The sequence below is a fragment of the Cupressus sempervirens genome, chromosome 3, assembly GCF_028749045.1.
Source record: "Cupressus sempervirens isolate cs-2001-9-10 chromosome 3, ASM2874904v1, whole genome shotgun sequence".
In the NCBI taxonomy this organism is placed as follows: domain Eukaryota; kingdom Viridiplantae; phylum Streptophyta; class Pinopsida; order Cupressales; family Cupressaceae; genus Cupressus; species Cupressus sempervirens.
The window spans coordinates 996,144,279-996,216,367 of record NC_143120.1 but is presented as its reverse complement, the minus strand read 5'-3'; positions in this window follow the sequence as shown (position 1 = coordinate 996,216,367).

Below are 72,089 nucleotides of genomic sequence, written 5' to 3'. Positions count from 1 at the left end.
TCCTTAGCAAGTTGACATTTGATCAGAGAGCTCAGTTTACATCTAATGTGATAGTTTCTTTAATGAAGGGATGTACCATCCAAAATGGTAAATCATCACCCTACCATTTCCAAGCTAATGGTCAAGTAGAGGTTACTAACAAAGAGTTGGGAACCATTTTCACCAAAATTGTATCACTCCATAGAAAGGATTGAGCAACACACCTTCCTAAAGCTTTTTGGGCTTATAGAACCACCTAGAAATCTATAATGGGTTTCACTCCTTTTGAGCTAGTCTATGGTAGGTCAGTTGTAATGACTCTAGAGTTTGAACATAAGACATTAAGGACTTCTCTGAAGCTTGGTATGGAACTTATTATTCCACCACAAGACCAAATTCTTATTTAAAATGGACTTGATGAATGGTACAAATCTACATTGAATAACGCTAAGCTCATCCAACATCAATGGAAACAATGGCATGATAAGTTTATCAAAGACAAAATGTTTGTTATGGGGGATTGGGAAGTTCTTTATGATTCTAGCTATCAACACAATCCAATAAAATTTCAAACTTGATGGTTAGGACCATATGGAATTGTTTTTGTGTTTCCAAATGGAGTAGTTCAACTATCTACTATTGATCCAATTTGATTTAAGTTACTATTCAATGGTCAAAGGTTGAAGTTGTACCACAAACCATAGATTAAAGTAGAGTTCCTACAATAGTTTTCTTCTACCGATGGAAATACCTCTCTTGCAACATCTGAAAATGATCCTTCCACTCATTTAGGTTCTTCTCTTTAAAAGTTCTTGTCACTTCCATAATAAGCACTTTCTTTATGAAAGTCATTTCTCCATGATAAATCCACACCATCTTCATCTCTAGTCTCTTCACCCATCCACTTCATCATTTTTCATTCACGGGTGACAACAACAGATGCCCTTAGTAAATTTTTAGGTTCATACACTACCCGAGGTATTTATTTCTTAACTTATTTTTCCACATTTTTTACTTTGCCTCATCACATGTACAATTGTGGGACCAATTACCAAATTAAGTTATGGGGGAAGATGTATCATTTTTTAATACATATATTTATCAAATCATTATACTTCATTTGTACTTTCACACACTTCTTGTCATCATTTTCTTTGAAGTGATGTGATAGTTCTCTATGTGATGTGATAGTTTTTAAAGAACTATGGTTCATTTCACATATTTCATGCACAGCTAGCTAGTATGAGTTTGTGATTATGTAATTATGAGTAGTTAATATGCACTATATGCTTAATTTTCACTTCGAGCTCATTTTCAGCCCATTTTTTAAAATACCCAAATCTTTTGCACTTTAAAATTTTCTTGTTGCAAACCATTTCAAAAACTCCTTGTACGATCTTTGTTTCAGTCTGTTTAAACTTCCTGCAACATCATTGTGGAGTAATCTAACAATCTAAAGATGGGAGGTGATCCTCTTCGACATGAACCTTCACAATGTTTTGTTAGATGACCAAGCTTGTCTACCATACTTCCAAGCAAGAAGGTGGCTTGATTATATTCAAAAGCTCACCAATTGGGACAGAGAGGTTGCATTACAGTTTTTAAACACATTGAAGGAATGGTTGGCCATGGTAAAGGGATTAAATGTACCCTTTTCACAAACAGTAGTGGTGGATGTGATGGGTTTTCCATAGGAAGGTGAAGAGTTTTGGGTAAAAGCACAAACCTGTGTCACCTTTTATAAAGGAAAAGGATATCAGAACTTAAATTGTTCAACTTTAAAGACAGAAAAAGGACAGTTGTGTTTAGAATTTGAAAATGATGTAAACTAATGAAATGTGTAAAATTGGATAAATTTTATGCCTATAATTTTTTAATTTTTAATTGACTGAAAATTTTATCAATTTTTTTATTTTTAAAGTCTATTTTTAATTATTTTTTAAAGCTAAAAATATAGAGTTTTGTTCCCACCAAAAAAAATGTGCAAATGATCATATTTTGGTTTGATTTTGAGCTATGTTATAGTTGAAATGTATACCTAGTGGAAAAAAAAAATGATTTTGGACTTATACATTTCAAGTTATAAGTTTTCAAAATCAAACTTATCAAAAATTGACATTTTATTTCCTGCCAAACCTTTTCTATCAAATCTACATATTTTTTAAAGAAAATTACATCTCCTTGAAGATAACTCTCTCCTCTAGAGGTACACATAAAGTTTTTATTTTTTAATTAGAAATTTTCTTAAATCTTAAAAGACCCACTATAGCATATTATAAATAATCAAAATACTAAAAAATTTATATGGTCATAATCTTGACTCCAAGATCTACAAAAGGGTATGTTTAGTTTTTGAAAAAACTTTATTTTGTATGGAAAAATTAGTATTGAAAGTGAAAATTTTGGAGAAATTATAGTTTTTTCTTGTGTCGATACCACTTAGGATGACATATAGATAGTTACGGCTGAAACCATTTTGGTCATAACCGTTTCAGTCGTAACAGTTTCAGTCATAACCCCTATTGGCCCAAAAAAACCACTAGTAGTTACATTGTCGGTTTCATATAAAACAATTTTTTTTTTAAATTTCAATTTATAATAAGTGCTCAATAAATTATGAAATTTAAAGGAGCATTTAAGAAATAAATATTTTTTGAAGCCACATTTATCAATTGTTTCATGGAGTTTAACAATAATTACAAAGGATCATCAATAAGGTATTTTTTCACCTAGTTATTTTTATGTACTCTATATTGAAGTATTGAATTATATTTCTAGTGGAATCTAAATTAAAATAATTTCGTATAGGTCAAAGTATTGAATGGGTAATAAAAGGCTAGATCAAGGAAATATGATAGAATAAGAGATGACAAAATGAAAGGTCATACAAAACATAATCAGAACCAATCTATTGAAATTAATGAAGAAGATGAGATTCACGAAGAAGACGAGATTCATGAACAGGATGAGATTCAAGAAGATGAACAAATTGGTAGTTCTAATGATAGAAACATATTATTAAGTGTAGGAAATTTGATGGATTTGGATGAGGACCTACTTTTTAGTCAAATTCCATCTACACAAATGGTAAAAAAAAAACTATTAAAAAGCACTTCCAAAACATGTGGGATGAATATTTCAAAAACAAAAGTATATTCAAAAAGGCATAATTATTTGTCAATTTATTTAGGAGTTAAGATATGAGGCCTATTTTGAAGTTGTTGGGTGTTGATAACAAGAAAAACCATGTGCATAATGTTAATAAAACAATAGTTGAAAATTTGCAAATTGCTCATAACAAAATTGACAACACAACACGAGGAGGCAATTTGAGCACTACACATAGAATGTTGATGAATACTATATCTAGTAGACAGTTGACACATAAAAAACAAGTACATGTAATTTCTGATTTATTGCATATATCTAGAAGACCTATTCAAAGATACATTAGTAGGAGAAATATGCTAGATGAAAACATTGAGAATAATTGGATGACTATTTATAGAGTTCCTCAAAAAGATAGAATTTATAAAGATGTAAAAAGATATGTTATTAAATTTTGGAACATATCATCTCATGTTTCTTCCAAAGAACATGATACTATACAAATTAAAGATTAAGAGACAGGGACAAAAATTGAACATCCAAAACATTTTTTACATATAACACAAAGTGAATTATTTCTAATAGTCAAGCAAGAATTTTCAAATGTGAAAATATGTCAGAGAATGTTTGGGAGCCTACATCATTTCTTTGTATGCATAAATAAGATACGTGAAACTTGTTGTTGTCAAAACCAAGTTGAATTTGGTCTACACTTGCAATCATATAAAATGTTATGGCAGTACTTGATCCAAATTTGGTCATCCCTAGCAATACGTCACAATTTGTGAAGTCTATATTATGTGATAAATTAGAAGATTCAGATGAGTTCAAAGTACAATGCATCATAAATCAATGTCTAGATTGTGGAGATTTATGTAAATTTCCACTACAAATTGAGAATATTGATGAATTGAAACTAGTTTCATGGATGAGATATGAATATGAGACATACCAAAATAAGACAAGAGTTGAATCCGAAAAAATTGTATTAAAGGAGATTGAATTGCGATATAATGAGTTTATGACCAAGTTTCATCTATTGATATATCCACATATCCAACATTGTCATGGTGCACAATGGAAAGCTTTAAAAAATTGTGATTCAAAAAATTATTTTCCACCTGGTTGTATTCTTATAGTTGTAGATTTCTTTGAGAACTATAGATTTTCACCTCAAACAAAGCTACAAGGGCAATATTTTCATTCTAAACAAGTTGCAATATTTGTGCAAGTGACTTCTAGACATGCACAATTTGAGGTGGATGAGATAGAAAGTTCAAATGAAAATGAACATATTATCATCAAAGAGGTTTATTTCTATATTAGTGATGTTAGAGTTCATGGTAGGAGCTATGTCACTCATTATTTTGCAATATAATCTAAAGATCTTAGAAATTGTGGAATTAATATTTTAGAGCAATAGATCTAGTCCGATGGTTCTATAGGTTAGTGTACATGTGTACATTTTTATTTAACTTTAAATTTAAAACTTATATTTATTTGTACACATATTTCAATTTGATGTATATAATTATTTTTAATCTCATCTCATGAACTCATAGGACAATTTAAATCTATAAAAGTATTTAATTGGTTAGCCTTGCAACATGCTAGAAGCAATGTTAGCTTTTTGTGGAACTTCTTTGTAAGTGGACATGGAAAAGGGGAGCACGATGGAGTAGGAGCATGTATAAAATATGCACTTCAACAACATGAACTTGCAAGAACACATTTACATAGATATAGTGTATTCTTGATCTACTTATAACATATACATATATATATATATATATATATATATATATATATATATATATATATATATATATATATATATATATATATAGAGAGAGAGAGAGAGAGAGAGAGAGAGAGAGAGAGAGAGAGAGAGGAGAGAGAGAGAGAGAGAGAGATAGAGAGAGAGAGAGAGAGAGAGAGAGAGAGAGAGAGAGAGATTTAATATATTTTAAATTATATATGTACATGCATGTTACACATTCAGGTAATAGGATAGAGAGTGTGAATGAAATTAATGAATGGTGCAAAGATCATTCTGCTACTTGAGATATTGAATACAATAAGTGTTATTCTTGGGAAGTGAAAGGTATTTATTTATTTATTTATTTGATATAATACATGTGTATATTCTTATAATTTAAGTTTTTAATTATATATTTATTCTAAAACATGATCATTAATTAAATTATTTGTATTTGTAATAGATATAGATCGATATAATCCTTGCAATTGCCAAACAATTTCTGGTATTCGAAGTTTACATCAAGTGGTGACTATAGGACACCACAAACCTCTAGTGATTAAAGTACGAGAGAAATCATGTTTTTGTGATAACTACATGAAGGACAATCCAATGAGTGTATGTGAAAATATTGTGAATGGATAAGTTTCACATTGAGATTTGAAGTGCATAGTCAAAAAGCCTCCTTTTGAAGATGCTAACATTGACATTGACATTCATGATCATATATATTTAGCTGATTATGAGCATGTTTTTTGGTTTAATTATGGTAGGTTTGTGGCATATGTACATATATATGACACAAATGTATGTTCATTAAAATAAACTTATATATATATATATATATATATATATATATATATATATATATATATATATATATATATATATATATATATATATATATATATATATATATATATATATTCACTTTATAAACATGTCTATTTTTATGTACATGTAGGAGATGTTTTTGTTGTCCAAGCCTTAGCAAATAATGTAGAAAATGTAGAAGGAACATATTATCAAAAAAACATGATAACCAATAGTGGTATTGAATTTATTGAATACCTACCTGGAGAAAAGCTTTTACAATATGTTAACCATGTTATAGCGACAAAGTTGCAATTTGATGCAATACAAAGAACACGACATCGTGGAAATCAAAAGTGGAAATTATCTATTGAAGAACATGAAAAGATTCTAGAGATAATAAAAAATAGAGAGGATCCTAACAATACAATGTTTGTAGAGCTCTAGTTTAGCTATTTGTACTTATTTTATATATACAACTCTTGTACTTTCATATTTACTACATACACATCATTATGGATATATGTTTTATAAATTTATATACATTTGATCATGGATCTTGGATATATGGTACAAATTATGAACATGTATTGTTATTTATATTTTGTGTATGGTTTGATGTGTGTGTGTGTGTGTGTGTGTGTTTGTGTATATATATATACACAATCCCTTAAGACTTCCCCATAAGACAAGCCATTAGGACTTCCCCTTAGGACTTCCCCTTAAGACTTCCCCTTAAGACAACCCCTTAAGATATCCCATTAGGACTTCTCCTTAGGACCTCCCCTTGAGACTTCCCCTTAAGGCAAAGCTATCCCATTAGGACTTCCCCTTAAGACCTCCCCTTAAGACTTCCCCTTAAGGCAACCCCTTAAGACATCCCATTAGGACTTCCCCTTACGACCTCTCCTTAAGACTTCCCCTTAAGAGAACCCCTTAAGACATCCCATTAGGACTTCCCCTTGGGACCTCCCCATAAGACATTTCATTAGGACTTCCCCTTAGGAGCTCCCCTTAAGACTTCTTCTTAAGATAACTCCTTAAGAAATCCCATTAGAACTTCCCCTTGGTACCTCTCCTTAAGACTTTCCCTTAGGACCTACCCTTAAGACAACCCTTCAGACATCCCATTAGGACAACCCCTTTACTAATTAAATGCACTCTTATAAGATTCTATAGCACATATTACATTGTTTATGTTTGTATGTATTATTTGTGTTCTTATATGTATTGAATTTAGTGATTAAACAGTGTAACACATGTATTCCTTACTAGCACTCTTTATGTTCTTAAATATGTTAAATTTATTGATTAAATGTTGTAACACATCTATTCTTTACTAGCACTCTTTTTGTTCTTAAATACGTATTAAATTTATTGATTAAAGAGTGTAACATATGTATTATTTACTAGTACTCTTTATGTTCTTAAATATGTATTAAATTTATTGATTAAATGTTGTAACACATATATTATTTACTAGTACTCTTTATGTTCTTAAATATGTATTAAATTTATTGATTAAATATTGTAGCATATGTATAAAATAACACATGATCTATGAAATAAAAATATGAATATTGAAAACATACATACATTCAACAGGAAAATAAGACATGAACATAACATGTACATCTATAAAATAACACAAATATGAAATAATGTACCCATGTAAAATGTATCCAAAATACCATATAGAATGTCTCCAAAATACCACAACAAATGTCTCTAAAATACCACATCAAATGTATCCAAATAACATATAAAATGTCTCCAAAATACCACATCAAATATCTCTAAAATACCACATCAAATGTATCCAAATAAAATATAAACAACATCGAGTTTATAATAACTCGACATCAATGAAATAGAAATCTAAAATAAGATCAACCACATCCCCCTCTTGATCCATGATCCCAAAAGGCTCTATGATCTAGGTTTGAACCCTATGTCAAATGAAAGAAACTTGTTATTATTTATATCACATGTACATATATATCAAAAATATAAAAACTATAACATACCTATAACTCATGTTGTGTAAGATCTATTGGAGTCTGAAGATCTCCAAAACACAACATACTATCACTAAGACCCTCTAGAACACATGTATGTACACAAGTTAGATTGAAACACTTGAATATATGTATGTCTCTAAGTACATTTATTTAAGATTGAGTACATTAAACTTATAAGTGTAAATTATAGTAGCAAATAAATTTAAACATATAAATTTAAATTTATTGTAGCATCATGTAATTCTGACTAATATATTAATCATGTAGTGATAAAGTAGCCTGGTCCAAGTTGACTATCTCATCTAAAAGCATAGAGGTAAATAGATGTTGTTGTATCGTGGGGGCTTGGGTATGAGGGGTGTTGTAGGAGGTGTTACAAGATTCTCAATAGATGGGGGGTGGGTGTTGTAGGGCCTTGTGTAGGAGTAGGTGCTATAGGATCCTGAGTAGGTGTGGGGGTAGGTGTTGTAGGACCCTATGTAGGAGTGGGTGTTGTAGAAGGTGCAAGAATATCCTCCTATCTCTATGATCTTACTGTGTATGATAGAATATGGTTGATTTGTTCGCCAATATCACTAAGAGGAATTCCTATGACTGTCAATAATGTGTCTAATATGAACCAATAAGTCAAATGCTAAATAGGATGCCATATGATACAATGCATCCACATCTGATATAGTAGAAACCTCTAGTGGAGATGGTATATCTACTATCCCATACACATCATCAATTGCTATTCTAGAAGATGTAGCTATCGAAATGGTACTACGAGATCATAACATATATATGCCACATCAATTTGAAGACATCTTATATAACTACATAGAAACTGTGGCAATGCTAGAATAGATCTAAGTCTTGATTGTATCATCTAGAATAGTCATACTTGTAGCAACCATCTATGGAGCTCTCGACATGACCAAAAGGTTTGGACCCACCATTGCCTATTTATTAACAAGTGTAGGGGTGTTTGTAGGTCTAAATCTCTCTAATAATATACTAAGGACCTGTCTAGAATGACCTAGAAAATCTATATAATCTACATTGTGATGTAAATGAAATTCTACAAACAATTGTTTGCAAAAATAAAGAGGAAACTCATCCTTCTGTGGCCACCTATGATGTGTAGCTAACTGGCAAGGCTATATAAATGGTGCAACAAGCTAATCTATACACTTTGTAGCTAAATAACCTCTAACCCTAGATTTATTTATATAAAAGGGAAACATACTCTTCACCATAGCGATGGAGACCTATATATCAATATATCTATACTTCACAGTTCGAGTGATATTGTGAGAAAGGAAAGAGTAAAAGTCTCAATACTATATCATCATATGGATTATATGTCTCTATCATTTGAACCATACGACATAGCACATATCTTATAGAAACAAACTTCTCCTTATTAGGGAGAGTGGTAGAAGCCAAAAGTGTAGAATCAAGAAAATTTATAGCATGAGATAACCCTGTCATATTTAGAAGTTCCAAATCATTGCAAGAACCTCTTCAGTTTACTTTGTTTCTATGCTACTCATAGTGAATCATATACAAATGTCATAAATCTTTGATTTTGACTTTATCTTCTTAACCACATGATCAAGACACTCTCAAGAACATGTCCATAATTGTGCATCACTTAACCCTTACTTAGTTACAGCATAACATAAGATCTCTAATTGCTATTCTTTCAGTCTTATAGAAACACTAATATGTTGACATCAATGACAAACATAGTCATGAATGCAACATATCAATACTCTCCAATGATTAGGATACTCCCCCAATTTAGTGTCATTAGCATTCATGCTAACAAGGTCCCCATATTTGCAAGAACCTCTTCAGTTTACCCAAGCTTTTTGTAACTCTCCTACAACCATTAAGAATTTGTTGTGTGAATTTTTTCTTCATAATTTAGTAGTTCCAAATAATAGAGTCTAGAATCCTTTATTTACTATTGGCAATATCCAATTGAGAGATTTTATGTCTTGGATATAGAATGAAGTTAGTTGAGAATCACAAGCCAAGATCTATAAGGAGTTGGAGGATGAAATTCCCCTCTATCTGAGGCCAGAACTTAAGGACCAAAGAACCTCTTATTATCATTGGTTAAGGACTCCACTTTTAGGAAAAGGAAAACAACACATTTACTTAATCTATAACGTAGTATTTGATGAGTATGAATAGTTAGCTAATGTTGAGTTGTCTATAGTCATGAACTCTATCCAATGGTGTTGGCTTAGTTTAACAAAGAAACTAAGAGATAAGGAGTTGCATTCACCTCTTATTCTTAACTTATCAAATAGAAATGCTCCATGGTATCTCTCCTTGGGTAGAGTAAGAGAGAGTTTTTGGATTCTACTTACATTTCAGCCACCTTTTCTTATGTCACCTCTATTAGAAAATTTGAAAAATTTAGACAATTATGATATGGAAGGAGAGGTGAACAAGTTGGAAAGGTATAGGGAAACTAAAGGATTTTATTAGAGTCTTACTAAGGCAGGTGTTGGATAGTCAATAGCTTCTAACTACAAGATGATAATCAGAATCCAAAACTTTATGTTTGTTGTGGGACCAACAAAAGGTCAAGCTAGGGGGCAATGATGAGCCTAGTTTATGGTTATTTTGTTTATGATTTTTTGGTTTAAAACTTGGTATTTCATGAGGTTATTATAAACAATATTTAGACTTTCCATATTTTTATGCTATGCTTATGTGTGTATTTGATACTTTTAAGACTAAAAGAATATGTTGAATATGAATATATGTATGTATGTATGTATGTATGATGAAATATGGTATTCTTTCCATTCTACATTAATGGGGTAGCATTCCTGCAGCCATGTGATGAGGACAATGCTAAAGTAGTAAAACTTATTATGAATCTTTATCTTTGGTATGTTTTGCAATTTTGTGTGCACTAATCTCTTGTAGAAAAGGATAAGTTAGCGGGAAAAAGAAGACTCAGCATTAAAGTAAACACAATGAGCTACTTTCAAGATTCATAATGGCCCATCATATCCTATCAAGTGGTGGTTGTTGTTGCAAATTTATTCAATGATTACTTTGGAGGAAATCGAACAGTCATGTGTTCCTATATTTCATTATATTTGAATGTGGTTTACTCTTGTAATTAAATGTTGTTGTTTCTCATGTGACTAAAACTTGTTGTATCCTTGAATGGAAGGATCCTAGTTCTTTGTAGTTCAGTTTTCTTATTGTATAAATAAGCTAGAGTTCATGATTTCAAGAGTGGTTAGATGTTCAAGAAATCCATTTTGTAATCCAACAAGTAGTGAATACAACTCAGTTATTTTTCATCTTGTACCTATGATTTTATGAGTGAATAAATGATACTTTTAGATCTTAGTCTTTGAGTTTTTCAATTCAATCACTCTTCTATGGGGGCCGACATGGAAGGTGAACTCAGTTTGTGACTAAGTAGGAATTAGATTAAGCTTTCTTAAAATAGTTATACTTGTTTCTCCTATAGCCACTCAGTAATAGAACCATTGGTTGTTTCCTATAGCATAGGTGCATAAACAAGTTTACTATTCACAACATTATCTTAAGCTTTAAGTTAAGTTATCATTTCTATTTCTAGTGTAGATTTCTTTTAGAATTGTTTTTGCTTTATTTGTAATGACTATAAAGGAGAAGTAGAGATTATACTTTCCAATCACCATTTCAAGCTTATACTCTTGGATTAATAAATCAAATGAATTAAGTGTACTATTTTAAGTAAAAAAATATGATACTATTTGACCATAGAATCATTGTGAGAGGATGTCCAATCCTTTATTACTAAGGTATTAAATTGATTCGTCATTGATCTTGTAATGAGATCATAGATATCACATCCAATAACCCCTTGGATCGCTTACTCACATGCACCAAATACTCTACTTTTCACACTTCTCATGGAACATAAATTTTAATCCCATATACAGACAAGGAGAACATCTTTTTTTAATAATGTATCTTCAAAATAATTCCTTGAGGCTTTCCCAATTAATTATAATAAGATAACTAATTAATTCACAATTACAATAGCACTCTCAGCTCATAGTCTATACAAAAATTCACAGGTGTGATACTAGGGCTTGTGCACTCTCTGACCTCGCCATCATAATTCCCTTTATCATTGACTAACCACACATCACAAAATTATATCTCTGCTAGAACATATAATAGGATCATTAGAAACTACTTTCCATGCACTCTATCTCTATACAACTCTCTGTAAATCACTTATAGCTTCCATACATCTTCAACTTAGACTCTACACATTTAACCTCATCATCAAAACACCAAGTATAAAATGTCCTTAAATGCACTTCACATGTACATGAAAACTCTATCCATATAGATATGGTCTATGTCTGCTACTCTGCCATTATTCATAGACTTATTGCTATGTTGACATCAATGAAAAACACAGTTATGAATGCAAAATGTCAATACTCTCCAATGGTTAAGATAATCCCCTAAAGGAATACCATCATCATTCATGCTAACAAACCTAAACAAAGAGGAAAGAATGAAGAAATTGATAAAAGAAGTAAAGAAGCCTAAGCCACCTAATGGTGATGCTAGAACACTTGCCCTCATTATAAAGCATCAAGGTCAAGACCTTCTAGCCCATATTGTTGTAATTCCTGACCATGCCAACACCAAAGAACTATTCTCTAAAGATTACCAAATAAAGGAGATCATATTGAGAAAGCCCATGGTGGATACATTTAAAGTGTTAATCACTATAGGCTTGAAGGAGGTGTTCAAACACATGGATCAAGATGAATCCAAATTGATAACACTGTGAGTAGAAAAAGCTACTAAGAGGCTACTTGAATGAAGTAGTTGGACTCATTGACCTAGAAAATCCAAAGATCACTTTTGGCAATGCATTTGGAAGGAAATAGGCATGACCACAAATGAACTCATTTCTGGAAGCATGTTAGCAATGGGGTGATAGTTTTGAGGAAAGAAAGTACAGATAATATAGGGAAATTTGAACCTATTGCACAAAATCCAATCAAATGTCAACAAGTTGGTTTCCATTGTAAACCAAGATTTTGGGATAATGGATGAAGTATGTACCTAGGTAAATGATCCACAAGAACACAAATCGATAATGAGTCAAAGGTATTGAATGCTAATGGAAGGATACTTAATAGAGGAGCTAGATAAGCTTGATGACTGGATAGAGAAGATATCCTTAAGGAATAAGGTTATGGAGGGATTACATGAGGGAATCCAAAAAATAAAGGATAAAGATCAAGAGTAATCTTTGAAAGTGAAAAAGTATTATAACATCGCTAGCCTTGAGATTTTTGAAGATGAGTCAAAGACCAAGTTTTTTTTAGTGCATTAGTAGTCCAACAATTCAAAGGCACATTTTAAGATGCTTCATTAGAAGATGATGTGAGATAAGTATTCCGAACTAAAGAGGCATTGTTGGAACTAGACATCAAGCTTGGGAATTTTGCAAAAACAAGAATAGAAGTAACTACAAGAAAATAGTAAAGAATAAGTATGATGGATTAGATTTAATAGAAGCTAGTGAAGTGGTGGAGATAATAGATAAATTCAGGAATAAACATCTAGATATTATTTCAGTATAAAGGGGAAGAAAACCCATATGCTAAAAATTCAATTTTAGTAATTAGAATATTTTTTGGATTTTTGGGTCCTATCACCAAGGTGCATAGGTGTGTTGATAGTTTTAAAAAAGAAGTAGTGCACTGACAGTTAACGGCCAATTGGTATTTTAGAGCATTCCATGCATTGGAAATACATTTTGATGATAGTTCAACTTCAAGAAATGCCTAAATAAGGCTAAGGTTCCATTTTTGAGCTTCTAAAGACTTCTAGATGATTGCATAGCTTCTATCTTCTTATATTCTTATTCTTGCATTATTTTATGTCATGTAAAGGTCCATGCACCCATTAATAGATATAAATAATGGTGGAGACCTATGTAGCACCATTTAAAGAGTCATTTTATATATAATTAGATTTTTTAATTAGTTTTTAGCATAAGTTTGCATTTAAAGAGCTCTCACTCCAAACACAAAAGGAGGAGATGTGATCAAGGGTGCTCCCCTTGAAATCATAAACTCATAATAAAAACAAAGAAATAATAGCAAATGCGAGAACAAAATATGGACTTCTTATTTGTGCCACAATGTAGTATTACAGAATTCACAAGTACAATATGCTAACCCACATGGGTGTCTTTATTATAGTAATCTACAAGGCAATGTTGTGAACTACACCCAGAGCTATCCTAGACAATGTTCAAGTCTTTCTTAAATAGGCAATTTTATGCTACCTAAGAAGATTTTAGACAATGAAACTTAATACCTAAGGTTGACAGACCCTAACAATACATATAGAGTTGGCCAAATACATCTTTGAAAATTATTTTAGATATTTTGGGTAGCTCAACTTTGAAAGGCCATAACTCACAAACCATTGCTCTGATTGGCTATTAAAACCACTTTTTCGAAATGTCAGCTCCTAATCTCCAGGCTTGGAAGTATGTAAGTGCTCTTTTGCCAAGTTTTCAAACCTCATTTGTGCACTCTAAGGCCTCCAATGGTGAGCCTAAATATTTTTCTACAAAATTTTCCACCAAAACTCTACAATAACTTCTTTGATACTGAAGCTAGAGCAATGAGATTTTTATGGTAGGCTTATAACTCTAAAATAAACCTTTATGTAGAAAATGAGAATATTCTAAGCTTATATGAGAAACTTACTATAAATATCAAGTTCCCATTAATATAAACCATCTTGTCTATTAGTCCTTATTAAAATAGAAAAGACTAAAAATAAAAATATTTTTTGGGTGATGCAAGATTGCTCTTACACCCAGGATGCTCTTGCATCAAACACTCAAGATAATTTGAGAAGTGACTCTATCACATCTCAAGTGTTCAGAGGAAAACCAAGATGGTTAACCTCTTCCCTTGCTAGCCATGATGAATCCTCTACTAGCATCCCTATCTATTTGACCAGGTACTCTTCATAAGTTTTTTGCATTTTAATTTTTCCAATACAATTGTCCAATATCTCCTCAATCTCCTTCATAGCTAAACTAGCTACTAGAATACTCCACTACACTTTTGCAACTTCATCTCTATCACCTCCTTCACAATACTCTGTCAAATTTGAAATATTAAATACTAGTTAAATATTCAATTCAACAGGGAACTCCACTTCATAATCATTCTAGAATGATGCCTTTTCACTATCTTGCATACTAGAAAATGCTCCTTTCTTAAATGAACCATAACTTCATCTCCTATCTAAAATTCCACATACCTCCTTTTCACATCTACCTTAGCCTTGTACTATGTATTCATTTTTATGATGTTCTTTCTCACCTCCTCATGGATGTTCTTCAAATGTTCAGCAAATTCTTCTACTTTAGCACTACTATCTCTCCTTTATCCAACTGCCTCAATTTAGAAGCATTTTTGGGAGTACTTCGTTATATAATCTAGAATGGTGATTTACCAGTACTCTTGTTGATAGAATTATTATATGCAAATTCTGCCTATGGTAAAATCATATCCCATTCTTTTGGCTTATCTCCAACCAAACATCTCAACAAGTTTCTCAAACTGTGATTCACAACTTCTCTTTGCCCATCAGTCTGTGGATGATGTGATGAACTGAACTTCAAATTTGTCTTCAAATTCTTTCACAATGTATGCCAGAAATACCCAACAAATTTAGTATCTTGATCTAAAACTATACTCTTTGGCAAACCATGTAGTCTCACCACTTCTCTAAAAAAAAACTTTGCCACATGAGCAGCATCACTAGTCTCCTTGCAAGGAATAAAATGTATCATCCTTGAAAACCTTTCAACTACCACACAAATAGAATTATTCCCATGTTGTGTCCTTGGTAATTGAAGAGAAAAATCCATGTTGACATCCTCTCATAGCTTCTCTGGTATAGGTAATGGATGATACAACCCTATATTCTTCTTCACTCCTTTTGCCATCTGACATACTCTGCAACTTTGTGCAAACTTCTTCACATCTTGTTGTAATTGTGGCTAGTAATAATTTTCAGCAACCAAAGCTATGGTTTTATCTCTGCTAAAATATCTAGCCAATCTTCCACTATACTTTTCCTTGATTAGATTCTCTCTTATTAAACTTGTGGGAATGCAAAAATGGCTTCCTTTAAACAACATACTACCTTGGATTATGAAATCCAACCACTTTGTCCTATCAAGTGTAACAAGTTTTGTACAAGCATTCCATGCTTCACCAAAATTAGAATCATCTGGATACAAAGTATTGAGTTCTTTGAACCCAACCACTCTAGCTACATTTCTGTTAGCAAAAGTTGTCTTCTACTAAGAGCATCTACAACTTTATTAGACTTCTCACTCCTGTGTTACAACTTTATTAGACTTCGCAAAAAAAATGTATAACTCTACAAAAACTCAACCTACTTCAAACATCTTTGGTTTAATTTTTCTTGATTATTTAAATATTGAAAAGCTTGATGATCAATATACAAAACAAACTCCTTAGGAAGAAGATAGTGTCTCCACTTCTTCAATGCTTGAACTATAGCATAAAATTTTTGATCATCAACAGAATATTTTCTTTTTGCACCATTCAACTTCTTACTAAAATAAGCAACAATTCTACCTTCTTGGCTCATAACAACTCTTATTACAGTACCACTAGCATCACAGTCTACTTAAAACACCTTGTTAAAATTAAGAAGTGCTAACATAGGCTACTTAGTAATTTTCCATTTCAATAGATTAAAAATCTTATCTACTCCTAGAGTCCACTTAAATTATTTCCTCTCCTCTCTCATTGTTTCAGTCAAGAGTCCACAAATACTACTAAAACCTCTTATGAACTTTCTATAAAAACTTAGTCTAAGAATAGATCTTATCTCTATCACACTTCTTAGAGCAGGCCATTCAAGGATAGCATTCACTTTCTCTAGGTCCATTTTCAAACCTTCTACTAAGACTACAAATCCCAAGTACAACAACTCTTTTTTTTAAAACTACACTTCTTTAAGATTGTCAACAACTTTACTTCCCTCAACTTATCCAACACCTTGCGAATATGGATCAAATTATCCTCCAATCTCTTACTAAAGATCAAAATATCATTTAGGTAAATAATGAGAAACTTATCGAGAAACTCCTTTAGTACCTCATGCATGAGCCACATGAAAGTGCTTAGTGTATTGGTTATCCCAAAAAGCATGACTAACCACTCATATAATCCTTATTTTATCTTGAAAGTAGTCTTCCACTCATCACCTTCTCTAATATGAATTTGATGGTATCCACTCTTCATATCTATCTTTTTGAAATACTCAGCCCCACTCAAACAGTCAATAATATCATCCATCCTTGCAAATAGAAATATGTACTTGATTGTGATCATGTTGATAGCATGAGAATCTATGCACATCCTCCATTCTATATTCTTCTTTGGTGCTAATATGACTATTATAGAACATGGACTCTAACTCTCTCAAATCAATCATTTTTGCAACAACTCATGAACTTGCCTATTCAACTCTTCACTTTCTACTGGTGTCATTCTGTGTGTTGCCTTTTTTGGCAAACTAACTCCTAGAACCAAATCCATCTAGTGAATGATCTTCTTTATTGGGGAAAATCCATTAGGTACATTATCTGATACAATATCAGAAAAATCTCCCAACATATTTGCAACTTCTACAGGTACCTCATCTACTTCTTCTTTACTATCTTTTGGAATTATAGCAAAACATGTATGTGCATGCTTCATACCTTTGAGAAACTCTTTTCCATCAACAACACATATTCTAGCAGCACTACATACCTATTCTTTTTAATCCTTCAATGGCTTCAACTTATGCTTCACTCCATCCTTGATCAGAGTATAGGTATTTTCTTGCCCATCATATACAACATGCCTTTCAAATTGCCACAACCTACCCAACAAAATATGGCTTATGTCCATAGTTATGATATCACATAGTACCTCATCTTAGTAACTTCCAATCTTGCACTTCACTGAGCACTACTCATTGACCATGACTTTATGGTCATCTTGTACCCAAGCAATACAGTATGGATGTGGATTTTTCTATCTCTTCAACTTTAGCTTTGTGACCATCATTTCTGATACTAGATTTCTAGTACTTCCACCCTCAATAATCACATCACACCAGTTATCTTCACATTTGCACATGTAAAACAAGCTCCTTCTTTGATCAAGTTCATTCTCACCCCTCAGCGGGACTCTTTTGTTAACTGGGACTTCTCCTCTTTTTTTATCTTTAGAACGTGATGATTTGGCATCTTCATCAACATGTGTAACTCTATCCTAGCCTTTAGTTCTTCATTCTATCCTTCCTTGGTGCTGGGAATATTCAAATGCTCTATGCCCTTCTTCTCCATAGTGAAAAAACTTCCCACATAAGCCTTCTCTCCCAAATCCTTGTCCTCTACCTCTTCCTCTCTAATCTATATTGTTCTAATCATGGAAATGATTGGAATCATTTCCCCACTAGTTGTACTACTACTTCTAGCCTCATCCTTATTCTTTTGATCATTATTATGGCCACCATAAGATTGTTTGCTAGATCTTCCACTGCGGCCTCTTCCATTATTCTTGTTGACAAACTTTTTTCTTAGCTTCTCCTCAACTCTTAAGAAAAAATGGTATGCCTCCTCAATACATTTCATTCAAGCTAGACTTAGCTCATCTTGAATACTTGGCCTTAACCCATTAAGATAATGGGCTACTTTCTCCTTATTAGCTTTTGCATGGTTGGCTCTAATGAGAACTTGGTAGAACTCTTTGATATATTTTTGAACAGATTTTCTCACTTGTTTCAACCCTTCCATATTCTTCAACAAGTCAAGCTTATGATCCATGATAATGAATTGTCAGGTCAATTTAGCTATCATTCAATCCCATCTAGTGATTTTGTCCTTCCCCTTTCTATTTCACTCTAACTAAACCTCTTATCACTAGATCTTTGCATGTCCCTTTAGTTTTGCCTTCACAAACTTGATCGTATTATGATCATCAATATCTTCATACTCAATGTACTCCTCCAGTTCATTGATCCAATCGATCAACTCCTCTAGGTTAAGATTTCTCAAAAATGTTGGAACTTCAAACTTAGGTCTTTTTCTAATCTTGGAGATGGCCTTAAAAAGCCTTTCTTCCTTTGGGTTTAGAATTACCTCCAATTCAAGATTTTCTTCTTCTTCCTCATCTTTGCTTTCATCTCTTATAAAAAGATTGATTCCTCTACACATTTATTCTTCTAATGCTTTCATTTGTCTTTGGAGGGCTCTAAAACCCTTAGGTGTAACACCTACAGCTCTTACACCATGCTCTCTTTGTGGAGGCATTTTTTTCTCCTCCATTGAAACCCTAGTGCCAACTACCTCACAATAGGAAATCTATGTACACGCTCAGCTCAAACTATGGTCCTAGTGAAAACAACCTCATAGTTGATGATTTGTCCACACACTCAAGAACTCTAGCCCTGATACCACTTGATGAAAGGTTCTCCCCCTTAAAACCATAAACTCATAAGAGAAACAATGACACAACAACAAATTTGAGAACAAAATATTGACTTCTTATTTTCACTGCAAATGTAAAATTACAAAATTCACAAGTACAATATACTGACCCACATAGCCACCTTCATTATAGTAATCTACAAGACAATGTTGCAAAATACAACCAAAGTTCTCCTAGACAATGTTCGGGCCTTTCTTAAATAGGCAATTCTATGTTGTCCAAGAAGGTTCTAGATGAAACTTAACACCTAGGGCTGATAGACCCTAAGAATACATATAGGATCAATCAAATACATCTTTGACAATTATTTTAGATATTTTGGGTAGCCCAACTTTGGAAGGCTATAACTCTTGAACCATTGCTTTGATTGGCTATTATAACCAGTTTTAAAAAATGATAGGTCTTGATCTATAGGCTTAGAACTGTGCAAGTTCCCTTCTATTGAGTGGACCTCATCCGGACACTCTAAGGCCTCCAACGGTGAGCCTAAAGATTTTTTTACAAATTTTTCCATCAAAAATATGCAATAACTTCTCTGATACTTAAGTTGGAGCAATGAGATTTTAATGGTAGGCTTATAACTCTAAAATGAACCTTCATATACAAAATAAGAACATTCCAAGCTCATATGACAAACTAAAAATAGCAAGTTCCCAAGATAGTAACCACCCTATCTACTAGTCCTTATTAAAATAGAAAAGACTAAAAATAAAAATATTTTTTGGGTGATGTAAGATTGCTCTCATACCCAAGATGCTCTTGCATCAAAATGATTTCTTATAAATGCAGTGATGTAATACATACTTCAGGTTGACATTTTGATCTAATAATATAGATTATTAGTGCTCTCATTCTAAGTGTAGTTATTCTTGTCAAAGTATGTTATTTTTGTGAAAAAATGTTCATGAATAATAATGGAACCAATTGTTTTATTGCTTTGTTATGATTGTGTGATCTTTTATTTCTAATGTTTTCTTTATGTTAACAAAAAAAATTATTGTGATGAATTAAAGAAAGGATCACCTTTGGTCTTCTATAGTGTTTTGTCTCATGTGAGCACACTTTCTATAGACTTGTGATTTGACGAAATGTGAAACATATTTTAGTTATTATTGAAGTTCCCATCAACGATTGCATCAGCGGAGTTGAGGAAGCACTACTCCTAATTTCATTGGTTTCCTACCAAATCCTTTTGATAATTTAATTCGTAGACATGTTATTGCTTTTGCTTATTTTTGTTAGAAATTTCTCTTTCAGTTATTTTCTTTCATCTCTCATTACTCTATCTTAATATTTTCTTTTCAAACATTTGGTTAAAATAGGGATTCATATAGTTGCATTGGTAGACTACATTCATCATAAAAGAGAAAATACAAAAATATCTATTTCATGGTTGCATTTCAAACAAAAATAGATTTTGAAGATTGGTTAGAACCAGTAAAGGCCTCCTCATGACCATACACATTTATCTTCAATTGAGTTACCCAAAAGGTTGAAAAATAGCCACATGGAACCTTGGAGTTAGTTCTTGATCAACTTTTTAAGAGAGAGATTTGAAAGGGTCTCTACCATTTAGCATCATGCAAAATGATAGCTTAATAGAAGTGGTGCTAGTAGGAGGGCCCCAAAACCATTCCAACAAAAAACCCAAGTTGTTGTTTGAAAATTCTATAGTTTTTAGATGTTCAAGATTTTTTTAAGTCAGCCAATGCAAGAAGGTGTGCAGGTATGATTTTTGAAGAGGTGCACTTTTCCAGAATCAATACAATCTTGGAGATCTTGATCTACCATCTCCATTTCAACATGGTTTAAGGTCTTCACCCAGTGGACACGAGTTCCTAAAATTTAGTCATTTTCTCAAGCCTCATAGTGATAAAGGGATACCAAAAAATTTCCCACTTCCATTGCAAACCTTGTCATCTTTAGTTCTACCTTTGAACCTACCTCCACATATCTTTCCACATAATCCTCCACCAATGGCCTTCTTTAAAAACATGGTAGATTCACCAATTAACTTGTAAGTTGCACTTAATGACCTTTGTAAGAACCTTGACAAACTCTACCCAAGGTTCATTTATGGAGAAACACAGACAACTAAGGATCATATCAAGGTTTTTAAAGAAATATGTAATTGAAAACAAATTCTACCAGAGGGTATGATCCTCTATTTATTCTCATACACATTGGGAGAGGTTTCTTTAACTGGTACATATATTTTCCACCAGGATGTATCCAAAATTGGGTATCCTTTGAGAAATTGTTCCTAGATCAATTTAAAATATTCATCAACCTAGCTTTGATACATCATAAGTTTATATCAATAAAAAGAGATCTAATTAAGACCATTTCATGTTCCAATCACTGCAAGTTGGAAATACCCTACATTGTACCAGTTGAAGGATTAATCTAGATCTATTTTAATGCTATGGATCACCTCACTACTATCTTCCTAAAGAGATTGCCTGCTACAAATATTGATACATTGGACAAAATCTTCAAAGAAGCAATTACCTTTACTAAATAGGCCAATCCTAATGGGGGTAGATTGATGGTCCTGACTCATGCAAGTATAATAGTACTAACATATCCTATTGGAGTCCAAGTGATGCCTAGTAAATTCATCCCACTGACTCCAATTCCACTACAAAAGGCACCAGCTATGCTAGCTCTAGCCATAACCTATCTAGGACATGAACCTCCAAAAGTTACTTTCTTTGAGTAAAAGGAAGCAACATCCACTAAGAAATTAAATAATGTCACAACTAAGTTAGGCCAAATGAAGAAGATCGTGTCTCAAAAAACCAATGAGCTAACACATCTGAAATTATTGCAAGGGAAAAAAAAAACTTCTAGAGAACGAATGTAGGCCCTTACAACAACAACTATTTTCAAAATTACAACAATAATTTTAGAAGAAATAATAATGTAGGGAACATATTCAATCCTCCAAATCATAACAATGCTTTCCAAAGACAAAATAAAAAATGGAACACCCGTCTAAATAATTTAAGTGTCCTTGTAGATAACAACAATAATGCTCAATTTTGGACATCAATCAACTTGACACTAGTCAAAACCTACCCCATGATAGTGGCTCATATTTTAATTGAAATCAAAAAGTGAACCAAAATTAACAATACCCTAACAGTGAGTCTCCTATGCAATTCATTACTATGTTGTTAGAATATTATGATTCTAGATAGAATTCTAAAATGACAGACTAAGTCAAGGAAGAATTCATCTTTCCATTCAATCAATAATTAGATGTCAAACCAGCAGACATGTTCTCTTTTCAAAATGACAGTTGAAGTACTTACAACTTAGGAAATTGAAGAGAACTTAGGATTGATGGAATTCCTCTTGCACTGCAACCAATGCCTCTAGATCCAAGAGTGAATAAAAATGCAGTTCCTACTAGAGCACCTTATGTTGGAAAACAAAATTAGAACCAAGGAAATATACCTACAATACTGAAGAATCCAACTTGTACAACTGAAAAGTATAGTACATTTGAATATTTGAAAAGGATAAAGGCCAATATTTCTATGTTTGATATGCTAAAAAACTACCCTAATCAAAGGAAAGTACTACTTATAACTCTTCATCATGTAAAAGAAACACCTAATGTAGGGCCTTAGAAGACAATATTACAAGTTTACACTTCTAAGACCATGCCTACCATGTATAAAGACAAAGACAAAGTGCCTCCTTTCTTTTTTAGTCTTAGAAAGAAACCTTCAAAATTATATCATATATTTAGGAATGTCTTGCAATGTCATGCCACTTTTGATAGCTTAGACGTTGGGAGTCATTCCACAACCCACCAATCAAAAATCAAAATGAAAGTAAATATTATTGGGGTATTGAAATATGTTCAAATATAGTTGACTATAGACCCTTGACTTCAAGATATCATAGATATACATGTGGTTGGAGTTACAAAAACATACAGCTTGCTACTAAATAAAGAATGGACCTGGTGTCTAAGAAGATGGTTCTCAACTGATTTTACTCAACTATGCTTACCTTAGAAAGGATCGAATAACCAGATCAAGATAGATGTTGAACCAAAACTAAAGATAATGATCAAAAAGTACAATTCTCCTACATTTTTTGAATTAGTTTTATGCTCTTACAAGGTAATGGCTCTGCACATAAATTTGGTTGGAAATTTTGATGATTTAGATAGAGAATCAATGAACTCTACCCCATGGGAAGAGATTGTCCCTCAATTTATAGATAGCATGGTTGTGAATTTGCAATTCTTAGGAGAAGAAGTGGACCCAAACATTTTGCTCCTTGTAATGCCTCTCCCATTTGACTTCTATAAGTTATCCTGATGGATGCAACCTTGTTGATCTTTCATTTTGATGGATCATGTTTGGGACCATGAGTAGTCTACACCTTGAGGTGATTGGATTTATCTTCCTATATTAGTTGCTTTGGTTGTGCTTTTGGCTGATTTATAAGATTATGATGTGATTTATGGTTTACTAAGGTTTGTGCCAGTGGTTACCAAGATCAATGTGGTATCATGATGCTATTCCATGATTACCCTAAAATGTGTGCAAAGATTACACTGTGTGCTATTATCATGCTACACTGGACTAGGTTCTTGTAGCAATGGTAAGTCATGTTTATGACTATGTTTGCTTATGTGTTTTAAGTGTCTTTTCATGTTGTTTATACAACCATTATTAAATGCTTAAATGATTAGAAATGGATTGTCCATGTTAGATTCATTGGTTATGTGCTGCAGATATTTACCTTGTGCTATTTTGATCTGAGAGATATTTGTTACTTATGTTTACTTTTGAGATGCCCTGAGGGTCGAATGTCATACCTTGATTTGGTATCATAGATGTTAAGACTACTATGTTGTTCAATTGATCATATTTTCATGATGATGCCATTTTGAGATGACAGTGTGTTTTATGATGATATCTGGTTATCCATTATTTGGACATATCTCTGATCAAGTTTATTGATGGATTTAATGCTATAGTTATTTACTTCATTCTTGCTTAATTATGCTATATGCGAGTGTGAGTAATGTAAATGGACTATTTCAGTATGATGGAATAAATGGTTAAATTAGTCATTTAATACATTTATTTCTTTGGCTATGTTATTATATGCAATTACACTTGATCATGTTGTTTAATGTGCGGGATTTATATCCTTGGTAGTGGCACATGGAGCTAGTGATTCAACCATTCATATTTTACCAATGTCATCCCTATATTGTCAATTTATCTTTATTTAATTATTTAATTAATCCTTTTGGTGATAATTAAATTTGAACACATTTACATTATGTGATTAGACTAGTAAGTGTGTCTGTGCATTTAGAGGTTTGCATTTTTCACGAAGGTTGTTAAGAAAATTTTGCAATTTTGAGGTTTTCAGGCTTTATTTTATTTTATTTTTAATTTCTAGCAACTTTGCCATAGATGAATTCCTATTATGAGGAATAGTCTATTTTCATTTAGGTCAATTTAGGGTTTGACTAGGTTGGCTGGTTATTTGCCCTAATTGATTATTCATTCGAAAAGTGAATAAGTATCCAAAAAGGAATTTAATTCCTCACTTCTCACTTTTAAATTAGAAATTTTTTAGAGTAAAACCCAAAATGCTCTCATTGAGGATTTACTATTTTGGTCATTATGGGAGCTACAGGTGTGGGACCATCATGAGGTTGATCTCATTGGATTCAACTTGGGGAGACCTTGGATTGCCATAGTTTTTAGCTATTCCTGCAAGATTTTTATTTTATGGTTCAAAATCCCATTTTGCCCCTTTTGGCTATGAGCTAGGGCTCTCCCATTTTATTATTTCTATTTCGTTTCAGCTTCTATTTTTGGTAGTCATTTGTTAGGAGGCTGAGAACTAGTGTTCCCTCCATTTTTGTTTGTTGGTTATGCTCGATTGGTTGGGTATGAACATTTTCCTTATTTTTGGGATGGGGATTTGAGGTTTCACATCGTTAAGCTAGTCATTTTTTCATACAATATCCAAACCCAAATTTTATTGGATTTTTGGAGTTTCTGTGCCCAAAGACCAAATGAGTTTTAATTTTGAAGTTTTCCAATTTTTGAGATTTTTACCTTGTTTTGTATACCACCCTAATTTCTCATTTTTTCTTCACATGAGTTTGGTCATGGACCTAGATCATCTATTTGGAAGTTAGTTAGATTATTCTTGCTCTTTTATGTTGCATTGAGATGCATGTCACATCTATACTATTGAATTTGTGTTCGATTGAGTGATTTTATACTTGGTGATATTGTTTCCTTTGGATCTTTGTTATTGTTTCATGGACACTAGGATTCATGTAGAATCCATACTCCTAGATTGAGGCTAGTTGAGTGATTAAATGATGTTGGTCTTGTTGCATCATTGGGATTCATGTAGAATCCATACTTCTAGATTGAGGTCAGTTTAGTGATTTCATGATGTATGGTTTTATTGTTCATTGGGATTCATGTAGAATCTATCCTCCCAAGTTGTTTTTGTTGAGTGATATTTTTCTTGTGTTCTCATCCAATCCTTGTGTTATGATCTTCATGATGGTGGTGCACTACACACGAATATGTGCATGTACATTTGTTAAGTGACTTGTGAGGCTCGATCTTCTCATAGGTTTGCCAAAAGTTATAACCACTTGGGGTTGGGTTGGGAATATGCATGCTTACGAACACTTATCATTGGATGAGCATGGGTAGGGTAGCGTAGCATATGGAGGGGCTTCTATCCTATAACTTGGTGACTATTTCCGATTGGTTGGCAGAGGAAGTTTAATATAAGTGATAACTAAATGAAAATGTGTGAATGGTAATAAAACTTAAGATAGTTAAAATGTTGGGAAGTGTACTTTTCGTTGGGGAGAGTTACCACCTAAATTGTGTGCCTTCCATTGGGCAGTACAGCTACCAAACTAGCTTGGGCTTGTCGATGCCAAGAAACTCTCCATGATTCCAGCCCCTACTTAGTAGCCTATTGAGTGTCTGACTAAGACCTATAGTTTATGCATTGTATATGTCCTTGGTTTCAATCATCATATTGTTTGGCATGAGTTGTTAACCGTGGGAATTTTCTTTGTGTGTGTTTGTGGTTGGATCATTATCTCCATCAACACACCAGGAGTGGGCCTATAGGTTCTATGTTGTTGGGAGGCATAGCTACCCATACCACTACTAGGGACTAGTGTACAGAGATGGTTTTTTATCCTAGTGCGACCATTACTAGATATTTTCACTTGATGCTTTGAGTTTTGAAGTATGCTTTCTTATGATTTATGCTTTCATTTGAATGCTTGGATATCATGTTTAGATGATGCTATTTTATTTGATGCATTCCTATATTATGATGTTTAGCATATGATTAGATGATGTGAATTGCTTCGTTGGCATATCTATTGCTTATTGATTTAGCATATTATATTTCCTATCTATATGATGTTTAGCATATGATAGATGATGTGGTTGATTTGTTGGATTATCTAATGCTTTACTTTTTTAATGTTAGATTTCCTTATTCTTATGTTGTAACGTGTTTTAGTAGTGATGTTCTCATAAGATAATACTAATGATCTGGTTAGTAGTATGGAATCTTACACATGGGGGATGGCTACAATCCATGATGGTCTTATCATTGACATTACAGTCATGTTTGTTATTAGTGACATACACTTATTTAGATTGTAAGTATCTACCAAGAAAATTGTTTGGTTAATAGTGTTAACCAATAATTTTAGTATCTACCAAGTTCCACGGTTGCTACCAAGTCCAAGGGATAATATTCAATTTACGTTGAGCAGTTACTACCATGGTGATGATTAGTAGTGTAAATCAAGCTTCATAAGGTTTACCAAGTTTATTAGTGCAAACCAAGTTGTGCAATGCTTACTAAGTTTGTAGTTGACGTGATGTGATTCTAGTGTTAACTAAGCCATCTAGTGTCAACCAAGTGACTTAGTTTATACTGAGCTCATAGTGATAGTATTTATCGAGTTATGCAGTCAAAATCAAGTGACTTAGTTTATATCCCAAGTTTCACAATATTCATCGAGTCACCAATGCAAACCAAGTTCAAGACTACTTGAAAGTGATCAGTATGGACTGAGCTTCTTTATCTACTGAATGCATGATGATGCTAAGCATTGATAGTGGATGCCAAGTATCACAATCTCACCAAGAAAATCTTTAGAACATGAGTTCTTGTAGTTGGGCCAACTTTATGATTTTTGTGTAAACTTGTATTGTGGCCAAATTAGTAATTTGTAATTTGATTGTTATATATGTAATGTATTGTATCATATCTAATGAATGACATGAAGTGATGTAAAAAGTAGAGAAGAGTAAAAGAGTGAATTACAAAGGCTACATCCGTATAAGGAGTAGCAAGGATTTATCTATCATAACAAGGTGATTACTACATTCAAAGGAATCTCATTTAGCAAACCAAGTTGTAGATCAGAGATCAGCTATTGTTTCATTCTAACAGGTGGATCGGTCAAATCCTTTCACAAGGTATACTTAATAGTCTTATGTAAATCTCTTTACCCAGTGCATAATTCATTGTGTTGACATTACAGTCATGTTTGTTATTAGTGACATACACTTATTCAGCTCGTAAGCATGTACCAAGCACATTGTACAGTTAATAGTGTTAACCAAATATTTTAGTATCTACTAAGTTCTATAGTTGCTACTAAGTCCAACGAACAATATTTAGTTTGCGCTGACTAGTTACTATAAAGGTGATGATCAGCAGTATAAACTAAGCATCTCAGTGTATGCCAAGTTTATCAGTGCAAACCAAGTTATGCAGTGCTTACCAAGATCATAGTTATTGTGATGTGAGTCTATTGTTAATTGAGCTACTCAATGCTAACCAAGTGACTCAATTTATACCAAGCTCAGAGTGATAGCATGGACCAAGCTATATAGTGTGAATTGAGTGATTCAATTTATATGCCAAGTTTTACAGTATTCATTGAGTCACCAGTGCAAATTGAGTTTAAGACTATTTCAAAGTGATCAGTATGGATCAATCTTTTATGTCTATCGAGTGCATGATGATGCCAAGCATTGATAGTGGATGTCGAGTATTAGAACTTCACTAAGATAGTCTTTAGAACCTGAGTTCCTACAGTTGGGCTGATTTTGTGATTTTTGTGTAAACTTGTATTGTGGTCAATTTTGTAATTTGTAATTGGATTGATATATATGTAATGTATTGTATCATATCCAAAGGTATAGTATGAAGTAATGTAATAAGCAAAGAAGAGCATAAGTGTGAATTAAAAAGGCTATAGTAGTATAAGGATCAACAAAGATTTATCTATCATAGTAAGGTGATTACTGCATTCAAAGGAATCCCATTCAACAAATCAAGTTGCAGATCAGATATCAACTATTGTTTCATCTTAACAAGTGGATCAATCAAATCCTTTCACAAGGTAGACCTAATAGTCTTATGTAAATCTCTTTACTAGGTGCATACTTCATTATATATTTGTAAATCCTTTTGCAAGGTGAACCTAGCAATCTGTATTGCTCCTAACAGGGAAGATCATTAGAAGTGATCATTGTAAGCCTTAACATGCCAACTTTATACTGCAATACTAAAGCTTATGGGTATCATCCCCACCCCAATTTTACTTTCTATTTGGATGGTTTCTGGGTCACCAAATTGTGTGTCAAAGTGTTATGAATGCTTTAGTAATTTTAGTTGTTCATGCATGCAATTAGATCAGAATACAAATGAAGGATTAATTGCTAAATAAGGATTAAGTTTTATTGGTTACTGATTTACCCCTCTCCTCTCAGTAACTTAGCCTATAATACAAATGAAGGATTAATTGCTAAATAAGGATTAAGTTTTATTGGTTACTAATTCACCCCTCTCCTCTCAGTACCTTAGCCTCTCATAATATTTCCAACAATTGGTATCAAAGCTTTGTGGTTCTTAGGAAAGAAGTTTAACAGGTTGAGCAAAGATCAAAAGCTATGGAGATTTTCAAATTTGACAAGGCTATTGGCAATGAGAGGATAGCTTTGGAATTAGCTATTGGACAACTGAAGAAAGAAAAGAAGAAACTCTCTCAATCCTTGAAAAGAAGAAAAGATCTTACAATCCAGATGAATGATCAACTCTACATCAAAGAAAGAATTGAAAACATCCATTCAAGAAATTTAGATGAGGCTGATGAAGCAATCAAAGAACTATTTGAAATAAATAGTACTCTTCAAGAAGAAGTAAGAAAACTGAGAAGAGAGTAAGAAATTTAGTCAATAAGATTGTGTGAAGTCATGGAAGAGAAAAATAAGATAAAGAAAGAGATAGAAGGAAAGAATAATGAAATTCAACACCTATCCCTTTAGCAGATGAAAAAATCAAATGCAAATGAAGAAATCATGAATCTAAGGTTAGAGAATGAAAGATTGTAGAATGATATAAACATTGAACGAAAAACCAATGAGAGGATGATGAAATCTCAAGAAGAGATGAATCAATTGAATGAACAAAGCTACTTCAAACAAAAAGGAAAAGTAGGAATTAGATATACAGAAGAAGGTGAATCACCCAAGCAAGGAGCTCAAAAGAATCAAAGACCTACTTGTAATCACTGTGGTAAGATAGGTCATACATCAAACAAATGTTGGAGCAATGAGAAACCAAAATTCAATGGAAAGTGCTACAATTGCAATCAACATGTTCATAGGGAAAATGAATGCAAAAAGAAACCTAAGTTTGAAGGCAAATGTCACAAATGTAATAAGTATAGGAACAAATCTTCTGAATGCAAAACTAAGATATTGAACCCAGCAGAACAAATTATAAAATCAATATTTGGTTGGGACTATAACACTTGGTGTAGATGTCATTATCATGGAGAATTTGGATACATTAGAATGAATTGTGTAAAACATCACATGAGGACAAGAGATAGTACTAGAAGATGTTTCATTTATATAAAACTTGGTCGTCTTGTGAAGAACTGTATGAATACTAGAAGAGTTGAAGATGAAAAGAAAGAAAAGGATGATAACATCAGAAAGAAAATGAGATAGCAATGGGTTCCAAAATCTTTTGAGAATGCAAGTCCAAGAAATGATGATAATGTCACTCAAGAATTGGATGACTCCAGCATTTCCACTTGATCTCTAAAAGGAGAACTAGAACTAGGATTCTAAAGTAAACATCTCAAATTAGTTCTAGTTAGCAGAATGAAAAGATTCAAAGCAACATTCAAGATGCAAAGGGATCACCAAGTAAAAGATAGCAATAATTATCAAGTATGGTTAGGTTTTAGACCTTACTAAGTGAGGTCAGGTTGTAGACCTTGTTGAGAAAAGTCAGGAGTAACTAAGTTTTGTGTGGTTACCAAGTCACGAAAGACTCTTCTAAGCATTCAATACAAGTGAAGTAGATGACAGTCTATCATTTGAGTGAACAATTTTACTAGACATTTATGGTGAAATTTCATGAAAAAGGGAAAAATCAAAGTCTTTTCTCACCACAAATTTTTGAGAGCTATGTATGCAAGCTGATTTTTAGAACATTCAAGCAATTTGAGAAAATTATTACTAAAAATTTTCCTATTCTCTCAAACCCTACCAAGTGAAGATGGCATCCATCAACAACAAATCAAAGAAACGTTTAAACATGTTAGTTTGAGGCATGGAGTTGAAGGCACCATATTTTAAGCTGATTCCTACCCTTGTGAAAACCCTAGATTTGAGCAAAGTGTAGTCACAAATTCCACCAAAGGATCAATGGTCTTCCTATGTTGGTGAAAGCAAAAATGACCAAAACCCTAGGTTGGGTCAAACTAAAGAAGAAAACCCTTGTTGAGTGGGATAGAAGGGGAATGAAGATTAGCTATTCCACAAACATATAACTCAAGTTTGGGATACATGTCATCACTCACAAGATTTACAGCTTGAGCAGATTCAAAAGCATGTCATGTGAAGTAGTGGCATTAGCATATAAAGTGGTAAAGAATAATTTGTCACTTGACCTTTTTGAGTTGATGTTGAACTAGCTCAACAAGAACATGGAGAGTATAAGAACTTCCAAAAATAATCCTTGTAAGTTTGGTTCACTTTTGACTTATTTATTTTTCTATGTTAAAAATAAAAATAATATCATCTAAAGGTATTGTAGACACCTAAATGTGTCCAAAACTCATTTACTGACCAATTAGATAAATATTTATTATTTATTTAATTCCCCTACCTTAATTAAATAAATTTTACATTTATTTAATTATGTTTTCCTTTCTTTGATTTAAATAACCTAAGGTCTATTTAAAATCCTAGCCTTCCCACTTACATCCTAACCTATTCACTTTAATTAAGTACTTTTTTTACTTAATTAATCCTTGCCTAAATCTCGCCTTGGAATTAAATATTACATTTAATCTTATTTGAGCACATGGCTCCTACCTTTAACCCTCACCTAACCTCACTATCCTAACTAACCCATCTTGCTAAACCTATCCACTTCCTTAATCATGCTTGCTTTGCATAATCACCTTGCTAATCCTATTTTAATCCTAAGTGTGTGCTCACAGATGTGTGAGAGATTTTCACACTTTCCACATCCCTCATTTCTTCCATGCCTCTTGCACACTTGTCCTCTTGCATGAGAATCAAGTTGTCTCACACATGTGTGAGAAGTCATGCCTTCTCACCTCTTACACACTTGTCTTCTTACATGAGAATCAAGGTGTCTCACACATGTGTGAGAAGCCATGCTTCTCATGCCTCATTTCTCATGTCACCATCAAAGGTTGCTCACACATGTGTGAGAATATTGCCCCCTTTGAATTGGTCAAAATCCTAATCCATGTGGAGACTACTTGGCCTCCACCTCATTGACACCTCATCGATCCTGAGAGATCCTAGCCCTTCATCTTGCCTTTAACCTTAGTCATCTATTGCATCCATTTTCTTATAAAATGAGAGCTCTCTCCTCATTTCCACAAGCACTATCTACCTTGTTGTTATACTGTTGGATTTGTGAGCGACCACATCCCACAACAATGAAATCATCTGCACTTGATGATTTCATGAGGTTTGCATATGTGCTATTTTGAATAGTTTATACTCTTTTGATTTCATGTCATGCTTAGTTAATTTGAAGTTTGCATAATCATGGAGGAATAGATGTTAGTTGCTTAATGTTTATTCTCATTATTACATTTTTATGCAATACAGGTATAGTAGTTTGGAGAAAGGATGTACCTATTCTTTATTAAATCAATGAGTATAGAGCTGAAATAGGAGAGAACAATGTAAGTATTATGGATAATTACTTTGATGCATTCAAAGAGAAGATAAATAATAGATTCTAGATTCCCAAGAAACTAGATGATGTTTGTTTCATAGTTGATAGTGACAAAGTATATATTCAGGCAGTTAGATTGAGGACAGTATGGGAAAAACCTCTTGGTTATGAGGTAAACATAGATGAAATAAAGAAAATTATTGAGGCACTAGTTAATGAGCCTATTGATCTTAAAGCTACATACTTTGGCACCTATGATGAGGCAAAGGTTAGAATTGAACTTGAAATCAAACTCACTCAAGTAGTCAACAAAGGAAAGAAGAGAATTGCCAAACTGAAAACCAGTTCCACTCTTCTGTTGACTGAAGGAAAAGGAGATGATATTGAGAATAAAGATGTAGAATATGAAGAGAAATCATAGGATGAAGAGCCATTGAAGAATAAAGGTAAGGTAATTATTACCAAGCCATCCAAGACATCTATTGTTTTGTTTGCAAGAAGATCATCTAGGAAGAAAGTGGATAAAGAAGGAGGAGATGTAATCTTTAAGAGGCCTCCACCTACTTTTGAGGAAAGGATGAAATATTTAGAATCATGATCTAGCATAAAAAAATTATACGCACTAAAGTATGAAACTAGGACTAGAGAGTAGTAGAAGAAAATAGAGGACTTGATAATATCTAAAGTGGGAAAATGGAAGTATTCTCTAGACCAGCTTGCTCAGTAGATTCTGAATACTTTATTGGAGAAGACAAGGTCAAGATGGGAGAATGCCATGAAAACTACCACAAACATATATGAGTAGACCCTAAGGCAACTCATGCTGAGTTTGAATAACAAGGAGGTAAAGGAATCTTTGAAGAAAAATGAAGAAAATCTTACTTTGAGATTCAAAACTTGTCTTGTATTGTTGAAAGACATTGAACATGTAGTGAAGAATGCTACAAACACATGGAAGAACATTTATCTTCTTCACAAGTTGATTGATTTTGTATCTAGTGTTAGTGACAAAGATGAAGATGATGATGAACAAGAAAAAGATGAGGAAATTAATGATGAAGAAGTTACACATTTTGAAAATGTAGATGATGAGGAAGAAGAACAAGGGTAGGAAGCTACCGAGAAAGATTTACCAGATGTTCAAGATACTGAGGAGATCAACCCAGAGAAAATTGTTGCAATAGTCATAGCCTCACTTCCACATTCTCTAAGAAAAGCATTGAAAACATCAAGCCTAGAGAAAGATTCAGTAGGACTGATTGTGACAAACACTGAAAGAATAAACACTCAATCAATCTCTGCACCTATCTAGCTCAGCACCACATTGACTAAAGTGACAATCACTTCATCTACCAAGTAGTCAGCACTTCCCTCTACATTAGTTTTGGTAACTCTAGATTATTCTATTATTGGTATTTTGGCAATAAGTGCAGTATCTGCTTTTATAGCTAGTCCTACCATTTCTACAATTCTTTCCATTCCTAGCATGTAATTAATAAATGCAAAGATAGTTGAGAACAAGGCTCAACTGAGTACAATTTTTTTGGGTAAAGGAAAAGAGAAGAAAGAAGACATAGATCTTGGTGAGGAGATTGGTATTCCAAATTGGGATATCTCCAATCTCAATTTTGATCGGATGCACATTTTTGGAGAAATTCTTCAGAAGAAAGCTAAGCAGAAAAGTCTTAGAGAAGAAAGGAACAAGGAATTCCAACTAATAGAAGATGCAAAGAATATCCTTGTAGAGGCATTAAAATATAGAGGTTGATACTTCTCAACCAATTTTGAATCAATTAGTAGAGGTAGTCTAGAAATTCAATGATGATTTGAATGGACAAGAGAAATTGTTGCAGAGAGCTAAGAAGAAGTTTGAGAATAAATTTTTGGAACTTATTGCTCAACAAATTGCTATCCATAAATTAGAATTATCTACTATTCTAGGCTCATTGGAGACCTCCTACAACAATGTATCTTTTCTATTCGGTAAACTCTATGATATTTCAATTTTCACTAAGGAAATAAGAGATAAACTCTCAAATATTGATGAAGATATGAAGGAAAATGCACAATAGTTGGAACTTGACCCAAGCTATAGCTCTGTCTACTACAACAAGATCAAATTCCTAACTAATATGTAGGCAGAATTGCTAAGAGAAGAAGCAAGAATAAGAGCTACATTGATAAATATATAGGGCATGGTTCTCTCAAACTTGGATGCATTGCAAAAACACATTGCACATGCAAAAACATTCATCCATGAAAAAAACTTCATTGCAGACCACATGAAGGAACTTTTAGCAGAAGTGCAAATTGCATTGCACATATGCAAGTTGTTGCAAGAGAATTGAAACAAGACAATGGCATTAATTTTGAAGGTACATTCAGATTTCTCATCACATTTTGGCATTACTATATAGTGTATATAGCATACATCTTTAGCATTAATGTCAAAAAGGGGGAGAAGATGTATATTATAGAGAAAATGTATATTGTGTAAAGGGGTTAAGATGTACAAAAAAGAGGAGAAAATATATATATCAAATGTGAAAATATGTATAGTATACTAAATAGTATGTATGGGGGAGCATTATCATATTATTCATGTACAGATACTCAGAGGTGCATCTCTTACAAAACCAATTTTGAAGAATCTCAAAAATGGTATACCCTACCAAGTTGGAGACATAAGATGATAGATAAAAGATGTTCTTGAACTTAGTTTTGATTTATAAGTGTTTTTGTCACTAATGTCAAAGGAGGAGATTGTTGACATTATAGTCATGTTTTTTATTAGTGACATACATTTATTTAGATTGTAAGCATCTATCAAGAACATTGTATAGTTAATAGTGCTAACCATGTATTTCAGTATCTAAGGAGTTCTATAATTGCTACTGAGTCTAAGGGACAATATTTAGTTTGCACTAAGCAGTTACTACAAAGGTGAGATCAGTAGTATAAAATGAGCATCTTAGTGTATCTCAAGTTTATCATTACTTATCGAGTTCATAGTTACTATGATGTGAGTCTAGTGTTAACTGAGCTACTCAATGTTAACCAAGTGACTCAGTTCATATTGAGCTTATAGTGATAGCATTGACTAAGCTATGCAATTTGAATTGAATGATTCAATTTATATACTAAGTTTCATAGGATTCACTGAGTCACTAGTGTAGACCAAGTTCAAGACTACTTGAAAGTGATCAATATGGATCGAGCTTCTACATCTATCAAGTGCATGATGATGTTGAGAATTGACAGTGGATGTTGAGTATTAGAAACTCATTGAGCTAGTCTTTAGAACCCAAGTTCCTATAGTTGGGTTGACTTTGTGATTTTTTTGTAAACTTGTATTATGGTTGACTTTGTAATTTGTAATTGGATTGGTATATATGTAATATATTGTATCACATTCAAATGTATGGCATGAAGTAATGTAGTAAGCAGAGAAGAGAAGAAGTGTGAATTACAAAGCCTATAGTAGTATAAGGAGCAACAAAGATTTATCAATCACAACAAGGTGATTACTACATTCAAAGGAATCTCATTTAGCAAACCAAGTTGCAGATCAAAGATCAGCTATTGTTTCATCCTAACAAGTAGATCAAATCAGATCCATTCACAAGATAGACCTAATAGTCTTATGTAAATCTCTTTACTGAGTGCATACTTCATTGTATGTTTGTAAATCTTTTTTCAAGGTGGACCTAGCAGTCCTTATTGCTCCTAACAAGGTAGATCATCAGAAGTGATCATTGTAAGCCTTAATAGGCCAACTTTATACTATAGTACTAAAGCTTGTGGGTATCATCCCCACCCTAGTTTTACTTTCTATTTCGAAGGTTTCTAGGTCACCAAATTGTGTGTCAAAGTGTTATGAATGCTTTAATTTTTTAGTTTTTTGTTCATTAATTAGATTAGAATACACATGAAGTATTAATTTATAAATAAGGATTAAGTTTTATTGGTTACTGATTCACCCCTCCCCTCTTATTAACTTATCCTATCATAATATTTCCAATACATTATATGTTCATAAATCCTTTTGCAAGGTGGACCTAGCTATCCTTATTGCTCCTAACAGGGAAAATCATAAGAAGTGATCATTGTGAGCCTTAATAGACCAACTTTATACTACAGTACTAAAGCTTGTGGATATCATCTCCACCCAAGTTTTACTTTCTATTTCAAAGGTTTTTGGGTCACCAAATTGTGTGTTATAAATGCTTTAATATTTTCAATTTCTCATGCATGCAATTAGATCAGAATACTCATGAAGGATTAATTTCTAATTAAGGATTAAGTTTTATTGGTTACTAGTTCACCCCTCCCCTCTCAGTAACTTAGGCTATCATAATATTTCCAACACTTATGATGGTATTGACGGTTGGAAGGAAACACTTAGTTTTTTATTTTAGTACATTGTGATGTTGCTTCTGTATACTACAATGTTTCTTTCAATATGTTCTTTTATTAATATGGTTTAGATGGATAGATGTTTCTCTTTCTTGTTTCATGGCATCTTGGTGTTTATGCACTCGAGTGTTCATTCCTTGATTTATGGAGATCTGGTACTCCCCAGTGTGGAGAAAATTTATTTCCTATCTTTCTTACCTTTTTGTTTTCTAGTATGTTGTCTTGGGATCTCATGCAAAATGTGCTTTCTCACATGAGAATGCAAGATCTTGCATGGTGTATTGGGTTTCCTTGCATGGCCTTTGGTACCTTATTGCACAAAACCCAACACTAGTTTTAGGGTCTTGGCTATTTGGGCCAAGTAACTTCTCATGTCATTTGGTGTACATCCTCGTGTGAAAAGGTATTTCTTTGTGGGGCATGTTGCACATCTTTGCATAAAAATATGTTTGCTATTGGTCTTCGCACAAAAAAAAAGGGCATCTCCATTGGTTTTTGGTGATTCTAGTACCCTTTGTGTTTACTAAATTTGAGTGCTCACATTTCCAAGAAGTGGTATTTAAGGTATTAACTTAGATAATGCACCTAAAAAATGGTCAAACTCCAAGTGATACACAACAAGAAAATTTGAGTTCTAAGTGCATATCTAAAGTTGTGGATAATGATAGAGAGGAAAAAGAGGATCTAAATGTGTCATACAATGACAACTCTTCAAATGCTGGAACTTTGTCTTACCCTCCACCATCTAGATGATTACAGTCTTGAGGAGAAGACATTTTGTAAAAGGTCAAGGCTAGACCTCGGTAGCTGTTCGTCCTAAACTAAAAAGAATTGAAGATGAAAAGAAAGAAAAAGTTGATAACATCATAAAGTAGATGAGATAGCAATGGGTTCCAAAATATTTTGAGAATGCAAGTCCGAGAAATGATGATAATGTCACTCAAGAATTGGGTAACCCCAACATTTCCACTTAATCTCTAGAAGGAGAACTAGAACTAGGATTCTGAAGATATCTCACACTAGTTCTAGTTAGCAGAATGAAAGATCCAAATCAGCATTCAAGATGCAAAGGGATCATCAAGTAAAGATGCTAGTAATTACCAAGTATGGTTGCAGACCTTACCAAGTTAGTTTAGGTTGTAAAACCCTACCAAGCAAGATTGAGAGCTACTATATTTTTTGTGTGGTTACAGAGTCATGGAAGACTCTATCAAGCATTTAATGTAAGTGAAGTGGATGATGATCTATCATTTAAGCAAACAATCATACCAAGCATTTATGGTGAAATTTGATTAAAAAAAGGGAGAAATCAAAGTCATTTCTCATTGCAAATTTTTGAGAGCTATTTGTGCAAGGCAATCTTTAGAGCATTCAAGTGATTTGAGTGAATTACTACTAAAGATTTCCATGTTATTGAAAACCCTACCGAGTGAAGATGGCATCAGCAAAAAATCAAAGAAAGGTTCAGACAAGTTAGTTCGAGGCATTAAGTGGAAGGCACCAGATTTTAAGTTGACTCCTATTGTTACAGAAACCCTAGATCTCAACAGAGCACAATTGCAAATTTCATCAAAGGTACTATTAATCAACAATATTCATTCACATTTTAAGTGTGCTATTTAGGACATTGGAATGTTGGAAATGGATGAATCTTTGAAGGATTTATGTGTGAATGGTGTGTTGAAATCAGAACATCAACATCTTGAAGAAAAAGGTTTAACTCACATTCCACATATGCCACAGGATTTTCAAATCAAATCGATAAGATTTATCCTCCATCATGTGCACAATGGTTAGTTGTGGCTGGAACAACTAGTTTTCATAACCAAGAAGATGATCCATAAGATCAGTCGTCTTCCTATGTTGGTGATAGAGAAAATAACCAAAACCCTAGCTCAGGTTGAACTAGAGAAGAAAACCCTTGCCAAGTGGGATGTAAGGGGAATGAAGATCAGCTATGTCACAGACATGGAACTCAAGTTTGGGATAAATGTCATTACTCACATGATTTATAGCTCGAGCAAACTGAATAGTGTGCCATGTGAATCAATAGATTTAGCATACAAAGTGGTCAAGAATAACCTATCATGGAGAGTACAAGAACTTCCAAGAACAATCCTTGTAAGTTCAATTCTATTTTTCTATGTACAATTTTTTTCCCATCTAAAGGTACAATAGTATGGAGGAAGGATGTACCTATTCTTTATCAGATTAATGGGTATATAGCTGAAATGGGAGAGAACTATATAATTATTATGGATAATTACTTTGATGCATTCAAAGAGAAGATGAATAATAGATTCAAGATTCCCAAGAAACGAGTTTATGATTACAAAGATGATGTTTGTTTCATGGTTGATATTGACAAAGTATATATTTAGGTAGTTAGACCAAGGACAATATGGGTAAAACCTCTTGGTTGTGAGGTAAACATAGATGAAACCAAGGACATTATTTAGGTACTAATTAATGAGCTTATTGACTCTAAAACTGCATACTTTGGCACCTATGATGAGGCAAAGGCTAGAATTGAACTTGAAATTAAACTCCCTTAGGTAGTCAACAAAGGAAAGAACATAATTGCCAAACTGAAAATGAGTTCCACTCTTTTGTTAACTAAAGGCAAAGGAGATGATATTGAGGATAAAGAAGCAAAAGATGAAGAGAAATCAGAGGATGAAGAACCATTGAAGAATAAAGGTAAGGTAATCATTACCAAGCCATTGAAGACATCTATTGATGTGTTTATAAGAAGATCATCTAGGAAGAAAGTGGACAAAGGAGGAGATGTAATCTTTAAAAGACCTCTACCTACTTTTGAGGAAAGGATGAAAGATTTAGAATTAGGATCTGCCATAAAAAACTTCAAGGAACTAAAGTATGAGACTAGGACCATAGAGGAGTAGAAGCAAATAGAGGACTTGATAATATCTAAAATGGGTAAATGGAAGTATTCTCCAGACTAGCTTGCTTAGCAGATTTTGAATGTTTTATTGGCAAAGATAAAGCAAAGATGGGAGAATTCCATGAAAATTGAAAAAGACATATATGAGCAAACCCTAAGGCTACTCATGCTGAGTTTAAATGACAAGGAGCTAAAGGAATCTTTGAAGAAGAATGAAGAAAAGCTTACTTTGAGATTCAACACTTGTCTTGTACTATTGAAAGACATTGAACATGTAGTGAAGAATGATATGAACACATGGAAGAACATTTATCTTCTTCACAAGCCGAGTGGTTTTGTGGTTAGTGTTAGTGACAAAGATGAAGATGATGATGAACAAGAAAAAGATGAGGAAATTGATGTTGAAGAAGTTACACATTTTGACAATGTAGATGATGAGGAAGAAGAATAGGGATAGGAAGCTACCAAGGAAGATTTACCAAATGTTCAAGATACTGAGGAGATTGACTCGGAGAAAATTGCTCCAGCGGTCATATCCTCACTTACTCATTCTCTAAGAAAAGCATTGAAAACATCAAGCCTAGAGAAAGCTTCAATAGGATTGATTGTGAAAAACATAGTTAGCACATGCACTCAATCAATTTCTACACCTATCGAGCTCAGTACTTCATCTACCAAGTAGCCAGCACTTCCCTCTACATTAGTTTTGGTAACTTTAGGTATTTCTAATATTGGGGTTTTGTAAATCCAATGATGATTCAAATGGACAAGAGAAATTGTTGTAGAGAGCTGAGAAGAATTTTGAGATAAATTTTTGGAACTTATTTCTCAACAAATTGCTATCCATCAAGTAGAATTATCTACTATTCTATGCTCACTAGAGACCTCGTACAACAATATATCTTCACTATTTGATAAACTCTATGATATTTCAATTTTCACTAAGGAAATAAGAGAAAAACTATGAAAGATTGATGAAGATCTAAAGGCAAGTGATAGTAGTTGTGTAAGGCCCCTTCCTTGGTACCATATTATAAACCCTAAGTTACATGAATCTGGTTAGAACTAGGAAGCATAAGGAAGTGAGATGTCATGTCTTTGTCTCTCATGCATGGTATGTAAATTTTAGACTATTACTATACACCTTATGATATAATGATGATAAGTAGGTTTCGAGATTTAGACATGTCATGAATGGCATCCTTCTCATTAATATTGGGCCTGAGATCTTATTAAGACTAATTTACATTGTAGTCATTTTTTTCATAAGTATCATATTCAAAATTTTATCAGGTTGGTAAGCTAAGACCCTATGGAATTAAGACTCAAGATGTTATAACTTGGAAAACTATGCCAATGGGTTCATAGTATGTTATGATCTATTAAGATGGTTGTTTTAGGTGGCCATTGTGTAAAGACAAATTAACACCTGCCTTTGTGAGTACTAATAATAATTAGAGATAGAAATTATTATCAATTTAGATAAAGGCCTACTTGATAGAGCTTAGCATGATGTAAATATAATAAGTCGATTCTTATACAAGAAAGTATTAGGTGGATAGACTACAATTCATGCTGATTAAGATGAAAATATATTATATTAACTAATAGATATAATGGGTTTACCTAATTACTGATTTTGAACCTATGTAGACATGATTATGAAAACATCTTGATTTCCTGACATTAGTGATTTTAGAGATATATGTCTTATCATGTACTATCCCATAATGATAACAAGATGGTGTTAGTAATCAAACTATATTTAATTGAATCAAGTACAATAGTTGTGATGATTACATTTTGGTGGTTTTGATTTGAGGTATGAAATTGGAATTAATTTTCATGTTGGCTGATTTAGCAATATAGATTCAACATTTCGTCATTTTGATAGGAAATGCATTATGATGTGATGTGAAATGTTAAATTGATTATGATGATTTATGATTAAATGTGATGTGCAGATTTTGATATTTCAACATTTTGAATGTCTTATTTGAAATGATTAAGCAAAGGAATTCCATTGAATTATGTTAATATGTATTACGTAACATTTAAATTCATATGCCTTTTATGATATGCACTTTATATGACCTTCTTAGACTGTTGATGCTCAAATTTACTATGCAAGAAGTGGAACCATGGAAATCCTTAGGGGAAACAAGTTCTAAACTTATGTGAACACAATTAACCAAGGCAAATCTTTGGAAGATTAAAAAGCCTCATTGTGATGTATTTTATTTCGTAAATATAAGCTTGCTTGTGTGTGAAATTTTTAATCACAAAGATGCATTGGGGACATGTCATGATAATGTGAAATGTGCTTTTATGTATCACTTGATACTTGTGGATCTTGTGTGTTAATGACATGCCATCTAGGGTTTTTGTCATGGTGGCATTTTACCCTAAGATTAATTACCTTGTGAATGATTAAATAAACCCACTTGACAAGGGGTAGGATGGGTCACTATCACAATGAAATTCGAATTTAGACTTGACCAAGGATTTGAAGGGTCATTAGGTGGTCCCAAAGTGCCCTTTGTGTGAAAATAAACTACCCATATGATACTATAACATGTTAGAGGCCTAATTTTGACCATATTAATGCCTAGATAGCCTAGGAGGGCCTTTAACCAATGCATTCTTCCACCAATTCGAAAATAGAGTTGTCACATGAGCTCTTTCCCATGTTTCCACTAAGTCAAAAACAAAAAACTTAGGGGTAGACAAGTTTGTAAGAGGAAGTGACTTGGTGTTTTTTCTAAATAGTTAGTGGCAAGGCCTTTTTAGAGAGTCTTGGACAAATTGGTGGGGTGTTCACCTACTCTCTAAGTTTAGAGATAGTTAGGGTTTTGGAGGGAGGTTGAGGGAGCTCTTCATCAACTAGCATTTCCTTTAGCTTGGACCAAGGTTGATGCTCAAACCATGTCCATTTTGTTGTAGTATTGCATAATTAATTTGCAAGTATGGAGTGTTGTTATGGATCATGTATTGTATGGTAGTCCTTGTGTTGTGGTGAGATTTTGTTTTGTGTTTAATGCTTTTCTTGATTCTTTCTCCTTGATTTCCTTGTTATGTTTGAATGTTGAAATTGTTCATGGCTGTGAAGGCTTTACTCACCATTGGGAGGGAAGAGAAGCCTTGGGTGAAGGGGTTAGTTGGGTTGAACATTGAAGTTGAGAGATTTTCCTCTTAGAGAGGGTTTTGTTGTTCATAGAGTATGGGCTCCATCGAAGCCATATGCCTTGTTTGATAGCCTTGAAGAGGCACTTTTATTATAGGAGGTGTAAATGTAGGAGGGTTTATTTGATAGCCTTGAAAAGGCATTATGCAATTGTAAATGTATATGTGTATATGGATATGACATTCTCCTCTTTGAAGAGCCCACCTTCACCCATTGTTTCATGATTCTAATGGTGAATTAGTGTGTAAAACCTTGGAGGGTTTTGTAATTGTATTGTGAGATTGAGTATTGCATGCATTGTGACATGTTTGAGTGTAAACCATTTGAATCTTGTTTACGATGCTCAGTGGGTGGCTTCATAGAAGCCTAAGATGGGAGGTGAGCCTCCATGGTTCTCAGTTTTGTTTTGTTGTGTGCAGGTTGTGGATAAGAACATCAGGAAGAAGTTAGGGTTTTCTTCTCCTTGGCATAGTTGAAAAATAAAGTATTGTGATGTGTTTGCCCCTTTTCATATCATTTGATATGGATTAAAATGGTCATATCCTCCTTGTTATGTTCTCTGAAATGTAAGAGGGAAATGAGGAGATGTAAAATTTGGAATATATTATGCATGTATATGGCATTGTGAAAGAAAGAATATAGTATCCTCATTTTTTGTATAAGCAAGGAATGGCTCATGTAAGAAATATCTATCATTCTTTTAAAAATGCATATTTCAGAAAGCTCTTGTATGTAAGTGGATCCATAAAATTTAATGCATAGTAAAGTTGGTGGAACTTTCATGTAAAAGAGAGTCAATGAAATACTTGTTTAAATAGGATAAGTGGAATCATTGTAAAGTTTAGAATTTGTGTTTAATGTAATGAGAATGAAGGTTCCATTATTGCATTTGTCCATGCATATGCTTGAAAAATATTCAGTTGTTAGAAAGAAATTTAGTGCATGGTTTTAACTCATTCCTTGGGAAACTTCCAAACCTCAGTTTGTGCATGTGAGTGTTAAAATTTAGTCATATATTACCAATGCATTAATGGACTTGATGGGGTCAAGCCCAAGAACAAAATGGACACAATAGGAAAGGAAAACTTTATTAACTATGAAAATATGCTAATACACTTAGTACAAAGAAAATAGACTCCAAAACATGCCTTTTGGGCTTACAATAGTATAAATCTAGAGATAATTTCTCCTTTTAGTACCTCCTCTCAAACTCCACTTTGAACTGCCTTTTACAATGCCAAAAATGTTCTTAAATAGACCCCAAAGGGTTAAAGATTAGGAATACATTCTAGAAAGTGTCAATTGGCATCCACCACCAAAATAGAAGGCTCCACAAGTTGCATTAGAAGTCGGCACAAAATTAGAAGAATCTAGAAATGGTAGCCGAACTTTCAAGATGCATAACTTTTGAACCGTAGCTTCGATTGACAAATCGTTTACATTTCTAGAAAGCTCTCAAAGTTCTCTATAGCCCTATGGACCAGCTTTTCTTGTCCCCCATTTTTTGGACTTGTATGAGGTCATTTAATGCCTCTAACCTAACTTTGAAACATTCTTAGGAGTTCTCCAAAAATCAAAAAATTGCAATAACTTTCAAATGGGGCCTTTTGACCTGATTCTTTTTTCTAGAATGTTCTAAATTACAATTATAATCATCCCTCCAATTTACACCTTCTAACTCACCATAATTATGGCTCAATTAAATAGTCCTATTTTTCTAGCATTTACACATATTCCAAGGTGCTTAAAAATTCTAACCCAGAACACTAATAGTGGAACTGTGAGAGTTGGAACCTTTATTTCACCCAAATGGGTATCTAGAAATGAAATCACATGGAACAGAAACTATGTCTAGGTATTTTTTTTGGGTGACACAAGATTGCCCTTATACCTTTGGATGCTCCTACATCAGACACCCAGGGTAGATTGAAAAGTGACCCTGTCACTTGATGGATGGTAGAGGAAATCTCAAATGGGCAACCTCATCTTGATGCAGGAGCATCCAGAGGTATAAGGGCAATCCTATGTCACCCAAAAAAATGTACTTAGAGTTAGTTTCTATTTCATGTCTTTACATTTTTGGATAACCATTTGGCTCAAATAAAGGTTCCAACTCTCATAGTTCAACTATTAGTGCGTTTGAAAATCCTAAAAAAATAGGAGCATGTATTTGGGCCATCATTTCGAAAAACTAGAAGGTGTGAATTGGCCAGATGAATGTAATCATGATTTAGAGCATTCCAAAAAAAGAATCAGGTCAATAGGCCCCACAGTTTGAAAGTTATTGCAGTTTTTTGGGTTTTGGAGACCTCCTAAGAATGCTTCAAAGTCAAGTTTGGGGCATTAAATGACCTCGAAAAGGGTCAAAAAATGGGGGACAAGCAAAGCTCCTCCATAGGGCTATAGAGCGCTTTGAGAGCTTTCTGAAAATGTAAACGATTCGTCAATCGGAGCTACGGTTCAAAAGTTATGCCTCCCGAAAGTTCGATTACCGTTTCTGGATTCTTCTAGATTTGCACCGACTCCTAACGCAGCTTTCGAAACCTTCTATTTCATTGGTGGATGCCTACTAGCACTTTCTAGAATGTACTCCTAGTCCTTAACCCTCCAAGGTCTATTTAAGGAGATTTCTAGCATTGTAAAAGGCAGTTCGGAGTGGAGTTTGAGAGGAGGTGCTAAAAAAGAGAAATATTCTCCAGATTTATGCTATTGTAAGCCCTTAGGGCATGTTCTGAAGTTTATTTTCTCTGTACTATTTGTACTAGCTTATTTTCTCAGTTAATATAATTTCCCTTTTTTGTTGTTTCCATTCTGTTCTTGGGTCGTGACCCCATCACATCTGTTGATATCCAAGTTGAGTCCTCTATTGGCCATCCTTTCCACTTAACCAGGTACTCTTCATACTTCCTATTTCTGGTACTCTTGCCCACACGACTATCTAGAATCTCTTCTATCTCCTCCTTTTTAGAAATAGGAATTGGACATGGCTCCAGCATCAACCCCTCATCTGCACCATCATCATGATACTCTGTTAAGTCTGTAATGTTGAAGATAGAAGAAATCTGAATTCCATCTGGCAACTCTACCTCATATGAATTTCCTAAGTCATGTTTCTTCAAAATTTTGCAGGGGCCAAATTTCTTCATCTTCAGCTTGTTGTAAGTACCTACTAGAAATTTTTCTTTTCTTAAGTGTACCATGACTAGATCCCCTACTTGGAACTCCTTATTTCTTCTCCTTTGATCAGCCCTAGCTTTATACTATTGGTTCATCTTGGTAATGTGTACCTAGACCTCCTCATGTAGACACTTGATATGTTCAGCAATTTTTTTTGCTTCAGCACTTGTCCTCTCACCTTGCTCCATTTTTTGCAATTCTGATGCAGTCCTTGGGCTACTTCCATATACAATTTAAAATGTTGATCTACTAGAACTCCTATTTATAGAGTTATTGTAAGAAAATTTTGCTTGTGGTAGAATCAAATCTCATCCCTTGGCCTTATCCCCAACTAAACATCTCAGCAAATTGCCCAGACTTCTATTTACCACTTCAGTCTATCCATCAGTCTACGGGTGATGTGTAGAACTAAATTTCAAGTCCATTCTTAACTTCTTCCACAATGTTCTCTAGAAATACCCAACAAATTTAGTATCTCTGTCAGAAACTATACTCCTTGGGAGACCATGTGGTCTCACCACCTCTCTGAAAAACAAGTCTGCAATATGGAAAGCATCATGAGTTTTGTGGCATGGGATTAAATGTGCCATTTTGGAGAACCTATCAACCACCACAAATACTAAGTCATTACCCCTTTGTGTCCTTGAAAATCTAAGAACAAAATCCATACTTATGTCCTCCTATGGCTTTGATGGAACAAGCAATGGCTGATATAGTCTAGTATTGTGACTAAATCCCTTGGCCACTTGACAAACCTGACAACTCTGTACAAACTTCTTCACATCCTATGACATTTGAGGCCAAAAATAATGTTCTCTAAGAATGGCAATGGTCTTATCTCAACCAAAATGTCTTGCCATCCCTCCACTATGTCTTTCCTTAATCAGATTTTCCCTCATGGAACTCCTTGGAATCCATAATTGACTACCCTTGAACAACATACCATCCTGAATCAAATAATCCAGCCACTTGGTTTTGTCTACAGCAACAAGTTCTTTACAAGCTTTCCATGCTTCAACAAAATCAGGATCCTCAGGGTACAGATTCTTGAGTTCATCAAACCCAACTACTTCAACCTGCATTACTATAAGAAACAACTGCCTCCTACTCAATGCATCTGCAACCCTATTAGACTTTCCACTTCTATTCTTCAACACAAATGTATAGCTCTGCAAGAACTCTACCCACTTCATATGCCTCTGGTTCAATTTACCTTGGCTATTTAGGTACTGTAATTCTTGGTGATTAGTATACAAAACAAATTCTTTTGGCAATAAATAATGCCTCCATTTCTTTAGGGCCTAAACTATTGCATAGAACACTTGATCATAAACAGAATACTTCTTCTTCACATCATTCAATTTTTTACTAAAATATGCAATAGGCTTACCTACTTGGCTTAATATAGCCCCAATAGCACTGTCGTTAGCATCACAATCCACCTAGAACACCTTACTAAAATTAGGAAGTGCCAACACATGTTTTTTTTTCACCTTCTTCTTCAGCATTTCAAAACTTCTTGCAGCTTCCACAGTCCATTTGAACTCTTTTCTATCCCCTCTTATTATGTCAGTCAGGGGTGCACAAATGCCACTAAAATTCTTAATGAACTTCCTGTAAAAACTAACTAGACCATGAAATGATCTTACCTCAGTAGTAGACCTTGGAGTAGGCCATCCCAAGATGTCTTTTACCTTCTCTAGATCCATTTTGAGACCTTCAAGTGATACAACAAACCCCAAGTAGACTAACTCCTTTTTAGCAAAGCTACACTTCTTCGTATTAATTAATAGTTTCTCTTCCCTCAACCTTTCAAGGACACTACAAATATGTAATAAATGTTCTTCCAAAGTCTTGCTGAAAATTAAAATATCATCCAAATAAACAATAACAAATTTTCCCAAGAACTTCTTAAGTACCTCATTCATAAGCCGCATGAACGTGCTTGGGGCGTTCGTCAATCCAAAGGGCATGACCAACCACTCATAAAGACCCTCCTTGGTCTTGAAGGTAGTTTTCCACTCATCTCCTTCTCATATCTGTATCTAGTGATAGCCACTCTCGATATCTATATTTTTGAAGTACTGAGCTCCACTCAAACAATCCATAAGATCATCCATTCTTGGCAAATGAAACTAATACTTGATGGTTATCCTATTTATAGCTCGAGAGTTTGTACACATTCTCCACTCTCCATCCTTATTTGGTGCCAATACTACAAGTATTGCACATGGACTTAGGATTTCTCAAATCAAACCCTTCCTCAATAGCTCTTGAACCTGTCTATTTAGCTCCTCAATTTTGGTAGGAGTCATCCTATGAGTAGCCTTGTTAGGCAAACTAGCTCCAGGGATTAAATCTATCTGATGACTAATATGCCTTACTGATGGCAATCCTTCTGGAACATTATCAGAGCTGATATCTCCAAACTCACTTAATAAATTTGAAACTTCAAGTGGTATTTCACTACTACCTTCCTTATCTTTTCTAGGAATCAAAGCATAAGACATACACTGATGTTTCATGCCATCAAAAACTTTCTTCCATCAACAAGATAGATCCTAGCACTATTGCATACCTTTTCACCTTGCTTTATCATGGGCTTCAGTTTGTGGCAAACTCCATCCTTTGTTAGAGAGTATGTGTATCAAACTACCATGGTCTTTCCAACAATAGATGGCAAACATCCATTGGAATAATATCACAGAGAACTTCATCATGGTAACTCCAAGTTTTGAACTTTACTAAACATTGTTCACTTACTAGGACCTTATGATCATCCTTCACCCAAGTGATCCGATAGGGCTGGGGGTGTTTGTACCTCTTGAGCTTTAGCTTAGAGACCATCTCCTCTAACACCAAGTTGTCAGTGTTACCACCATCAATGATCACATCACAACATTTATCCTCACACTTTCACCTGGTATGAAATAGACTCCTCCTTTGTCCTGGTTCAATCTCACCACTTAGTAGGATCCTTTCATTTAATAAAGTCTCTCCTCTTTCTGCATCCTCTGAATGTGATGATTGTGCATCCTCATCCACATGAGCAACCATAGCTTGACTCTCAGCTCTCCTATCTATCCTTCCTTGTCGTTGAGGGCATTCAAAGGCATGATGACCTTCTTCATTATAATAGAAATAGGTACCATGGAAGCCTCCTCTTCCTTGTCCACGTCCTCTACCTCTTCCTCCAAAGTTTTGATCATAGGGGTGGTTGAAATCCTCATTCCTCTGGTTCCTACTAGTACCCACATCTTCATTTTTCTTTTTGGTCTCATTTCAGCCTTTAGATGACCTACCACTGCCCCTTCCTCCTTGATCGTGCCCTCTTTGTCTCCCTTCAACCTTTTATTTAGCTTCTCTTCAACTCGCAAGGAAAATTGGTATGCCTCCTCAATGCTGGTCATTCTTACCAGACTTAATTCTTCCTAGATGCTAGGTTGCAACCCACTGATATAACGAGCAACCTTCTCTTTATTTGCTTTTGCATGCCCTGCTCTAATAAAAAGTCGGTAAAACTCTTCTGTATATTCTTGGACTAATTTTCCTGCTTGGTTTAACCCATGCATCTTCTTAAACAAATCAAGCTCATAGTCAACAGGAATGAACTACTTCTTTAGTTTGTCCACCATGCGATCCCACCTTGTGATCTCCTCATTTCCTTTTCTATTTCTTTCCAATTGAACCTCTTGCCACCAGATTTTGCCATGGTCTTTCAGTTTGGCCTTTCCAAACTTAACCCTATCTGAGTCCCTAATAACCTCATACTCAAAGTACTCCTCCAGTTCATTGATCCAGTCGATCAACTCATCCAATTTTAGATTTCCTAAAAATACACCCACATTAATTTTAGGTCTTTTTCCAAACTTAGTAATGGACCTAAAAAGCCTCTCCTTTGCCTGATTTAGAAATTCCCCTTCAACTTCCCCTTCCTGTCCAATTTCTTCTTCTTCATTGTCGTCCTCGCTTTTGTCGCTTGCAGCAACATTTGTTCCTCTACAGAGCTCCTCTTGCAATACTTGAACCTGCCTTTGGAGGGCTCTAACCTCCTTAGGATTAATAGCTTCAGCCCTTCCACCATGCTCTCTTCATGGAGGCATCTTCTTAACTCAAACCCACAACCACACAGTCCTGGTGCAAACTGCCTCTCAGTCGACACTCTGTCTACACACTCAGGAAAACCTCACTCTAATACCACTTGATGGGGTCAAGCCCAAGAACAAAATGGAAACAATAGGAAATGGAAACTTTATTAACTATAAAAAAATGCTAATACACTCAGTACAAAGAAAATAGACTCCAAAACATGCCTTTTGGGCTTACAATAGTATAAATCTAGAGATAATTTCTCCTTCCAGTACCTCCTCTCAAACTCCACTCCGAACTGCCTTTTACAATGCCAAAAATGTTCTTAAATAGACCTTAAAGGGTTAAAGATTAGGAATACATTCTAGAAAGTTCCAGTTGACATCCACCGCCAAAATAAAAGGCTCCAGAAGTCGCATTAGAAGTCAGGGCAAAATTAGAAGAATCCAGAAACGGTAGTCGAACTTTCGGGAGGCATAACTTTTGAACCGTAGCTCTGATTGATGAACCGTTTACATTTTTGGAAAGCTCTCAGACTTCTCTATAGTCCTATGGACCATATTTGCTCATCCTCATTTTTTGGACCTATACGAGGTGATTTAATGCCTCTGACCTGACTTTGAAGCATTCTTAAGAGGTCTCTAGAAATTGAAAAACTACAATAACTTTCAAACCGTGGGGCCTTTTGACCTAATTCTTTTTTTAGAATGTTCTAAATTACAATTATAATCATCTCACCAATTTACACCTTCTAACTCATCATAATTATGGCTCAATTACATAGTCCTATTTTTCTTGCATTTACACGTATCCCAAGGTGCTTAAAAACTCTAACCCAAAACACTAATAGTGGAACTGTGAGAGTTGGAACCTTTATTTGACCCAAATGGGTATCTAGAAATCAAATCACATGGAACAAAAACTATGTCTAGGTATGCTTTTTTGGGTGACACAAGATTGCCCTTATACCTCTGGATGCTCTTGCATCAAGACTATAGTATTACAAATCTTTCACTTAGAAAACTCTCTAAATTCCATAGTAGTGGAGAGGAAAGGAATTTCAATGTAACTCATACTCTCAATCTATAAGGAAATGTATGTTGTAGGTGCACTTTTGTCCTCTGGAATTTGTACAAAGATAAGAAATTAAAGTCTCTCCTATTACAAACCAATATTTTATTAAAAAAGAATATACTAGGAATCTTGTGCATAAAATATTAAACTAAATAATATCTTAGCTAAGGGATAAGACTCAACAAATAATCAACACCTAATTCCTAAATATTGGTAAGAAAAGACTCCTATGAGTGATGTGACACTATATTACAAAACAACAAAAAAAATACATAAATTTCAAGCATATGTCAAGTTAAGGATTTATGAAAAGCCTAGGTACCTATTCCCTAGACCTAGGTAGTACTGAAGGAAAAACATCACCATCAAGTAACAAAAAAAAAAACAACTTTAATATTGGTCCAAGCACCTCCTTTTGTTTTGAAACGACCTTGGACACATGTGATAAAGTGTAAGGTGGGTTGCATAGTGACATGAAGCCAGATACATCCACCGTAGGCATCTCCACCTTGGGAAAAGGAGATATGCATCCTTCTAAGTGATTTTGGCACCTTGAAAAAGGGTAAGCCTTGGTTGGATAGAGGTAAAATGGGTAGGCACCTTATTTGGCACTAAGGATGGTCTTAATTAAGGAAGGTAGTTAGGAGTATTTTGGGAGGGAAGGATGTTTGTTAAATGAAATAGTTAGTAAAGTATGTTAGGAGGTGTAGTTAGTAGGTGGGTATGGGGATTAAGAAAATAATTTGTTAAAAATAAACCTAGGAAGTAGGATGGATGGTAGATAAATATAGGAATCATTGCACATAGTAATAGAATGCCTAGTTTAATGTTAGTTTATATTATGAGAATTTATTAATTCGATTGGGTTTAGACATGTTTAATTACATGTTAAAGGTAAAGTGTTAGGAAGGAGGGTTGAGTAAAGTGGGGACATAGATAAAAAAGTATGATTTAAGTTGATATCCCATAATTATTTATGGTGTTTTTTTTATTTTGTCATTTTATTGTAGTCATGGAAAGATGTAAAGTAGGATGGTAGGATAGTGTAGAGATAGTCGAGTGATTAAATATTAGTAATTAGATTTGTAATTCTTGTTTGGGATTTATAATTCTTTTATTTACTTAATTTCATTAGTTAATAATGGTATGACCCTTAGTTATGGTATAAAGTTAACAAATTTATCTTTGTATAGAAATGATCCCATTTAGATGTTAACCAACACTAAAAAGTTGATAACTAGTAATAAGATTTTAGAGAAATTTAATTTAAAATAAATAGTATATATATACTCCTTCAATAGTCAAAAATAATGGTATGGGATTAGGTTAATAAGTTAGAAGTATAGTGAAATGATAATGCACAAGAGCTCATTAAAATTGGTATACCTAGTTAAAAGGAAATAAAAATAATAAAATAATAAAATAAAACATAGACGAATTGGACATAGGACATAATGAGTTAAGGTCATATACATGTATATGTTAAGTTGACTTAAAATTGGAATTTCTAGGATAACTATAAACATCTTATCTACAAAACTATTGAATTGTTGCAACTACATTGATCTTAAAATTGTCCTTCACATTCATACACAAAATGTCCTACTTTAGGGATAGGAGGTGGATTCGAAATGATTAACCATCTAGCTTCTATGTTGTAACTCAAAGTTCTAACAAATGTTTTAAAAAAATTGGTCTACCATGGAAAATTGAAGTGCGGAATTACGAGTGAAAACAAACCCTTCCACATCACATATAGTCAACTATCTCCAACTCAATGATTGAATAAGCAACATTCTAAGGTTCTCAAAGAAACATGAACTATTGTATTCTAGGCACCTCATAGTTCGATAGAATACTCATAACAAAGTGCAGATCTATGCATATTATCCTTTAGTTCACCTTTCAAAAAAAAAATTGTTGGTTGTGTTTTGCCTTGCAAATTTGGGCAAGACAAGTTGCAACTTGACCCAAGCTACAACTCTACCCATTGCAACAAGATCAGATTCCCAACTGATATGTAGGTACAATTTGTCATGCCACAATTTTACAAGGTGAAAACATAACGAACAAATTTTATTTTATTTTATCATTATTGAGAATGCCAAGTTATAGCAATAAGAAGCTAAATCAGTTTTACTAGTTAATTCCTATTTTATTTTATTTTTATTTAAATTATATCTTCCCTCATAACCACTACTATTTTTAATCAATCTCTATGGTATTCTAATGTGACATACACCCTCTTAAATATCTAGGTGTAATTTAAAGCATAATCAATTATATTTTCTAAAAATAATAGACACATTGTAAGTTTTAAAATAAAGAACATATAAAATTAAAATTATTTTTCCCCTCCAAAATTCATTAAATAACTTAGTTTACAATTCTATTATTTTCTTTTCCCTTACTCCCCACTTGCTATCCCAATTACAATATAATAATTTCCTACAACCACATTAACTACCCAACAATATTATTTAAATACTAACTAACTATCAAAGAAACTACTAATGTATATCTATCATACTTAATGTCACTACTATATTTAAATTGTGCTAAACTATAACCTATAAATATCTATGCCCACCCCCTTCAATATACTCTATTTAATATTTTACAACCTACACTATCCTATCATACTACCCTAACATATGTGGTCACATCATAAATCCAAATGTTATGTGCTACACATATATTTAAATCTCCAACAGCACTTTCTTCCTTGCCCCACGTATGCCATATTTCCAACTAGGCGTGGGTGGTTGGAAAAGCACAAGGCTCTAATTTATGCATCTTCCTTAGCCCCTATATAACCATAAATGAGGGCAGCTTTTTTTTGACTTTGTAACTTGTGGAAATCTGCACCTTTCCCTCCACAAGGTCACCCCTCCTCAACCTTGCTGCCCACGTTTTCCTACTTCGACTTGGTGGCATGAGACAGGTAGGAACTTGATAAGATAGCCTTCTATTCATAATTAATTGGGTCTTGCAAGATGAAGGCACCTAGGGTGAGGAGAGTATTTCATTTAGTTGTTTTTTTGTTTTGACTTGCCATGTAATGTGCACATCTTTTACCCTTTCGACCTTGGGATGTGGGTGGAGATGTGACCATCCCCACTCAAGTTTGATTAGTATTCTTTTTTTTTTAACACATTCTGACACCCTTAAATGCTAGGTCGCCCTAGAAGAAAAATATTAATGAATAGATTTACATTGCCATCTTATCACTACCTAGTCAACATTTTGAAGTTATATTTGATGACATGTTAGTATCTACCTTTAATTTTTATCATTTTAATATCTATAATAGAATGCGTTGTTAGCCCATACATTTTTGCGTTGTTAGCAGATTTGTATCTACAGGCTTGTTTTATTTCTTGTCTTGTTTTTTTCTTTTGTTTGTTCAATCTTAAGATTGTTTAGATTCAAGGTGAAACTAGTATTTTTTTTATTTTTTTTTTCCTATCTAATTAAGCAAGTTCAACATAGATCTTTATTTTACAATTTCAACTAGGATTTACATGGATCTTTTGTGAATTTCAGGTTAACTTATCCCATGAGCATCATATTTAGAATATTTCATAACCTCTATATTACATAATTTAATCACCTAGATAGTCATTTACTAACTAAAATAACTAATTGAATACAAGATTGAATTCCAATGTAACTCAACTAACAACTAAGAAGGAGAGCGTCGTAATATTTCTGTTTAGTAAATTTTAGTTATCACCAAAACTATGGTTATCAAATGCATAGTTTACATTTAGTTTGAATTTAATACTGTGCATCAGAAAATTAAACAATACTGATCATCAAACAATTAAATAATTTTCCTAAAATGTGAGGAATGGAGGATATCAAATGTTTGAGTCGATCTCTTTCCAAGATATAATTTGCAACAAGGGATCTCACTGTCACTCTTTTAGAAATTACATGGGACTAGTAACTACACTTTTTTAGCATGATGACTTCTCATAATAAAATGGAATTCTTTTCTCTATTTGCAACACAACAATAAAGGTCCTCCTCTATGCAAGAAGAATCTCATGAACATCAACTTCCAAACTCTTCAAGGTGTCTACCTGTAGCAAAGAAACAAATGGAACCATGGAGGCTCACCTCCCAACCTAGGCCTCAAGGAGGCCACCCACCGAGCTCGGGGAAACAAAGCATAAACGATTGCACTCATCACATTCCCATGCCATGAACATACACAAAAATGAGACAAGATTTAACACAAGACATCTCAACACATCCCATCCAAGGTTATGCACAAAGATTCAACAAATGAATCAAGAAATGGGTGAAGATGGGCTCTCATCATGAGGAGGATTGCATAAGCATCAAGATTCACATCTTTTCAATATCAAAATGCCCTTTTGGGGCAATCAACATCTTCCCTTCCTCATACCACCTTATAACTCCCAAGATGCAAGTGAGAAAGATAATTTGCATGCCATAAACATATTCAACCATCTCCACACAAGGGAGAACTCCTCAACTCCATGTGTGAGCCCAACCAACCCCTTCACCCCAGGCATCTCTTCCCTCCCAAGGGTGACTGATGCCTCACACCCAATTCACAAAACATATAACATGTAACAAAAAATTCAAGAAAGACTCCCACAACACTACTACATGCAGCATACAACAAGATCTATTCACAAATACACCACAAGGCAGCACAATCCCATCATGAACACATCATTTCTAACCTACATGCAAAATGAAGAGACTTCATGGATCATGTTACCAACCTTCCTCCAAGCAAGGCAATGAATACTTGCAGTAGAGCTCCCTCTCCTTTCTTCAAATCCTATTAGTCTCTAAAAGTAGAGAGTTGCCAAGTGAGTTTCAATTTTAGCCTTGCCTCTATTTATAACCCTCTTATTTTCGGATTCAATGAAGAATGTCATTTTCATGGGGTCTCCTAGGTCCACTAGACACCATAGAGGTCATTAATAACCCCCTAACCTATAGTACTAACATGGGTAGACTTAATTTTAATCACAATTTACCCTAAAGTTACTTTATGACCCTCCTAAAGCTAGGTAATTAAAATTTCCATTTTTTTTTGTTAAAGGTGACAACCTTGTCCTCTCTTAACTAAGACAATAATCAAATTCCTTAATTGAGGTATTTATCATGGAATAAGGTGGCCACATGATCCATTGATGAATATCATGTCATTTCTCATAACAAGTACGAGTGTCACGTGACACACACAGAATACACTAAAATGTCACACATGATACGTTCAAAATCTACACATGAAAAACACACCACACACACATTTCACATTTACGAAATAAGCACATCACAACAAGGTTCACGAATCTTACAAAGATTCACCTTGGCAAAGTCATTTAACATGTGTCTATACCTTGTTTCCCCATTAAAGTTTTCATGGTTCCTCTTCCTGCACACTCAACTTAAACATCAGTAGCTCAATAAAATAATATACAACAAATGCAAATAATGCACAATAATCTAATATCACATAATTTGCATAACATTTACAATCAACTTCCATCTAATAATCTTCATAAAATATTCAAAACATTGAAATATCAAATATGTGTATCAAAAATGATCTTTCTTAATATAACTCATTATCATTCCCTCAACTCTTTCAATGAAACTCTAAATCCTCTTTAGTAAATCATGAAAACATATATAATGAATCTTAACCTATATGTCCTAAGTGAAAATTGCTCATGTGCAGACTAGGTAACTAGTACCTTTTAATCAAGTTAGGTATAGTGACATTCCTAGCAATATCCCTTTATCACCTTATGAACGATTTGTGTGATTTCCTAGGGTTAACCCTCAGATTAATAGAATGTTTCAATAATTATGTCATAATAAGTTAGAACCAATTTCCAACCATATCCATATGTCTTATAGTCATCATAACCTATGCTCAAAGTTGTTCTTAGTAGAATAAATGTTCTTTTATCTTTCCTAGTTGCCTGGTAGACCATCCCCAGTATCTCGTGGCTAGGTTCTTAATTTCAACATTTTGAATCTCATTTTCATGTGATATTGACCTATTGTGATTAGGTAGAGTATCGACATTATGATAATCTAAAATCTAGATCAGTCTCCAAAAGAATTTCATAAATCCTTACTAATAGCGAAAATGTCAATCATGACTTAATTTATCTCCTAATCACATTCATTCCTTAAGATTTATAATAGTATATGAGGGTGGGCCTTACATAATTGCAAAGAGAAGAAAGAAGAATAAGAGCTACATTGATGAATATACATTGCATGACTCTCCCAAGCATGGATGCATTGTAGAAACACATTGCACATGCTAAAATGCTCATCCATGACAACAACTTTTCCATTGTAGACCACATGATAGAACTATCATTAGAAATACAAATTGCATTGCACACATGCACGGTGTTGCAAGAGAATTGGGACAAGATGATGGCATTAATTTTAAAGGTACATTCAAATTTCTTGTCATTTTTTGGCATTACTACATAGCATATATAGCATACATCTTTTCCATTAATTTCAAAAAGGGAGAGAAGATGTATATTGTAGAGAAAATGTATATTTTATAAAGGGGAGAAGATGTACAAAAAAGAGAAGAAAATGTATATATCATATGTGAAAAGATGTATAGTATACTAAATATTATGTATGGGGGAGCATTATCATATTATTCATGTACAGATACTTAGAGGTACATCTCTTACAAAACCAATTTTGAAAAATCTCAAAACAGTATACTCTACCAAGTCAAAGACATGCAGTGATGGATAAAAGATGTTCTTGAACATTTATTAATTCAATTTTGACTAATAAGTGTTATTGTCACTAATGTCAAAGGGGGAGATTGTTGACATTACAATCATGTTTGTTATTAGTGACATACACTTATTCAAATTGTAAGTATCTACTGAGCATATTGTACAGTTAACATTGTTAACCAAGAATTTTATTATCTATCAAGTTCTATAGTTGCTACTGAGTCCAAGGGACCATATTCAGTTTGCTCTGAGAAATTACTACCATGGTGATGATCTATAGTGTAAACCAAGCTTCATAAGGTTTATCGAGTTTATTAGTGCAAACTGAGTTGTGCAGTGGTTATTGAGTTCATAGTTGATGTGATGTGAGTCTATTGTTAACCAAGCCACCTAGTGTTAACCAAGTGACTCAATTTATACTAATCTCATAGTGATAGTATTTACCAAGCTCTACAATTAGAATCAAGCAACCTAGTTTATATGTTGAGTTTCACAGTATTCGCCAAGTCACCAATGCAAACCGAGTTCAAGACTACTTGAAAGTGATCAATATGGATCGAGTTTCTACCTCTATCGAGTGCATGGAAATTTCGAGCATTGATAGTGGATGCCAAGTATCAAAACCTCACCAAACTAGTCTTTAGAACCTGAGTTCCTGTAGTTGGGTCAACTTTGTGATTTTTGTGTAAACTTGTATTGTGGCCAACTTTGTAAATATAATTTGTAATTGGATTGGTATATATGTAACGTATTGTATCACATCCAATGAATGGAATGAATTAATGTAATAAGAAAAGAAGAGTAGAAGAGAGAATTACAAAAGCTATAATAGTATAAGGAGCAACAAAGATTTATCTATCACAGCAATGTGATTACTACATTCAAAGGAATCTCATTCGACAAACCAAGTTGTAGACTAGAGATCAGTTACTATTTCATCCTAATAAATGAATCAGTCAAATCCTTTCACAAGGTAGACCTAACAGTCTTATGTAAATATCTTTACTAAGTGCATACTTCATTGTATGTTTGTAAATCATTTTGCAAGGTGGACCTAGCAGTCCTTATTGTTCCTAATAGGGAAGATCATCAAAAGTGATTCATTGTAAGCCTTAACAAGCCAACTTTATACTACAATACTAAAGCTTGTGAGTATCATCCCCACCCCAGTTTTACTTTCTATTTGGAAGGTTTTTGGGTCACCAAATTGTGTGTTATGAATGCTTTAATGTTTTGTCTCTCATGCATGCAATTAGATCATAATACTCATGAAGGATTAATTGCTAATTAAGGATTAAGTTTTATTGGTTATTTATTCACCCCTCTTCTCTTAGTAACTTAGCCTATCATAATATCTCCAATACTTATAATGCTATTGATAGTTGGGGGGAATTGTGTACTTAGTTTGTTATTTTAGTACATTGTGATGTTGCTTCTATACATTGTGATGTTTCTTTGAGTATGTTCTTTTACTGCTATGGTATAGATAGATAGATGTCCCTCTTTCTTGTTTCATGGCAACTTATCTTTTATGCACTCTAGTGTTAATTCCTTGATTTATGTGGATCCAATACTTCCTGGTGTGGAGGAAATTTATTTCCTATCTTTTTTACCTTTTTGTTTTTTGGTGTTCTATCTTGGGATCTCACTCGAAATCATCCTTTCTCACATGATAATGCAAGATCTCGCATGGTGTATCAGGTTTCCTTGCATGGATTTTGGCACCTTATCACATGAAACCCAACAAGAGTATTAGTTTCTTAGTTGTTTGGGCCAAGTACCTTCTCGCGTCATTCGGTGCAAATCCTCTCACAAAAAGGTATTTCTTTGCAAGGCATGTTTCACATCTTTACATGAAAATATGTCTGCTATTGGTCCTCATGTAAAAAATAGGTGACATCTCCACAAGTTTTTGTGGATCAATTTTTGGTGATTCTAGTATCCTTTGGGTTTACTAAATTTTACATGCTTTGACAGATAAGAGATTTGGTGTTCTGATGTTGTCTTGGGTTTTTGTTCTTTATTTTGGTTGTGTCTATTAGATGATAGCATTTTTAGATCTATTGGTTATTGAGATTGTTGGTGAAGTCTTCTATTGCAATCTTTGTGACCCCTGTATGATATTTTCATGTGCATTCATACTTGTAAAAAAAATATCTTGGCTTGTATTGAATCCTTGTTTCAAGGATCTTTAAGTAGGGCATTACGCTCATTCCAAGATTTTGTAGGTTGTACAAAGTAAGTCATTCACAATTCGAGTACTCACATTTCCAAGAAGTGCTTTCTTAGGTATTAACTTAGATAATGCACCTGAAAAATGGTCAAACTCCAAGTGATATACAACAAGAAAATTTGAGTTCTAAGTGCATATGTAAAGTTGTGGATAATGATAGGGAGGAAAAAGAGGATCTAAATGTGTCATATAGTGACACCTCTTCAAATGATGAAGCTTTTTCTTACCCTCCACCACTTGGATGTGTCATGCCCAAACTACGTGGACAAAAACACAAATTTTTTTGTAAAATTATAATTAAAATTCTCTAAGTATGATAAGATTTCGTTCACCATTTAAGCATAGGTTCTCTACGTTACGTCTTAAGTTATAAACTTGTGGAGGAATACATCGTTAAGATTTGAGACTTTCGTTAAAAGATTGATATCGATCATTAATCACGTTATTATATTAATTTCTCAGCAATATATTAAAAATTATTTAAATAACAATGTCAATGAATTCGGGTTTAAAATTAATTGAAAATATTTAATCAAGTTCAACTATAAATCTCTTAGACAATTATCGATTGACAATGTCACCGAGATTGAAAAAGTCACTTTAAGAAAAAAAATAAACTAGAATTTAAACTGAATATATATATATATATATACATATATATATACATATATATATATATGTATATATATATGTATATATATATATACATATATATATATATGTATATATATATGTATATATATATATACATATATATATATATGTATATATATATGTATATATATATACATATATATATGTATATATATATATATATATGTATATATATATATATATATATATGTATATATATATATATATATGTATATATATATATATATATATATATATGTATATATATATATATGTATATATATATATATATATATATATATATATATATATATATATATATATATATATATATATATATCTAATTTATTAACTTTAAACATTTCGACTATTTTAACATAATAATTAACGATCAAAATCTTACTAAATTTAAATTTAAGTAACTAACAACTAATTAAATTCTAACTAAAATAAAGCTTTCTAAATTAATTACACAACTAAATTAATCTAAAAACCTAAACTGTCTAAATATAATATTAGAATAGCCATAATTCGAAACTTAATTACATAAATTAATCATAAATCTAAACTTAGTTAAATTTAAAATAATTATCCTCACTTAAATTAAAACTAAATTAATTTACATGACAAAATTAAACAAACTTAAATGAAAATACAACTAACTAGAAACTATTAACAAAATACACAAAATAAAAACTAACTATCATAACATACTAAACTTTTCTTAACTTAACACATATCTAACTTAATAACATAACTTAACACATAAACTAACATTTTAATAATTAACAAAGCAAAATAAATTACATTTTAAACTAACTTAAATTTTTAAAAAACTAATACTAAACTAAACTAACCTAACACCACAACTAAATATATAAAACTAACACAAAAACCTAACATACAAAATAACTAACTTACTTACTAACTAGCACTTAACCTGTACTAACACTTCCCTCCTACACCATGGGCAGTGCTTCCCAAGGAGCGCTTCCCAAGTGCTGTCCTTGGGACAACACTCTGCCCAACCAAAACTGAGCGCAGACCAAGACTTAAAAACATGTGCAGGCCAATTTGGGTGGGAAGAAAAAAAAGTTTAAACTTAATGCATTTCCAATTAATGCATCCTCATTCAAAAGCAAAATGAGGCAGCACTTTCCAAGAAAGCCTTACTCCTGCACAAGGATGGGATGTGGTGACAGGGTGACGTCACCCACAATCATATTTTTTTTTGACTTTGCAAAAATTAAAATATTTTTAAATCTACCCTCCAAAACTGACATCCAAGGGAGAAGGTAAAGCATTGATGGAATAAAGTTTTATAGGTAAGTTTAGGATATTAAATATTTGTTTTATGTTTCTTTAGTCATTCATATTTATTTTATTGATTATTTATTTTGAATTTAAAATTGAAACAAAGAATCAATAGAGAATATTCTCTATTCCACAAATGAATTAATTTCCTCTCTCCATGTAAAATCTAGAGAGCATTTTGCTCTTGGGGGAGATTTTTTTTAAGCTTTATTTTTCTAAGTAAAGATTGACAAAGCAATATATTGCTTTTTTCTCAAGGTATATATTTTTTTTAATAGATTTAAACATTGATACAATAGTTTGTGTCACATTAACACCATATTAATTTGATCTCCTATAAAACTTGAATTGAAACGTATCAACCTTAGTCATTATTTTCTTTCCTTAACATAATTTTCATTTTGAACATATAGGGAAACTTGAAAATTTTGCCCAATTAAACCATCATCATATCATCTTATTTCTGATGTGCAACCATCTAACTAAAAATTACGATTAATTCACATGATAAACAATTATGCTCAAACACCAATTTTATTGGCAAACCTGATTCAGAGGCTCAGCTAGGAAAGAACTAGGAAGAAAACCCAGCTTCCTTGCCATTACAAAAAAGTTTGAAATACAAATTACATAGGATATCAATCCCAAATTTCAACAATTTAATTGAATTTTCTTCATGACTCTCATCAAGGGATTCATAACAATTTCTGCAACACATTTCTAGAACCATGGAGGGAACAAAATCTGATCAGGTGACCACAAGCATGACCAAGAACAACTCAAACATGCATATTCATACAAGATTTTCACAATAGGATTCACAATGAATCAACACTAGAGAAAGGTGGATTTTTCCAACAAGAGATGTCAGACACAACACCAAACCAGGTGCCCAATCGGGGCTATAAATCAAGAACTTTTGTTCTTCCATTCTTACATGCCAAAACTCATACGTGGTTTGTGCTAACAGGTAGGGGCCCATAACACCCTACCCTCTCTCTCTCTTCTCATCCTGAGAAGAGACTCTACACTGTTGGAGTCCAACTAAAAGGACCTTTCCCGAAATTGGCCACTTCTGCCCTCTCCAAGGGTGAGTAATGCCAAAACACCCATGCAAGAAAAACTAAAAATTCAAACATAACAAGAAAAGAAAATATTCAAAAGAACATGGTTTTCAAATCTTCCCAACATACCCACAATCATACAAGCATTCAACCAACAACAAGGTAGCATAAGCAAGAAACAAACATGAAAATCTGTAGAAGGGAGATGGAAATTCCTACCTTCACAAAGAGGTAATGGCAATGAACAAGTTTGAGTAGAGCTTTTCCCTTCCTTGCTCCAATCTTCCAAGACTCCTCTCTAAATGTAGAGATTGGGTAACCACCTAAGCTACTCCAAGAAGGGTCTCTAAATAAGCCTCAAACTCAACCACCAAAAGGAGCAATAACTTTACCCACCCACCTACAAATCTAGAAGCTCCTAACTCAACCCACACTATGGTTAACCATTAAGTGGAGGTGAGGTGATGTAACTCATGGTAGCCATAGTCAATTTTCGCACAAAGGCAAAAAGAGACTTTTTGAGTGACCTGAAAAGTCAAAAAAAGGGGCTTGGGGGTTGGAAAGGACCCCCAACCCATACCCATACCCCTTGGGTATAAATATTTCAAGTTTTAAAGCCTTAGGAATAGGTTTGGAACCAAACAAAAGCTAGAAAAATAATTAAGACCAACTAACAACTCTAAAATGCAGATAAAGCACTAATCTGGATTAAGGATGACTAAACTCGATTAAGAACCAAATTAGCAAAAAGACACTAACTTAGTCCAACTTAGGTCCAAAGGTTACACAGCTAACCCTAATCAGCATGCTGAAGAGCATACACAATTCACGAGTGTCAAGTGACACTATAAGAACACAGTTTACGAACATTAACATTTACTGAACACAGAAAGATACATACATACATCTCACAATTAAAAAAAATACTTGAATTATGAACAACAAGGTTTCCAAAATTAGCACATAGAGATCAGTTATGTTCCTCCATCGAGTTTCTCAGCTAAAATATCTGCACACTCATTGCACACATCAGTAGTCCCATAAAATCACATGTACATATATCTATACGTATCAGAAATTCACATAAATTGAAACATACATCAATTAGGGTTCTTTCATCCTACTTAATTCTTAACCATTTAAAATCTCTTAAATCAAAGTATCAATCCTACATTTACTGATTTCATCAACATACATATACATAAAACATTAAATGACAAACATCAAATATCTAAAAATAACATCACACAGCATGAAATAATATAATATGTTCAAAGCATTAGATAATGTCTCAGCATCTCGAGTCGTGAGTATCAAAATGATAATAAGATATCACTATGCTATGATGGTTCGGGGTTAGGCCTCACAGGATGATTACAGTCTTGAGGAGAAGATATTTTCTAAAAGGTCAAGGCTAGACCTTGGTAGTGTTCATCCTAAACCACAAATCTATAGTATTACAGAATTGATTGGGGAAATTGAAGATGAATAATAGAAATGGATGATCCTCATATTAAAGGTAAACAATGGTAACTCACCAATTCCACCATGTGAAATATTGTAATGCATCACAAAGAAACAATATTTAAAAATATAAGTGAAAGAAAAACCTCGAACAAACAAACACAAGTCAAGGAAAGCAAAAGAACAACCAATATGGACACTTAGGTTTGATTGATCTAAATGAAAATTATGAGCTGGCATAGGTATTGAAATAATTAATCCCAAAGGTAGGTCTTTTTATGTTTCATATAGTCTGAAATTTAAGTGTGCTAACAATACTCCAGAATATGAAGCCTTTATACATGGACTTATCTTCACATTAGAGATGGATGTCAAAGATCTCATAGTGGAAGAAGATTCTCAATTGATGATTAGATAGGTTAAATCAATCTACTCTTGTAATGATAGAAGACTGCTTGCTTACCAAAGAAGAGTTGGGGACTTAATGGAAGATTTTTAAGCTTTGAACATAAGGTCTATTCCAAGGAGGAATATGGTAGCTGATGCCCTTGCAATTTCAGCCAGTGCATCACAACCTATTGAAAGAAAAAAAAACTCAAAAGGTTTTCAATTGAATTGGTGGTTTATCCCTCTATTCCAAATAGCATTACTAACTTCCAGGTCTTCCAAGATGATCAACATATTCTTGAGTTCATCGTGTAATGGTCTATTCAAAGAGCAAGAGATTAAAATGATACTCCCGATGACAAACCTAAGGATGATGAATTAGAAGATGAAAATGAGATTATAAATTTGAAAAATAATACTATTCCTAAGGGAATCGTAGAGTTGGAATGTCTATTGATTGAGATGAATTAGCACGTAGTAAGAGAACTATTGAAGAAAAAGGGATTGAAGAATGTGATTCATATAATCTAGGCACAGAAGAAGACCCTAAGTAGGTAAGAATTGGAAAGGCCTATAATCTTCGAAAATGAGAAAGTATGCTTCAATTACTTAAAAAATACAAAGATTTCATAGCATGGAGTTATGAAGAACTCAAGATGTACGATCCAGACATCATCACTCATGATATTTTGTTAAAGCCTGATGCTAAGCCTTTCCATCAAAGTTAGAGACTAGTTAACCCCATTGTCAAACCATTAATAATGAAAGAGGTCTAAAATTTATGTACTCCTAAGATTACATTTCCAATCCAATATTCTACCTAGGTTGCTAACTTGGTGCCAATAAGGAAAAAAACTAGAGGAATTCTCCTTTGTGTAGACTTTCACAATTTGAGCCAAACATCCCAAAAGGATAACTACCCTTTGCCTTCACTAGATGAAGTACTATAGATTGTAGATGGGTTTTAAATGATATCTATTCTTGATGGATATTTAGGATACAACTAGGTGATGGTAGATGAGGAAGACAAGTTAAAGACTACATTCATAAGAAAATGGGGAACCTTTGCATACAGGAGAATGCCCTTTGGATTAATCAACGCATGAGCTACATTTCAAATAGTGATGGATGAAGCATTCAAGAGGCTGATAAATAAATGTATAGTTATCTATATGGATGACATAACTATCTTTTCAAAATATTAGAATACTCATATGGCTGATTTGAGACAAGTTTTTAATCGATGTCAAACATACAGCATATCTCCTAACCATAAGAAGTGTTCATTCAAGATTACCAAAGGAAAGCTTTTGGGTTGCATTATCTCTAAAGTTGGCATATCTATTGATCCTAAGAGGATAGAAGTGATTCTAAAGTTGTCACCTACTCATAGTCTCAAAGAGCTTAAGTCTTTCTTTGGAAATATTAATTTTGTGTGAAAGTTCATTAGTGGGTTTGCCTGAAAAAAGGTGTAATGACCCCTTTTTAATTCTTTGACTTGATATTCAAAATTTATTATAAGTTTAGGAAGTCATTCAAGTTAGAAAAGCCTTGGATCCTTATTATTAATCAAAATTGAGGAATTGAGCATTATAATTTAATTATTTTAATTTATTTAGAATGTTTCACTCTATAGCACCAAGCAACTACTCTCTTCTGGTCATGAATATCTGGAGATGGTAGATTGACGGTGCAAAGGGCGCGTGAAACAAGCTACAAGTGGCTCCCTAGAGGATACCGTCAAGTGCTCGAATTTACTCCGCCTCTCCCTCCACCCACTCCCTATCTAAAGATGTTATAGCTCATTGATCTGGATTCATTCCATGTATAATCTTGAATTACGTTCATCAATACAAGTGGATGGACGAAGAAAAGCTTTTATATTTGATTAACTTTATGATATTTTCATATCACTAATCGTGATACGTATGACAGTTGCAATTAATCATAACCAACATCCATTATCGCTATTTATTCACAAACGTTGTAATATATTATTATGGTTCGGCATCATACCCAGTTTGACTGTCAGTCCACGTACAACAGAGATTTATACTATGTCACCAGTGGTAGGGGAAGAGATTCCATGCACTGAGCAAAGAGAAAATACAGTTCGATATTATTGCTTGCCTCACTTGTTGTTTTGCTGCATGTATTGTATTCCACCACTTCCTTGTATGCTGATATCTATAGACTCTCTTATGTCTATGTAATTCCTATGTTGTTCCCCATTAGTACTTCTTTCTATGTTACTATCTATGGATAACCTCCTATAAAATCCCTTATCATTCCAACTGAGAATATTCTCCCTCTAATATGGCTGTGACTGAACAAACTGATGCGTAGATCGATACACAACTTTAATTTTTTATCATGTATTAACCTGTGACAACTTGTCACTTCTTCCATCGTCATATGACTCCCTCTATTTATTTCTAGTGCAATCAGTGATTCCAATAGGTGTGTTATTCTCAGTGGGTTCAATTGGGCAATGTCCAGAAGATATCTTCATAAATCATCTTATAAAAGAAACCCTCAATATGTTGTTCCTGTATTGTTCATAGGTCTGATAAATGGTTCAGATAAAGAATTCCACCAACATCCATTCTGTTCATCTTCCTTTCCATAGTGAATGTCATCAAACGATATTTACTATCCTCAAGGTCTAATCCATTTTGCAACTTAAGTTAAGGTGATTAGATTTGATTTGTATATGGTTCTATCTGTTAATGTGATATGTTGTTGCGGCATCAAAACTTCAACCTAATATTTACCTTGGGCTTTTATCATGTAGTCATAGTCTCCACGGATACACATTGATAGATATTGATCCATCAAATAGTCAAATGTAATTATCTCCTTTCCTTCAATATTGGCTATCCACGTGTTATTGTGGTGAATGTTATGAACTATCTAAAAACATCCAATGGATCGGATGTGATTTTGATTTCAAGTGGTGATGTCCAAGATCTTCCCTTTGAATGAGATTCTCCGCCTGTTGTATTTTCTTGTACGTCCATGCCATCTATATCAGCAACTCTAATGCTATAGACTAGATTATTCTCTACTATATATTTAGTTGTTAATCGATATGGCTTAAGGACAAATGATTCACATCTATATATTCTTTTCTTAAAGGAAAGGGTTGGTCTTACTATATATATCCGCATTGGGTCACATACTTTCATGATCTTGATTAATATAAAGGTTGGAAAAACTAATCTAGATTTCTATAATCAATGTTTATTATATTACTATTACATCTATTGATATAACATTATATTATATTAATTTTGGTGAAGTTAATATATTCAATAATAACTTGCGCTATAATATTTATTTATTTACCTATTCAATACTATTATTCCTTTAATCATATTTTAGTTAATAGATTTTTAACTATGATTGTCATTAGTATAGTTGTGACATTATTATTTTATTTATTAATAATGATTTGACCTTTAATATTACCTCATTACCTTAGTAATATATTATTATTATTATTGATAATTAGCAATCATTACTATCATATATAAAAATTAATCATGAGAACTTTTATATATATATATATTTATTTATTTATTTATTTATTTATTTATTTATTTATTTATTTATTTATTTATTTATTTATTAAAATAATAGTCAAATTGAATATATTTATTTACATAATTAAGGTTCATAACAGTTTGCCCCTCTCAAATTTGCTTGTCCTCAAGCAATAATTACATTTTATATTATTTCACCCTTATAACCTAGATGTAACTTAATCCTAACTTGATTTATAGTTTAGTATTATCTTACCATAGCCAAGTAGATGCTTTAAAATATAAAGGATATGAATTATATGTAGATATTAATTATGTATATATTATACTAATTTTAATATTATTACAATTATAACAATGACAATCTTTCATATAAGATATTTCCTTGTGATCTAATTAAATTATGTATTATCAAATTCCGGGATGGGGACATCACCGTCCTACCCTTCAGATACAAATTATTGCTCTTGACAAATTTATAGATACTCATGGGAATAAATTGTTTAAAGACATAACAATTATGAATTGAATGCATTATTAAGGCACATACACTCTTTCGGAAACCATGTTGCAAACACCTTATACATGAATCAAACATATAAACTATGAATTATTCACCCAAATGCATATAAAGCATGACTTATATACACCCATGCACATAGAGAATAGAGTATCTACACAAATATACCTAATGCAAGAAGCATACAAGGGCATAAATCATATGCACGAATGTACATAGGATAGGGATCTAAATACAGAAAGCATAAATTTACTAAAGTCAAACATTTACATGCACACATGAATTTACATGATATATTAGGCATGAAGCTATGAATTTTAATATAAGGTAGAGAGTACACATGTCAAATAAGCAAATACATAGTAAACACATAAGGTATGAAGCAGTATATTTGAATATACGTCAAACATGTAATGTATGGAATAGTGCTCATATACATCGGACACATAAAGCATAGGTACATGTTATACATGTAAGATATGAAACAAGAATTAAGAATACATGAGTACATGTAAGACATAGTTAATAAAAATGAATGCACCTATAACATAATGTACATAGCATACTTATGAATTCATTTAAATCATGAGGCATACATTTAGCATACACCTGCACACAAATTCACTTAAGTCAAGGAGCATACACGTGAATAAAGCGTGCATGTTAGTTCACTTAAGTCATTGAGTATATATGAAGATACATCTAGAACATAAAGAAATAAAGCATACAATTGATTTTTGGGAAGTATTCATAGAGGCATATACATAGAGTGTGAAGGATACATTCAAGGCATGAAGCATACATGTATTGCATAAGCATGAGGTGGACATATAAAGAGTATATATTAAGTTTGAAATAAATATATATAGTCATGGGATCTATACATTCTCACACACAACACATAAAGCACATAAATCATGGAGTACACTTAGAACATAGAGAACATTCATGAAGCCATATAAACACACACAAGACAATACATTTAGGTTAGACACTCAAAGCATGAGGTATCACACCTAATTACACACCAAGCATAAAGACATGAAGTAGTGCGTAAGTAAACATCGTCGCATCATAGATACAGATGCATGTACACATCAGAATTTTAAGACATGAAGAAATACATAAGTATATGTCAACCACGTAAGGAAAGAAGCACACAAATAATTCACAAAACATACATGAGGAATGTGCTCATGAATTACTCCTACAAGAAGTTGCAGCCACAGCATGTACATATGAACATATGAGGACATGAGGAATATGTGTGATGGTATAAAGACATGAGGTAGACACATTAAAACATGAAGCATACACGTTGATGCATGAAGACACAAAGTATACACATTGAAAAGATGAAGCATACACACTAATGCAATATATCTTATTAACTTCACTCTAATCAATGAGTGTCTTAACATGTCTTTCTTAATCTATATTGATCGTAATGTCACCAATCTCAAGGCATTATCCATATGCCTTAGGATGCAACTTTCCTAAAATGTTTATCCCATATCTCCTATAAGGATCGTAGGAAAATTCATCTTTCTATCCCCCTAAGATCACCCAGGCTGGAAGAGTTGCAGTGTCAAGGTCGCGTGGAACAGACTACAAGTGGTTCCCTAGAGGAATCCATCATGTGACCAAAATTACCCCGCCTCTACCATCCACCACATCCTCCATCAAGATGCCTCAGAGCTCGTCTATTCTATACTAGATGTAATAGTTTTAAAATTAACATATCTTTTTCTTGATTAAGTTCAGCAGTCACTTGTTCCTCTTGTTATGCATTTGCATGAATTTACAATTTCCACAAGATAGCAGGAACTAGGCTCTAATACCAATTGTAATGACCCCTTTTTAATTCTTTGACCTAATATTCAAAATTTAGTATAAGTTTAGGAAGTCATTCAAATTAGACAAGCCATGGATCCTTATTATTAATCAAAATTGAGGAATTGAGCATTATAATTTAATTATTTTAATTTATTTAGAATGTTTCACTCTATAGCACCAAGCAACTACTCTCTTCTGGTCATGACTATCTGGAGATGATAGATTGATGGTGCAAAGGGCATGTGAAACAAGCTACAAGCGGCTCCCTAGAGGATACCATCAGGTGCTCAAATTTACTCTGCCTCTCCCTCCACCCACTCCCTATCTGAAGATGTCATAGCTCAAAAGAGAACAAGGCTTCCTGAACTATAGTTGAAACACATTTCAATGATAATTCTTAAGGTTTTTGTTAAGTATAATGTAACAATATCTCTTTATTATCATAATTATTTACACTTTATTACTATTTGAGATATTAATTATTGTGTACGTATATATATATACATATAAATATATAGTATTATATGTTAAATATTTATATTGATCTGAATTCATTCTATGTATAATCCTGAATTACCTTCATCAATTCAGGTGGATGGATGAAGAAAAGCTTTTATATTTGATTAACTTTATGATATTTGCATATCACTAATCGTGATATGTATGACAGTCGCAATTAATCATAACCAACATCCATTATCGCTATTTATTCACAAATGTTGTAATATATTATTATGGTTCGACATCATACCTAGTTCGGCTATCAGTCCACATAAAATGGAGATTTACACTGTGTCACTAGTGGTAGGGGAAGAGATTCCATGCACTGATAAAGAGAAAATGCAGTTCCATATTATTACTTGCCTCACTTGTTGTTTTGTTGCATGTATTGTATTCCACTG